Source organism: Oncorhynchus kisutch, linkage group LG15, assembly GCF_002021735.2.
Source record: "Oncorhynchus kisutch isolate 150728-3 linkage group LG15, Okis_V2, whole genome shotgun sequence".
Lineage (NCBI taxonomy): Eukaryota > Metazoa > Chordata > Actinopteri > Salmoniformes > Salmonidae > Oncorhynchus > Oncorhynchus kisutch.
Window position 1 is genome coordinate 60,650,961 of NC_034188.2, and position 72,089 is coordinate 60,723,049.

Sequence of the window (72,089 nt, forward strand, 5' to 3'; positions counted from 1 at the left end):
TGGAGGGCACTATGGTGTGAAATACTGAGCTGTAGTCAATGAACAGCATTCTTACATAGGTATTCCTCTTGTCCAGATGTGATAGGGCAGTGTGCAGTGTGATGGCGATTGCATCGTCAGTGGACCTATTGGGGCAGTAAGCAAATTGGAGTGGGTCTAGGGTATCAGGTAGGGTGGAGGTGATTTGATCCTTGACTAGTCTCTCAAAGCACTTCATGATGACAGAAGTGAGTGCAATGGTGCAATAGCATTCTTGGGAACAGGAACAGTGGTGGCCATCTTGAAGCATATGGGGACAACAGACTGGGATAGGGATTGGTTTAATATGTCCGTAAACACACCAGCCAGCTGGTCTGCGCATGCTCTGAGGACAAGGCTAGGGATGCCGTCTGGACCGGCAGACTTCCAAGGGTTAACACGTTTTTAAAATTTATTCTCACATTTGCCAGGGAGAAAGAAAGCCCACAGGCTTTGGTAGCGGGCCGTGTCCGTGGCATTGTATTGTCCTCAAAGCGAGCAAGGAAGTTGTTTAATTTGTCTGGGAGCAAAACGTCGATGTCCGCGACGGGGCTGGTTTTCTTTTTGTAATCCGCGATTGACTGTAGACCCAGTCACATACGTCTCGTGTTTGAGACGTTGAATTGCGACTCTACTTGGTCTCTATACTGACGCTTTGCTTGTTTGATTGCCTTGCGGATGGAATATCTGCACTGTTTGCATTCGGTCATGTTTCCGCACTTGCAATGATTAAAAGTGAAGGTTCGCACTTTCAGTTTTGTGTGAATGTTGCCATTAATCCACAGTTTCTGGTTAGGGAAGGTTTTAATTGTCACAGCGGGTACGACATCTCCGATGCACTTGCTAATAAACTCGCTGACCGAGTCAGGGTATACATCAATGTTGTTGTCTGAGCCTATCCAGAACATATCCCAGTCCATGTGATCGAAGCAATCTTGAAGCATGGAATCTGATTGGTCAGACCAGCATTGTATTGACCTGAGCATGGGCATTTCCTGTCTTAGTTTCTGTCTATAGGCTGGGAGCAAGAAAATGGATTCATGGTCAGATTTGCCAGAGGCAGAGCGTGGGAGTATGCATCGCAGAAGTTTGAGTAGCAATGATCCAGATTTCTGCCATCTCATGTAACGTATTCCATATGCTGATAGAATTGAGTGAGTATTGATCTTAGGTTAGCTTTGTTAAAATCCCCAGCTACAATAAATGCAGCCTCAGGATGTATGGTTTCCAGTTTACATAGAGTCCAGTGGAGTTCTTTCAGGGCCGACGAGGTATCTGCTTTGGGGGGATATACACGGCTGTGACTATAATCGGAAGAGAATTCTCTTGGAAGATAATATGGTCTGCATTTGATTGTAAGGAATTCTAGGTCAGGTGAACAAAAGGACTTTAGTTCCTGTATGTTGTTGTGATTATACCATGAGTCGTTATTCATAAGGCATACATCCCTGCCCTTCTTCTTACCAGAGAGATGTTTGTTTCTGTTGGGGTGATGTGTGATGTGTGAAGAAACCAGGTGGCTGTACTGACTCTGACAACATTTTCCAAGTGAGCCATGTTTCCGTGAAACAAAGAATGTTACAATCTCTGATATCTCTCTGGGAGGCAACCTGTGCCTTAATTTCGTCCACCTTGTTATCTATAGATTGGACATTGGTGGGTAATATGCTCAGAAGCGGTCGATGGTGTGCTCGCCTTCTGAGTCTGACCGCGGCGACCGCGTTATTTTGTGTCGGCCTCTGGGATAAGATTGCATGTCCTGGGTGGAGGTCCAAACAAAGGATCCTCTTCGAAGAACGACGTGTTCCTGGTCGTAATGATGGTAAATTGACATCGCTTTTATATCCAATAGTTATTCCCGATTGTATGTAATAACAGTTGAGATTTTCTGGGCTAACAAGGTAAGAAATAGTACATAAAAAAACAAATAACTGCATAGTTTTCTAAGGACCTGAAGCGATGCGACCATCTCTGTAGGCACCATCATCTCCTTGATTAATTTAAAATGTACACAAACTTTCCTTTCAGATGGTGTGAAGAATATGCATATCCGTGCTTCAGGTCCTGAACTAGGCAGTTAGATTTGGATATGTCATTTTAGGCGAAAAGGGAAAAAAAGGGTTAGATCCTTAAAACCTCTTACAGCTCCCCCCTACTTTGTGCAATTTCCGCCTGAAGACATACCCAAATCTAACAGCCTGTAGCTCAGGCACAGAACCAAGGATATGCATAATCTTGGTACCATTTGAGAGAAAACACTCTGAAGTTTGTGTACATGTGAATTGAATGTAAGAGAATATAACACAATAGATCTGGTTTAAAACAAACATTCAGATAGGGTGATGGGGACAATTTCAGTGAAAAATATAAGAGGGCAACAGTACACTCAGTAATGAGTGTGCTACATGACATTTATCATGAAGTCACCCAGGTGTCCCACACAAGTAGTCCAAATGTACCCAAGTGGCCAAATTGGTGAAGGTATACATTTTGAAACAAATAACTATATACAAAATACCAAAATGGTATCCTAACACAGCCCCCCCCCCAAAAAAAATGGAGAAAAAATCATATAAAAAATATATATACATATATGAAAAAAGAATAATTATTGATTAAAAAATATATGAAAAAAATATATATATATACATTTACAAAATAACATGGGTAACTATTTACACACTTTCAATATTTGGAAGACCCTCAGTCCTCTATCAAATCAAATCAATTTATATAGCCCCAGCCAAAAAAAAAAAACAGCACGCAATGCAGGTGTAGAAGCACGGTGGCTAGGAAAAACTCCCTAGAAAGGCAAAAACCTAGGAAAAACCTAGAGAGGAACCAGGCTATGAGGGGTGGCCAGTCCTCTTCTGGCTGTGCCGGGTGGAGATCACAGTGGTTGTAGAGGGTGCAACAGGACAGCACCTCAAGAGTAAAAATGAACAGTTTAGGGTTCCATAGCCGCAGGCAGAACAGTTGAAACTGGAACAGCGGCAAGGCCAGGTGGACTGGGGACAGCAAGGAGTCATCATGCCAGGTAGTCCTGGCGCATGGTCCTAGGGCTCAGGTCCTCCGAGAGAGAGAAAGAGAGAATTAGAGAGAGCATACTTAAATTCACACAGGACACCGGATAAGACTCCCATTCGGAGTCAGTGTCACTGTGAAAGAAAATGTTCAGTTAGAATAGTTTCACGTATAATAAACATATATATATATATATATATAGAGAGAGTACAAGGGACATAAGGTTGAATACATTATTATGACCTGCTAGATCTACTGTCTCTTTTATATTATGACATTTCAGCTAGATCTAGTGTCTCTATTATACACTGCTACAAAAAATAAAGGGAACACTAAAATAACACATCCTAGATCTGAATGAATTAAATATTCTTTACATAGTTGAATGTACTGACAACAAAATCACAAAAAAAATATCAATGGAATTTCAGCCCGCTAGCAGGCTCCGTGTGCAGAGAGGTTAACTTCCCCTTGCTTACCTGTGCTGAAATGATTGGACTGTTCTTCCTGTGTAACACATTAAACAATGCCCACGTTAATTTCTACTCCCGTCTCATGTCCTGTCCTTATATTAGTTGTATAAGTAATACAGTGTGCTATACAACACAAACAGTGTAGCTATTCCCTCCGCAAGGCAATCAAACAAGCTTAGCGTCAGTATAGAGACAAAGTGGAGTCGCAATTCAAAGGCTCAGACACGAGACGTATGTGGCAGGGTCTACAGTCAATCACGGATTACAAAAGGAAAACCAGCCCCGTCACAGACACCGACGTCTTGCTCCCAGACAAATTAAACAACTTCTTTGCTCGCTTTGAGGTCAATACATTGCCACTGACACTGCCCGCTACCAAAACCTGTGGGCTCTCCTTCACCGTGGCCAACATAAGTAAAACATTTAAATGTGTTAATCCTCGCAAGTCTGCCGGCCCAGACGGCAACCCTATCCGCGTCCTCAGAGCATGCGAGGACCAGCTGGCTGGTGTGTTTACGGACATATTCAATCAATCCCTATCCCAGTCTGCTGTTCCCACATGCTTCAAGAGGGCCACCATTGTTCCTTTTCCCAAGAAAGCTAAGGTAACTGAACTAAACAACTATCGCCCCGTACCACTAACTTCCGTCATCATGAAGTTCTTTGAGAGACTAATCAAGGATCACATCAACTCCACCCTACCTGACACCCGAGACCCACTCCAATTTGCTTATCGCCCCAATAAGTCCACAGACGACGCAACCGCAATCACACTGCAAAAGGCCCTAACCCTTCTGGACAAGAGGAATACCTATGTAATAATGCGGACACACTGGGTCTCAACCCCGCCCTGTGCAACTGGATCCTGGACTTTTCGCCCCCAGTTGGTGGGGGTAGGAAACAACATCTCCACCCCGCTGATCCTCAACACTGGGGCCCCACAAGGGTGCTTTATCAGCCCTCTTCTGTACTCCCTGTTCACCCATGACTGCGGGGCCATGCACGCCTCCAACACAATCATCAAGTTTGCACTACAGCGGTAGGCTTGATTACCAACAATGACGAGATGTTTCATGCTGAAACATGAGATGATGGCAGCGGATGAATGGCACGACAATGAGATCTCGTCATGGTATCTCTGTGCATTCAAATTGGCATCAATAAAGTGCAATTGTGTTCATTGTCCGTAGCTGATGTCACCCATACCATAACCCTGCACCATGGGGAACTTTGTTCACAACGTTGACATCTGCAAACCACTTACCCAACAGACGCAAAACATGCTGCCCGGTGCAGTTGAACCCGGGATTCATCCGTGAAGAGCACACTTCTTCAGCGTGAAAGTGGCCATCGAAGGTGAGCATTTGTACACTGAAGTCAGTTACGATGCCGAACTGCAACCAGGTCTAGACCCTGGTGAGCACAACGAGCACGCAGATGAGCTTCACTGCTGTACTGAGACGGTTTCTGACAGTTGATTTGGTTGTGCAAACCCACAGTTTCATCAGCTGTCTAGTGTCAGACGATCCCGCAGGTGAAGAAGACGGATGTGGAGGTCATGGGCTGGCAAGGTTACACGTGATGTGCTGTTGTGAGGTCGGTTGGACATACTGCTAAATTCTATAAAACAACGTTGGCGGCGGCTTATGTTATAGATATTAACATTCAGTTATCTGGAACCAGCTCTGGTGGACATTCCCGCAGTCAGCATGCTAATTCCATGTTCCCTCCTAAACTTGAAACACTGCACATTTTAGAGTGGCCTTTTATTGTTCCCAGTACAAGGTGCACCTGTGTAATGAAAATGCTGTTTAACCTCTCTGGTACAAGTGGGACGGTAGCGTCCCACCTCGACAACATCCAGTGAAATTGCCAGGCGCCAAATTCAAAACAACAGAAATCCCATAATTAAAATTCTTCAAACATACAAGTATTATTCATCATTTTAAGATAAACTTATTGTAAATCCAACCACAGTGTCCGATTTCAATAAGGCTTTACTGTGAAATCACACCATGCGATTATGTTAGGTCAGTGCCTATTCACGGAAAACCATACAGCCATTTTCCAGCCAAGGAGAGGGCTCACAAAAGTTAGAAATAGCGATTAAATTAATCACTAACCTTTGATGATCTTCATCAGATGGCACTCATAGGACTTCATGTTACACAATACATGTATGTTTTGTTCGATAAAGTTCATATTTATATCCGAAAATGTCAGTTTACATTGGCGCGTTATGTTCAGAAATGCATTGTCTCAAACAAACATCCGGTGGAATTGCAGAGAGCCACATCAAATTACAGAAATACTCATCATAAACATTGATCAAAGATACAAGTGTTTAACCAGTTGGATTTAGGGGGCGCTATTTTAATTTTTGGATGAAAAACGTTCCCGTTTTAAACAAGATATTTTGTCACGAAAAGATGCTCGACTATGCATATAATTGACAGCTTTGGAAAGAAGACACTCTGATGTTTCCAAAACTGCAAAGATATTGTCTGTGAGTGCCACAGAACTGATGTTACAGGCGAAACCCAGATAAAAATTCCAACCAGGAAGTGGCGCATTTTTTAAAACCGCCTCATGCCAATGACTCCTTATATGGCTGTGAATGAGCTACGAATGAGCTCACGTTTTCCACGTTTTTCCCAAGGTGTCTACAGCATTGTGACGTCTTTTTAGGCATTTCCCTTGAAGAATGGCTATAAGGGACCATATATGGCATGTGGTCACATGGTGTCTCCCGCAGAAAACCTTGCGTAAAATACTGAGGTAGCCATTTTTCCAATCGCTTCTTATGAGAAACCAACTGCGTCGACGGATATATTATCGAATATATTTGTTAAAAACCCCTTGAGGATGGATCCTAAACAACGTTTGCCGTGTTTCTGTCGATATTATGTAGCTCAATTTGAAAAATGTTTGGCATTATAGTTGTAGCATTTTTCGGTCGATTTCTCAGCCAAGCATGGTGAAGAAACGGGAGCTTTTTCGCCTACAAAAAATAATATTTTTGGAAAAAAGGAACATTTGCTATCTAACTGGGAGTCTCCTGAGTGAAAGCATCCGAAGTTCTTCAAAGGTAAATGATTTAATTTGGTTGCTTTTCTTATTTTTGTGAAAATGTTGCCTGCTGCCAGCAGAGCCTAGCATAGCATTATGCCATGATAAACTTACACAAATGCTTGTCTAGCAGTGGCTGTAACGCATATTTTGAAAATCTGAGATGACAGTGTTGTTATCAAAAATTGTGTCAGATTTCAAAAAGGCTTTATGGCAAAAGCACACTTTGCGATTATGCTAGGGCAGAGCCTAGCCACAGAAAACCATACAGCCATTTTCAAAACAAGGAGAGTCACAAAAGTCAGAAATAGAGTTAAAATGAATCACTTACCTTTTATGATCTTCATCTGATGGTACGCCCAGGTCTCCATGTTAGACAACAAATGTTTGTTTTGTTCGATAAAGTCCATCATTTATGTCCAAATACCTCCTTTTTTGTTAGCGCGTTTAGTCCAGTAATCAAAATGCACAAGGCATGAGCACAAAGTCTAGAAGAAAAGTCAAAAAAGTTATATTACAGTATGTAGAAACATGTCAAACGATGTATATAATCAATCTCTAGGATGTTTTTATCATAAATCTTCAACAATATTCCAACCGGACAATTCCTTTGTCTTTAGAAATGAAAAGGAACGTGACTAAACTAATGGCATTCAGCCAGACCCCTGATTCAAACAGCTCTTATTCATTCTCCCTTCCTAGTAGAAGCCTGAAACAAAGTTCTAAAGACTGTTGACATCTAGTGGAAGTCTTAGGAAGTGCAATCAGACCTCATAGACAGAGTATATTGGATAGGCAATCTCAGGTTTTTGCCTGCCATATGAGTTCTGTTATACTCACAGACATCATTCAAACAGTTTTAGAAACTTCAGAGTGTTTTCTATCCAAATCTACTAATCATATGCATACCTTAGCTTCTGGGCCTGAGTAGTAGGCAGTTTACTCTGGGCACCTGATTCATCCAAGCTACTCAAAACTGCACCCCAGCCATAAGAAGTTAAAATCAGAAGTTAAATAGTTTCATCTTTTATAATATGCATATATTAGCAACTGGGACTGAGTAGCAGGCAGTTTACTCTGGGCACGCTTTTTCAAGCGTGAAAATGCTGCCCCCTAGCCCAAACAGGTTAAAGGTCCTCAATGATGTCACTATTTCCCTTGATTCTAAGCAATGTTGTGCTGCTATTTTCATTGACTTAGCCAAAGCTTTTGATACGGTAGACCATTCAATTCTTGTGGGCCAGCTAAGGAGTATTGGTGTCGTGGAGGGGTCTTTGGCCTGGTTTGCTAACTACCTCTCTCAAAGAGTGCAGTGTATAAAGTCAGAAAATGTTATGTCTCAGCCACTGCCTGTCACTAAGGGAGTACCCCAAGGCCAAATCTAGGCCTTGGTTTCCTCTATCATAATCGCGCCTCTTTCACCCCAGCTGCCAAACTAACCCTGGTTCAGATGACAATGCTACCATTGCTAGATTACGGAGACATCATTTATAGGTCGACAGGTAAGGGTGCTCTCGAGCAGCTAGATTTTCTTTACTATTTGGCCATCAGATTTGCCACCAATGCTCCTTATAGGACACATCACTGCGCTCTATACTCCTCTGTAAACTGGTAATCTCTGGATACCCGTTGCAAGACCCACTGTTTGATGCTTGTTTATAAATCCCTCTTAGGCCTCACTCCCTTATCTGAGATATCTACTTCAGTCCTCATCCTCCACATACAACACCCGTTCTGCCAGTCACATTCTGTTAAAGGTCCCCAAAGCAGACACATCCCTTGGTCGCTCGTCTTTTCAGTTCGCTGCAGCTAGCGACTGAAACGAGCTGCAACAATCACTCAAACTGGATCAAACTCAATCATGGACACTCTTACTGACAGTTGTGGTTGATTTGCGTGATGTATTGTTGCCTCTACCTTTTTGCCCTTTGTGCTGTTGTCTGTGTCCAGTAATGTTTGTACCATGTTTGGTGCTGCTACCATGTTGTGTTGCTACCATGTTGTTGTCATGTTGTGTTGCTACAATGGTGTGTTGTCATGTGTTGCTGCCTTGCTATGTTGTTGTCTTAGGTCTCTCTTTATGTAGTGTTGTGTTGTCTCTCTTGTCGTGATGTGCCTTTTGTCCTATATTTATATTTTTACATTTTTAATCCCAGCCCCCATCCCCGCAGGAGGCCTTTTGCCTTTTGATAAACCGTCATTGTAAATAAGAATTTGTGTACCTTGTTAAAAGTTAATTTGTGGAATTTCTTTCCTTCTTAAACCTCTCTGGGGTAGGGGGCAGTATTTTGACATCCAGATGAAAAGCGTGCCCAAAGTAAACTGCCCGTTTCTGTTGGAGGAAATTATAGTTGAAATGATTAATTATGTATACATTTCTTTAAGAACCATTTCTTTTAATACTATTGCGTCATGGTATGAAATGTATGGGTTCTTGGTTAAGCTGTTACTGAAAATGTAAGTAGAACGAATTTATTGTCTGTACCTTGCGGGTTTAAGGGAGAAAGGAGGGCATATATCTTTTCAGACAGATAAGAATGTTTGTTTGAGGTTCCATTAGTGGAGAAAAGTATATCTTTTCGACAGGTTGGAATGTTTGTTTTATGAGGGGAGCAGAAGAAGATCTCCAGACCTGAAGACACTGCGCTATTGTGGGGATCGGAGAGAGTGTGTGAAACTGATGACGTCATTTTATGTTCTCTCTTTAAAATCAAATGCTCTTTGTATTTTGGGTCAGTACTCACTTGAATTAAACGCTATTACCTGACTTTTAAGACTGGTCTCGATCTATTTCATGCATAATTAATAAATGTACAACTTATTAATGAAATAGAGAGAGTGCGAATTTGGTTTTGGCTACAAAACATATAGGAATATAGAATTCCTCTAACAGTTTCTCAGGCCCAGAAGCTAGGATATGCATAAAATTGGTAGATTTGGATAGGAAACACTCTACAGTTTCTAAAACTGTTAAAATAATTATTGTGAGTATAACAGAACTGATATGGCAGGTGAAACCCAGAGGACAAACCAACCCCCCCCCCCCAAAAAAAAGAAAATTTCAGCTTACAACTTTTGTCAATGGGTATTACTTTAATTATAAGGCCAAGTCCTCCCAGATTGCAGTTCCTATGGCTTCCACTAGATGTCAAAAGTCTTTAGAAAGAGTTTCAGGCTGGTTTTTGGAAAAATGACCCAGAAATTGTAGTTTTTCTAGGTAGCTCCCATTTTGGCTGCAGTATTTCCAAGCTTGTGGAAGAAAGCGGTTTCTTTGGTATTTTTCTCCAGTAAAAACAATAACGATTCTCTGTCTTAAATTTTATCGTTTATTTGCGTATTAGGAAACCTAAGGTTTGATTATAAACGTTGTTTGACTTGTTCGGAAAAGTTTATTAGTAACGTTTGGGATTCGTTTTGTATGCATTTTGATGGAGGGAAACTGGGTGGATTATTGACTGGATTATTGACTGGATTAAACCCAGCTAAACTGAGTTTTTATGGATATAAAGAAGGACATTATCGAACAAAAGGACCATTTGTGATATAACTGGGACTTTTTGGAGTTCCAACAGAAGAAGATCATCAAAGCTAAGGCATTTTTTATATCGATATTTTATACTTTTGTGTCGCACCTGCCTAGTTGAAATATGTTTTTCATGTGCTTGTAAGCGCTTTTGAAATCTGACAGAAGTTAAGCTTTATTTTGATGTACAACGCATATATTTTCAAGAATGTTAAATATTTGAATTGAGTATTTTTGAATTTCACGCCCCGCAATTTCACTGGATGTTGGCCATGTGGGATCCTACCCTATTAATGCATTTGAGCCAGTCAGTTGTGTTGTGACCGGGTAGGGGTGGTATACAGAATATAGCCCTATTTGGTAAAAGACCAAGTCCATATGATGGCAAGAACAGCTCAAATAAGCAAAGAGAAATGACAGGCCATTATTAATTTCAGTCAATCCGGAAAATTTTAAGAACTTTTAAAGTTTCTTCAAGTACAGTCACAAAAACCATCAAGCGCTATGATGAAACTGGCTCTCACGAGGATCACCACAGGAAAGGAAGACCCGGAGTTAACTCTGCAGCAGAGGAAAAGTTCATTGGAGTTAACTGCACCTCAGATTGCAGCCCAAAAAAATGCTTCACAGAGTTCAAGTAACAGACACATCTCAAAATCAACTATTCAGAGGAGATGGCGTGAATCAGGCCTTCATGGTCAAATTTCTGCAAAGAAACCATTACTAAAGGACACCAATAATAAGAAGAGATTTGCTTGGGCCAAGAAACACGAGCGATGGAATTTAGACTGGTAGAAAATTGTCCTTTGGTCTGATGAGTCCAAATTTGAGATTTTTGGTTTCAAACGCTTTGTCTTTGTGAGATGCAGAGTATATTAATGGATGATCTCCACATCTGTGGATCCCACCATGAAGCATGGTGGAGGAGGTGTGATGGTGTGGGGGTGCGTTGCTTGTCAAACTGTCCCTGATTTATTTAGAATTCAAGGCACACTTAACCAGCATGGCTACCACAACATTCTGCAGCGATACACGATCCCATCTGGTTTGCGCTTATTGGGACTGTCATTTTTTTCAACAGGAAAATGACCCAGCACACCTCAAGGCTGTGTAAGGGCAATTTCACCGAAAAGGAGAGTGATGGAGTGCTGCATCAGATGACCTGGCCTCCACAATCACCCGACCTCAACCCAATTGAGATAGTTTGATATGAGTTGGACCCTAAAGTGAAGGAAAAGCAGTCAACAAGTGCTCAACATATGTGGGACCACTGTTGGAAAAGCATTCCTCACGAAGCTGGTTGAGAGAATGCCAAGAGTGTGCAAAGCTGTCATCAAGGCAAAGAGTGGCTACATTGAAGAATCTCAAATATAAACTTTTTTGTTCACTACATGATTCCATAATTGTTATTTCATAGTTGTGATGTAGAAAATAGTAAAAATAATGAAAAACCCTTGAATGAGTAGGTGTGTCAACTTTTGACTAGTGCTGTATCTCACAGTGACCCTGGAAAAACAATAAAAAATAAATATAGTATATGCAGTGCATTCCTTGATAATTTGTTATTATCAAGGAATGATCTGGAAATGTATAGGACAGACTACAATATCTAAATAAGGAAACAGGTTTCTCTTGTATCTTTGGTAGTTGGTCTTCTGGTATGACTCAAAATGACCAAAGCTAGTCATCTGTCAGATAGCTGGCACACAGTTGGCCCTCAGAAAACATGACATGAATCTGCATTTCAGACAGAATATACTTTGTCTTCATGCTACTGTATTTCTATAGATTTCTCTCGCAAAATAGCAAACAATCACCAAGCTGGTAGGTACCGTACAGGGCCCATTATTTATGGATGCAATGGTGCCAGGTGGGCTTACATTTCACGCATTTACATCAGTTTATTCACTTTTGTCAATCAATCCAGACAGTTTTGAATTTCTTGATTTATTTGATATTAAGATAGAGCAGCTGTCACACCCTGGTCTGTTTCACCTGTCTTTGTGATTGTCTCCATCCCCCTCCAGGTGTCGCCCATCTTCCCCATTATCCTCTATGTATTTCTACTTGTATTCTCTGTTTGTCTGTTGCCATTTTGTTTTCTTCATAAAACCTACCAGTGTTTGTTTCCCTGCTCCTGCCTGTTTTACTGCTCCAGTTTTCTAGTCCCTCCTGGTTTTGACCATTCTGCTTGCCCTGACCCTGAGACTGCCTGCCGTTTAGTACCTTACCCCAATGTTCTGGATACTTTTTACCCCTGCCTACCCTGACCCTGACACTGTGCTTTTTATTATACAATAATCATCTCAAATTGCGTAAAATTAAAAAAGAGTACTATATATATATATATATATAAACAAATCATGAAAGCAACAAAGTCTAGGAGGAATGGAAGGTTTATAGAGATGAGTTTTAAGGCCTGCTTTAAACAGCTGCAGACTGAATGTTCCTGTGTATTCTTAATCTTCTTCACTAAAGAGAGTTTCAGAGTGTCTTAACATTATCTGGTTTTGTAGTTTTAAAACCATTTGTAACGTGTACACCTGGACATACACATTTATGCTGCAGTTGTTTATGTGTCGGGGGGCTAGGGTCAGTTTGTTATATCTGGAGTACTTCTCCTGTCCTATTCGGTGTCCTGTGTGAAAGTGTGCGTTCTCTAATTCTCTCCTTCTCTCTTTCTTTCTCTCTCTCGGAGGACCTGAGCCCTAGGACCATGCCCCAGGACTACCTGACATGATGACTCCTGCCTGTCCCCAGTCCATCTGACCGTGCTGCTGCTCCAGTTTCAACTGTTCTGCCTTATTATTATACGACCATGCTGGTCATTTATGAACATTTGAACATCTTGGCCATGTTCTGTTATAATCTCCACCCAGCACAGCCAGAAGAGGACTGGCCATCCCACATAGCCTGGTTTCTCTCTAGGTTTCTTCCTAGGTTTTGGCCTTTCTAGGGAGTTCTTCCTAGCCACCGTGCTTCTACACCTGCATTGCTTGCTGTTCGGGGTTTTAGGCTGGGTTTCTGTACAGCACTTTGAGATATCAGCTGATGTACGAAGGGCTATATAAATAAATTTGATTTGATTTAAATAAAGGTAAAAAAAATAAAAAACTTTATCCGGCATAGCCAAAGGCACGTCATTATGGGTGCCCCCTGATAAGAATCTAAAATAGAATCATTTTGATTCCGCCTGTATAAAATTGAAAAGCAGATTACATAATATACCAAGTTTATTGTACACATTTTTGGAGTGATAGAGACAAACTGTATTGTGTGTGTGTGTGCTGAGGATTCCCCACCTCCGTGTTGTTCTCTGACGTAGTCAGTGGGTAACGTAAGCGAATACATTTTTGTATGAGGGCTGATAAAGCTAATTATAGACATCCGCGAAATAGAGCGTTTGGCCAAACGCAGGGCTATTTCTGCCTGGAGCGTTTCAGATGCGGGTAGGCTCAGTCATTATGAATTTCTCAAGCGAGGACAAAGAGCCAGCCGATTGAAATTCAGGAGATATAAGCTTGACCAGCGATAATTATCTGTTTCTCTCGTGTTTCTTAGCGAGTAGACCACGTGCATTTTGTTGTTTGCCGCGTGTTCCGGTTAAAACATCGTCAAAAAAACGCCGAAAAGGGTTTGAACATAATAGGTTATAAGTAGAACCTTTCTCTTGCCAAAGGAATCCTATGTGCTGCATTGTCAGGCACAAAGGAGGGTTTAGCTTTCATGAGAGGCTAAAGCTAACCAGGGAAAAAAGCCATTTTCCTTTCCTTGTGCCACGTTGAAATTTCTCCGCCTTCCGGAACAGAAGTCCCACCCTGAGTAGTTCCGTTTGATTTCAGTGAAATAATTGACCGCTGACGTGTCCCTTACTATATTCGTTCATGAAGAATTATTCAGGTAACACTCAAGTCATTACTTATGATATTCAAACGGATATCAATGTCTTATCCAATTGAACTAATAAATCTAAATCTGGCAATTTACATTCGGAATTAGATATTTTAAATTAAATCCAAATTGATGAGTTTTCTAAATAAGACATTGTAAACTTTTTCCAAACTAACCTAGATGAAGCAATGTCTCAGGTTAATTAAAGTTTAATTCCAAAATAGCCTATACAGGTCTGATTTATTATTAAATAGTTTAATCATTTAAATTAGTTTTTTTGCAAAACCATTCAGTAATCCAGTATTGACAGAAGCCCCGCCCCAGCGGGAATCCCATGTGGCTTCGTCCTTAGGGAGAAGTGTACCACAGTGTTGAATGTTCCCAACATTTGATCTACTGTTTACACTTATGATATCCAATCAATGGAGATTGTATGGATTATCGTCTCATTTAATAAGTTAAATTGTTGAACATAACTTAATGTTCTTCCAATCAAATGAGACACTTTTAAACTTCTAATATTAACCTCTTTCAGCTAGGGGGCACTATTTTCATGTTTGGAAAAATAACGTTCCCTGTGTAAACAGCCTATTTCTCAGGCCCATATGCTAGAATATGCATATAATTGACAGATTGGGATAGAAAACACTAAAGTTTCCAAAACTGTCAAAATATTGTCTGTGAGTATAACAGAACTGATATTGCAGGTGAAACCTGAGGAAAATCAAACCTGGAAGTGGCTTCTATTTTTGAAAGCTCCATGTTCCATAGCCTGCCTTCGCTCCATTTAAAGGGATATTAACCAGATTCCTTTTCCTATCCAAGCGTTTGTGTAAGTTTATCGATCACATGACAAAACATTAAGTACACTTATTATCAGGTAGCTTGGTCACGGAAATCAGAAAAGCAATCAAATTAATGGTTTACCTTTGATCTTCGGCTCTTTTCACTCACGAGACTCCCAGTTACACAACAAATGTTCCTTTTGTTCCATAAAGATTATTTTTATATCCAAAATACCTCCGTTTGTTTGGCGCATTATGTTCACAAATCCACAGGAAAGAGCGGTCACGACAAAGCAGACAAATTCCAAATAATATCCGTATTGTCTACAGAAACATGTCAAGCGTTTTTTATAATCAATCCTCAGGTTGTTTTTAAAATATATAATCGATAATATATCAACCGCAAATGTCTTTCACAGTAGGAGAGGGAAAAGCAATACCTCTCTAAACTCTGTTGCGTGAGCAAATCTCATGTGACCACTTGACGCGATGTTATCGTTCTGGCTCATTTTTCAAAATAAAAGCCTGAAACTATTGTCTGAAGACTGTTGCACCTTGAGGAAACGATAGGAAAGGGAATCTGGTTGATATCCCTTTAAATTGAGCAATGGGAGGCTATGGAACATGGATTTTTCAAAATAGAAGCCACTTCCTGGTTTGATTTTTCTCAGGGTTTCGCCTGCAATATCAGTTCTGTTATACTCACAGACAATATTTTGAGCATTTTGGAAACTTTTCTATCCTAATCTGTCAATTATATGCATATTCTAGTATCGGGTCCTGAGAAATAGGCTGTTTACTTTGGGAACGTTATTTTTCCAAACATAAAAATAGTGCCCCCTAGCTTCAAGAGGTTAACTTGTCATGCGCTAATTGATTCGGGTGCGACAATATCACTCATCTCTCAAACATTGTTTGATGATCTAAAAAGGGTTTTGAAGCCAAATAAACGTTGGTTAAAAGTGGAACGATGCGAAACTACACTTTGAGTGACCCCTCGGACTACCTCGCCTCTCACATTGAGAGTCATGCTGAAACTACACTTCAAGGACGTATCGCTCGTCCCCCCCTGTGTATGTTATCAGCCTCAACTGTACCCCTGCTACTGGGACCAGACTTTGATGGATTGGAAAACCAACCAGGTATGGTCACAGGCTACAGTGCCTTCTCCAGTGACCACACTGTCTTCCCCTAACACTAGCTGCAACAGTCATTCACGAGGGGTATCTGTCAAAAGCACCCCTTGGGAAAAAGACGTTTTGAAACCTCTTGGGGCAGAATCCGATCCAAGGAGATATTACGATATCTCGACACATTCCATCAGCCAATCTGATTGACCATTCTTGTCATGATTTCGAGCCAACTGTCTCTGTGAATGAGCAACTTCCTTCCTCCTTGCAGTCGTGCAATACGGTAGTTGAGATGAACTTCTCTTGCCCTTCAGACACTTCCGCAAACACTGTGGCCGTCTCAGCAAGAAAAACATTGATGCGCAGAGTATACTCTGCTTCCGATGATACACCTTCCGCTTTGTGGGGGACTGTCAACCCTTACAATGACACTAATGGCGTCAGTCCAGCAACTGACCCGATGACTCCCACTGGTGAAACACTTTGCGATATCACAGACCGATATCCTTGTCTCAGTTTGCAGGTACTGAAGAGGGTGCCACACGCGGACGTGGTGGTGACTGACAGCCCTCGACAGCCACTGAGGGTGTTGAAGCACAAACACCAGGAGATTTGGTTGAAAGGTTACAGCCACTCTCATAATAACGCGGCCACTGACAACTCGTACATAGGGTCTGAACTTTTCGTTTGCGCCTCGGATACCAACACCACCCGCTGGTGGGGGGGTCCCGAGACACAAAGGGGGGGAATAGTAGCCCAGATCCATGATGAGCCTTATCGAGGCCGGTGGGGGGGTCGAGACTACGGACAACACCGTACGAGGCCACCAGACCATAAATCAAATCTAGTTGTAAACTCCCCTTTAAGATCAGTGAGGAGCAGACAGGCCCCTAGACAGGGATTATCTTAGAACACATCTAAGATAGTACTGAGGTGTACCACACTGGTCGTAAAGGAAGTCCAGTGGAATTGTCCACCTCCAAAACAAATGGCAACAATAATCATTCCTTGCCATGCGTAGTAGTCACTACAAGACAACTAGTAAAATGCTCTAATCATGTATTCCTGTAGGATAACATTTCAGAATAAATCGGTAGGACAACTGGACCCCTTGAGTACCAGTACCACAGTCAGTCCAGCAACACTCAGTAAGAGGATTAGTAACCTCACAAGTTAAATTGCTATTGATAATAGCAACATAGGAGTCATTCAGAGTGCAGCACGGGGAAGGGAATCTCCATTGCACTCTTCCAATGGTTACGCACGCCACTAATTAATAGAACCCTCCGTTCAGGGGAAAAGTTATTAGAAGTCATGAACCACGATCACACCACGTACGACTGGTCTAATACTTAGATTACTTCCGTCATGAGGTTAGCTCCTCCGTGGATAACATAGCTATGAAGTATACCTCTTCATACCTACCGCCACTACAACAGTGGAAGAGAGTCACTGGTAGTAAAACCACTACAGACTACCTCGACACCAATTCTGACAGACTTACACAACAGGGAGTCAACAGAAATAAAGGTATAATCGGACAAAACTGTTGCAATGTTAAATGGCGCCCTATTTCTTGATACCTTTCGGAGGCGGTGTAACTTTTGTTTTGAAGTGTAGGGGGAGGACTTAACCTCGCAGGGGGTCTGGGGGCCCTCCCTAAATTTTCTGGTGCATCTAATGCCAATTTCCTGCATTTCTGCTAGTGCTGTACAACAACAACAAAAATCTTGGTCGACCAAGAGTAGTCTTTTCTTTCGACCAATCAATCTGTCTGTAATGGTTTTCTTCCGCTGAAGGAGAGGAGAACCAAAATGCAGCGTGGTTAGTGTTCAACATCTTTAATAAAGATCATACACGAGAACACTACAAAATACAAAACAACAAAAGTGAAAACCGAAACAGTCCTATCTGGTGCAATGACACAAAGACAGAAGACAATCACCCACAAAATACCCAAAGAACATGGCTGCCTAAATATGGTTCTCAATCAGAGACAACGATAAACACCTGCCTCTAATTGAGAAGCAATCTAGGCAACCATAGACTTACATAAACACCTAGACTAGCAAACACCCCATAAACATACAAAATCCCTAGACCAGACAAAACACACAAATCCCCATGTCACACCCTGATCTAACCAAAATAATAAAGAAAACAAAGATAACTAAGGCCAAGGCGTGACACTGTCAATATTTTTTTTCCATATATAGAAACATCTAATGTGCCTATTTGTCTTACTATTTCTACCAACATGAAAGACAGTTGTGATTTTCATAGGCACATATCGTGGAACACTAATTTAATTTATAATAGTCTTTGTATCTCAAAATCATTGTCTGTGGTTATCTACAATCTAAAATATTAATCTAAATGAAAATGATACTAATCTAAAAGTAACTTTTATTCACACTGCCAACTATGTAAATAGCCTACATAAAGCCAACACATAAAAACATTGCAGCCTGCAGAAGGAAAAATATCCTGATAAATATAAATACCCTATAAATCACATTGGCTACGCATGACCTGTCTGCAATGAACTCTAAACATTGTATCAACTATCAACTGGGTCAGGTATTTTATGACGTTTCCACTGGATCAGAGCATTACATTTTTCCCTTTCATGCTGAGTGGTTATCGAAAGGGAGAGAGATGGAAATATTTGTCACTAATGTCATCTTGAAAATGACCGGACCAAGGTGCAGCGTGGTGAGCATACATTTTCTCTTTATTTCAAATGTCGCCAACAAAACAAGAAACAACAAAAACGACCGTGAAGCTTACCAGGGCTATACAGGCCACTAACAAAGACAACTACCCACAAAATACAAAAGGAAAAAAGGCTGCCTAAGTATGATTCCCAATCAGAGACAACGATAGACAGCTGTCCCTGATTGAGAACCATACCCGGCCAAAACATAGAAACACAGAACATAGAGTTACAATTGTGTTACGCATATTAAGCGTAATATTTATATTACTATTCCACCCTTGCAACGTATCAAACAGGGTCACTGTGATGTAAATGACCATTGTTATTAAATGTGGCACACATGTCTGTGTGAACTTAATCCTTCCCTTAGCTGACTTTACACAATTCCTTACAATCTAACAGTAAGAAAGTACAATGAAAAGTATCTGTAAAACATGAACCAATATTATACATTTGTTCAAAATCGGATTGATTGTAATGGGTAAACATGCATGTTTCATTAAAGACAGAATGTCACAGAAGATTTTATCAATGCGAGATCCACACAAAGGAATTCTGACAGCTGAACTTAGTGATATGAGTCCTGCAAATAAAGGATAGCACCAAGACAATAAGAGTAACTTTCTAACAGTTAAAGATGTCACAATGGTATGATATAGTAGTGGTCTGCATATTGCCACATACCTGTCGTAAGACATCACTGTTAGAGTAGAAATTTCACACAGGACAGATGTGTATATTACATAGGTTTGAGTCAAACATCCACCATAAGATATCACCTGAACATCTGACTGAAGGTCCAGTAATAACTTGGGGTAGAAACCAGCAGTTCAATACAATCCATTGACACATAAACTACACAGAAAGATATACATGGGCTCATGGAGACCTTTCTGCTGAATGATTGTTATGATCAGAGTCAGATTCACAGTGATGATGAGAAGGTATGTGATAAGAGACAAGATACAATAGACCGTGTGTATGGAGGTGAATGAGAGTGTATGGAGGTTAATGAATTCAAGTGTGAATCATTTGATTCTGTTTAGGCTCAGACTAAACACAATAGTTTTAACAAAACAAATTCACATCCTCCCTCAAACTCTTATTTCCCACCAAAAAAGTTCCCACTATTACCTGTACATTATCAGACTTCTGAGGTGTGAAAAAAAAACTTGTATCCATGAAATGTCTTCTATCTTGACAGAGGAGACTGCTCAAATAACTTGTCCTGTTAGCCTCTAAATATACCATAGTGTATGCTCACATGGGATTACATTCCCAGTAAATCCCTAAGGGTTTCAGCGAGACATTATCCCACTGATGTTCTGAGAATATTGAAGGAACATTAAAACATGACATTAACCTCGGGACCATAAGAGGGTGTTCAGTACAGATACCGGTTTGGCCGCAGAATAACGTTATGATAAGATATACTGAACAAAAATGTAAACGTAGCATGCAAACATTTTTACAGTTTTACTGAGTTACAGTTCATATAAGGAAATCAGTCAATTAAAATATATGAATTAGGCCCTAATCTATGGATTTCACATGACTGGGAACACAGACATGCATCTGTTGGTCACAGATACAGTACCTTAAAAAAGGTAGGGGTGTGGATCAGAAAACCTGTCAGTATCTGGTGTGACCACCATTTTTCTTATCCAGCATTACATCTCATAGAGTTGATCAGGCTGTTGATTGTGGAATGTGGAATGCTGTCCCACTCGTCTTCAATGGCTGTGCGAATTAGCTAGGTGGGATATTGGCGGGTACTGGAACACGCTGTCGTACACGTCGATCCAGATGATCCCCAACGTGCTCAGTGGGTGAAATGTCTGATGAGTATGCAGACCATGTAAGAACTGGAGCAAAAAATGTATTGTTTACAGATCCTTGTGACATGGGGCCGTGCATTATCATTTTGAAACATGAGATTATGGCGGAGGCTCAATGGCACGACAACGTGCCTCAGGATCTCATCACAGTATCTCTCTGCATTCAAATTGCCATCAATAAAATGCAATTGTGTTCGTTGTCCGTAGCTTATGCATGCCCATACCATAACCCCACCACCACTATGGGGCACCCTGTTCACAACTTTGACATCAGCAAACCGCTCGCCCACACAATGCTATACACGTGGTCAGTTGGACCTATATCAAAAAATGACTTTGGAGAATTTGTGGCATTGTACTGTTAATGGGAACGTTGCCGAATGTCCTTAGGACATCCCCTGTTTGCTGGGTTAAAACATAAATGGAGTAAATAGAATCAAACGAGTTGCTTGTCACAAACTCAATATGCATCCATCTCTATCGAGTCGTTACATGTTGACACGGAAACTACAATCCCATGTGAGCATACACTATGATATATTTAGAGGCTGACAGGACAATCTCCTCATTAAGGTAGAGAAAGGAACATTCAATTATCTGTCAACAGCTCTGGTGGACATTCCTGCAGTCAGCATGCAAATTGTACACTCCCTCAAAACATGAGACATCTGTGGCATTGTGTTGTATGACAAAACTGCACATTTTAGAGTGGTCTTTTATTGTCCTCAGCACAAGATGCACATGTATAATTATCATGCTGTTTAATTAACCAGCTTCTTGATATGCCATGGATTATCTTGACAAATGAGCAATGCTCACTAACAGGGATGTAAACAAATTTGTACACCAAATGTATACTTTTTGTGCGCATGGAACATTTCTGTAATTTAAAAAAAAAAAAAATTAAAGTGAAGAGGGCACGACAAAACCTATTCCCCCTGAAAATATTTTCCATGGGTCCTCAGATACTCAAAAAAGGTTCTACAGCTGCACCATCGAGAGCATCACTGCCTGGTATGGCAACTGCTTGGCCTCTGACCGCAAGGCATTACACATCTTTTCAGTCTCCTGAGGGGGAATAGGTATTGTCGTGCCCTCTTCACGATTGTCTTGGTGTGCTTGGACCATGTTAGTTTGTTGGTGATGTGGACACCAAGGAACTTTAAGCTCACAACCTGCTCCACTACAGCACTGTCAATGAGAATGGGGGAGTGCTCGGTCCTCCTTTTCCTGTAGTCCACAATCATCTCCTTTGTCTAGATCACATTGAGGTAGAGTTTATTGTCCTGACACCACAGGGCCAAGTCTCTGACCTCCTCGCTATAGGCTGTCTCGTTGTTGTCGGTGATCAGGCCTACCACTGTTGTGTCATCGGCAAACTTGATGGTGTCTGAGTCATTCCTGGCCGTGCAGTCATGAGTGAACAGGGAGTACAGGAGGGGACTGAGCACACACCCCTGAGGGGCCTGTGTTGAGGATTAATGTGGCGGATGTGTTGTTACCTACCTTTACCACCTGGGGCCGGCCTGTCAGAAAGTCCAGTTTCAGAGCGAGGTGTTTAGTCCCAGGGTCCTTAGCTTTTTGATGAGTTTTGAGGGCACTATGGCTTTGAACGCTGAGCTGTAGTCAATGAATAGCATTCTTATATATGTGTTGCTTTTGTCCAGGTGTGAGAGGGCAGTGTGGAGTGCAATAGAGATTGCATCATCTGTCAATCTGTTAGGGTATGCAAATTGCAGTAGGTCTAGGGTTTCTGGGATAATGGTGTTGTGAGCCATGACCAGCCTTTCAAAGCACTGCTACGGGTCGGTATTCATTTAGGCAGGTTACCTTAGTGTTCTTGGCACAGGGTCCCAAGGGAACATCCCTGCAAACAAAAATAGGACATCCCTGGAATGTCACAAAATGGTCAGCTAAAGTTGTCAGGACGTTGTGCCATGGGCTGCTGGAGGTTGTTTAGTTCCCGGTTTGTCCCGGGGATGTTTTTTGGATGTTGTGAAATGGTTCCCTGGAGTTCTAGTTCCCAGATTGTCCCAGGGACATCCCCTGAGTATATTTAAGACATTCTTGGGAAGTTGTCATGGTCCCCTTGAGGTTTTTGCCATGAGATAGTCCCAGGTGTGATGATGTTGGTGTCCAGTATGTGGACCCAAGAGCGCTCCTCAGGACCGTACCCCTCCCAGTTTACCAGGTACTAGAGCCGACCCCCACGATGTCAGGAGTCCAGGAGGGGGTCTGCTCGATGTCCAGGGGAGGCAGAGGGGTGTTGCAGGTGACGGCATCAGCCAGGGGACCAGGAACCACCGGCTTAAGTGAAACATGAAAGCAGGGTGAGACCGCTAGTTGGTGGAGAGTTCTAAACGATAGGTTACCTCATTGACCCTCCGGAGGACATTGAAGGGGACCAGAAACCGGGGGCTCAGCTTCTGGCAGGAACGGCGGAGAGGGAGGTTCCTGGTGGAGAGCCATACGCGATCACCAGGATGGAACACGGGAGCCTCACTGCGGTGGCAGTCCGCCAGATCCTTCTGACGGTGGGCTGGAGCCTCATGTGAGCAGCGTTCCACACCTCCACTGCTCGCTGGAACCACTCGTCAACTTTAGGGGCCGCGGTCTGGCTCAGAGTCCTCGGAGCCAAGGCCAGCTGATATCCCAGAACACACTGGAAGGGAGTCAACCCGGTGTAGGAGTGACTAAGTGAGTTCTGTCCGTAATCCACCCAGGGAAATAACTGGGGCATCTCACCCTACCGGTCCTGGCAGTGATTCCTCAGCAACCTCCCCAGCTCTTGGTTGGTCTTCTCCACCTGCCTGTTAAACTGAGGCCGGTACCTGGATGTGAGGCTGACCGTGGCCCCAGCTTCTCCATAAAGGCTTTCCAGACCCGCAACGTGAATTGGGGACCACAGTCGGAAATTATGTCCTCTGGAAGGCCATAGCGCCGGAAGACCTGCTGTGCCTTAGCAACCTGAAAAGTGGTAGGTAGACCAAAGAGGGATAACACGGCAGGATTTAGAGAATCTGTTAACCAACCAGAATAGTGGCAAACCCATCAGAAAGGTGGAGATATATTACAAAGTCTATGGACAGATGTGACCAAGGCCACTGAGGCACGGGAAGGGGAAGTAGTTTCCCTACTGGAGCGTGTTGGATAGATTTGGATTGAATACATAACGAACATCAGTTGACATAGTGGGCGACGTCCTGTGCCAAGTTGGGCCCCCAGTATTTATTGGAGATGGATTAGATGGTAAGGGGTGATAACAGGGTGTCCAGCGGTGAGGGATGTGTGTACCCAGGTCAACAACCGATCTCTCCCTCCTGTGGGGACATAGATGCGCTCTGGGGGGTAGGTGGCAGGAGCGGGTTCCCACCAGAGCCTGACGGATGTCCACATCTACGTCCCAAAACACGGGGCCAACGATACTGGAGGACCGATTGATGGGCTGGAGGACACTCACAGGACCCTCCACTGACGTGGAACCACAGGTTGTGGTAAAGCAGGTCGTCTGGCATCCTGGTCCCCAGGCAGTGATTCTCATATTTGACCAGGAGATGGTAGGGTTATGAAGCTGGAGCCACGGGAGGCTGAGGAGAACTGTGTACAGGTGGTGATTAAGTGAAGGCTTTCCAGTTGCGTCCCACTGTGAGGGTGAGGGGGTGCTGTGACATGAGTAATTGTGCCGGATCCCAATGGTCACATATCCAGAGCTTGGACAGGAAAATGAGAGGGGGTATGAAGTTAAATTCAGGGAGGAGGCAAAAGGGCCTGGTCGATAAAGTCCTCCAGAGTTGTAGAGACAACACTTGAGGGACAGCCAGCAGTGAAATGGGAACTAGGGGTTTGGCAGAAAACGATGATAATGGAATGCTCACACATACCTTGGGAGACAGAAGCTCTCGGGGCCGCCCCTCTACTCTAGTGGACCCCACCGGATACCACTGAAGCTGGTGCCGCTCCTGGACACAATAGGGACAGAGTACCAGCTGTCTCCGGCGAACCATACTGACATGGGTTCAGGCTCTGCCTCAGGACAGCCAAATGAGGTTCTGTTGACCGCGATACTGCAAAATTAAGCTCTGTATAGAAGCTAGTTTTCATAATCTCTTAGCCTAATTGAAAGAATAATAACACTACCATTACTTCATCACAGAGGGAAGGACCAGAAAAGCTACAATCAATTGCTGGCTAGTCAATATGTCAATCCAAGATGCAAGGTTTGTCCAATCACATGTGTAATTCATTTTTTTCCCGCCTATTTGGAGGTTAGTCCCTCATATTTGGGAGTTGCTCTGTTTCTGTTACTGCCTGAAACTATACATTCCCTATGAGACAGTAAAAATACATAATTTCTAATTGTCAGAATATTATTATAGACAATCATTTTGTCAGAATATGAATACAGAATATATATTCAAATTGGGAAAAATGTGTGTAGTGATTAAGGTAATGGAAATAACACCTAGTTAATATGAGTCGTGAATAACTATCGTATTTTTAACCTTAGTTTCCGGAAAAACAGCTAGTTGATGAGAGGCTGAAAGAGAATTGCAAGAATGGCGCAATTTCCCAGGCGGGCTACAAACAGGCAAATAACAAAAGGCATCTCGGAACTCGTCGGTCGTTGTCAGTGGATTGTACTGGCAAGAAGAACAAAAATATAGTCTGCAGGGTAATCGATGTTGCCGCATCTAAAGTCAAGCCACAGGTCACAGGTGAGCTGCCTTTGTTCAACCCTAAAAATAAATAAAAACACGATTGCGTTGAAAATACCCATTAAGCCATTTGTTAAGATTTCCCCTGTGTTGACCTGTTGTCACTCTTACCCTGGTGGTTGCTGATACTTGCAGACACTTTTTCGGTCTTATCTGAGGAATTTTATCATTTATATCAGAATAGGCATATTCTGAGGACACTTTATAGCGCTCAATCAATGACGATTTACTACGATTTTCCCATTGAAGGCCATATTGAGGTTAAATCAATGACTGGAGTTTTTAATTGATAAAAACAAATTACTTTTGAAAGTGCAAGTCAGTATTGTGCATTTACTGGACTCTGTGGTGATTTTAGGAGGCTGTGCCTATTTCTACTTTTACCCCATACTCTTTAACCCGATACCCAGTTACTTTCCTGTAGTCAGGATGGCCGAGTGTTCTAAGGCGCTGTGTTCAGGTCGCAGTCTCCCCTGGAGGCGTGGGTTTAAATCCCACTTCTGACAGTTGTTTAGCTCCTCTCATGCAGGAGTCATGCTGCTTGGCAGTAATAATAAGATGATGAAATAACAACATCACACATTGAAATAACAATGAATAATAAAACCTCTCAAATGCAAACCTGCTGGGCAAAGATCAAAGAAAATAAGAAAAAAGCCTTACTTAATAACAAATGAATGAAGGGAACATTTCATGTTATTGCATTATAATGAGTTACTACATTATCTTTCAGTTATTAAATTATAATTTGCTATAGGCTATACCTGGCAGCCCATTCACTCCTACCAAGCCCTTTTTTTCTGTCACAGTTGTCCTGGCTGAGTGGTTAAGGTGATGAACTTGAAATCCATTGGGATCTTCCCGCACAGGTTCGAATCCTGCCGACACCAAAAATGCATTTTTATGACCCCTCCGGAGGTGGAAGTTTAGTCGTGTTTCTTATACCAATCACATCCTCTCAGATCTCCACAAGTACATAGGGATTAGGTGTCCATTTGGGATAGGACTGCAGGCCATCTATCCCACCTCACACCTTCACACACCTGGTTATACATCCTTCTAGCTCTATAGGCCACAGTAGCATAGGTTACAGGTTTGTGAGATACCATGATACACTCAACAATACAACAACATGATTCTCATGAATAACCATTTAGCCATTTGCCAAGATTTCCCCCATTTTGACCTGTTGTCACTCTTACCTTTACGGATAGCTCCAGACACTTTTTTTGGTCCTATCTGAGGCATTTTTAAATTCATGTCAAAATGGCCATATTCTGAAGACATTGTTATAGTCTGCAGTGTAATCGAAGTCGCCGCATCTAAAGTCAATCCACAGGTCATAGGTGAGAACCCTTGTTAAACCCTAAAAGATGGAGAAAAAAAAAACGATTTTGTTGAAAATAACCATTAAATTAAACTGAAATTCAGAATGTGATATTTCAGTTCAGTATTATTTTATCTTGTTTACTCAATTTACATCACAAAAATCTGTAGCCTACATTCAACCATACTTTCTAGTTACATGCATATTGTTGTTATTGCATTAATGAAACAAGGAATTGCCTTCAAAAGCAGTCGTGTTGATCGATTTGATTTAGAGAAATACACAGAGGAAGAGGCCTGGCTAAGAACATAGAAAGATGCGTTTTTAGAACTCAATAACCTATAAAAACATACATTATTTGACAGTATTGTCCCCATAAGCATTATTGACATTTATTTTCAGAGAGTATTAAGAATAAAGCACACTTGACAGAGTAGCTTTGCATATTGTTGTACAGTATATGTTAGGTTACCCAATGTCTCACCAGGAAGAGGATTGGCCATTCCTGTTATAACATTTGGAAGTACTAACTATACTAACTATACATACTAACTATACAATACTATAACCAATAAGCATACTATATACTCAAAACACGTCACAAATAGTACAGTTAGTGTGGTTAGTATGAGTATTCGAACACAGCTTATTAACTGTGTTACTGTTTTGGACGTACAAATGCTTCCCACACACAAGAACACACACAAGACACACACAAGAAATACTTACATCAAAGCACGACTCCAATACACACACCTCTTTGGATGTCAACTAACATGCTATTTGACATTTACAATTAACTTTGTGGTTGAACTTATTTTCTCAAAGCTGCACTACCCCCACAAAGTTACACTTTCAAACTTGGTGAACTTACATTGCAGGTGAGTATTTTACATATAGAATTCAATCTTTGTTAGAGGATCCATTCAAGACCAGATCAGGGTGGCTGAATACAGATGAATTACTACAAAATATGTAACTTCAACAAGAAACTCAATACAGAGAATTGGCAAACCTTTTTTTATTTTACTTGCACTTGTATGTTCTACTCTATTGTTGAAAAACATACATAGTTTTTGGCCCTGGCACTGAAATAAAATAGTTAAAACTAGGTTTGAGGTGTCAGTTATTGAATTTTGCACTTCCGTTGAACACGATACTGCAACAATGTAGCTCTGTATAGTAGGCTATTTTCCATTCTGTTATGCTAGTAGAAAACATCATAACACTACATCAGGGAGGGAAGGGCCAACAAAGCTACAATCAATGGTTGGCTAGTCAATATGTCAATCCAACTCAAGGTTATTCCAATGACAAGTGTAAATCATTTGGTTTACTGCCTGAAGCTATACATAGCCTACTTTGTGCCATTTCTAAAACAATCATCGTTGTTATTCTGTCTCTCACTGTTCAAATAAACCTACCATTAAAGGTATAGACTGATCATTTCTTTGTCAGTGGGCAAACATACAAAATCAGCAGGGGATCAAATACTTTTTTCCCTCACTGTACATGCTAATTTTTTAAAAATGTAGTGATTATATTAAATAGAAATTCAGAATGTGATATTTCTGTTCAACATTTCTTGTATCTTGTTTATGCACATTATTTCACTCTAAAGGTGTATCCTATATTCAACCATACTTTCTAGTTACATGCATATTATTCTTATTGCATCAATGAATTTTCAATTTATTTTGAGAGATACACTGAGGAGTTATGGTTATAAGCACATAGATGCATTATCACAACTTAATAACCTAAAAAAACTATATTTTGGGATTTGTGTATGAAATGGAACCAGGGGCTGAAGGCTTGAAGACCGATATTCTGATGTTTTTTGAAAGCGCAAAGTGAGTTTTTATTAGAGTCATTATAGCGATGTAACGTTATTGATCTGTCAGTTTTCCTAAATAACTCCCTGCTTTTCACACTATTGTATAAACAGCTCTACAGGCTTCACTGTCATGGTGCACCGTCAGTACACAACACTATGCTCATCATGTCTTAGCAGGATCAGATGGTGACCGGTGTCCCAGCAGGGTCAGACAGCGAGGGAAGGCCAGTCTTTAGAGCGCAGGTGAATTTTGCAGTCTATTATAATAATCAGTGAATAGATACAAAGATCCATCTTGAGTTGATGGGTAGACTACAGTCTGAGATCTGGGAATAATGGTCATTTCAATTATTGAACCATTGACTCTATTCTTGGATAATATAATGTATAAATGTATAACACCAAGGCAATTCTTTGCCATGCCTCATCTGAGCTGGCTACATTCTGGCAAAGACTATGTTCTTTTGTCTCAGCATTTCTACAGATTCTCACTTTCCCTTTTTTGTTTGCTTGGAAATGTTGATACTGGAGGCTGTTAAAATAAGAAACGGTGTAACCATAGCATGTATAGCAGCTAAGAAATGCTTTGCCAATAATTGGAAGGTTGGTCATCCTCCCACAATGTCACAATGGATGGCAGAAATGTCAAATAATGTATCACTAGATTTGATTTATTACTAGATTAAGGGTATACTGTACAACTTTGATAAGGTCTGGGTAACCTTATGGAATACTGTATGACAAATGGGGTCTGTAATGAAAACATTTGTATTTTTTGTCAAGCAGTCACAAATATATATATTTATGGCACACGAGACACTTCTCTGATTTGCGCCTGTCTCAGTGGACTAATCCACTGAGGAGGCAGCGGGATGCCACGGTCCAGAAATATCTCTCTCATTTCATGAGTATTCATTGTTTCATAACTTCATTGTGTGCATTGTTTGCTGTCTCTATCAATTCCCCATTACAAATATCACCAGTAGTAGCCTACATTTACAGTTAATTCACATAATTTGGAATCTGCAATGTTTATTTGGTTAGGGTAATTTACTGTTCTCAATGTCGGAGTGGATATGTGTTTTGCAGAACTCACAACCTATGCTCTTATTATGCATATAGAAGTAGGACTAGTCGACCTGGCTTGCGTGCAAATGTAGGCCTATAAATGTGCCCATTTAGGGATGTCCGATAGTATTTCTGATTGTCTTAACGCATCACCACTAATGAGGTATGGAGCTTCTCAAAGTAATTTTTCTACACCTCAAACAGTAAGTAAACAGTCTGTTTTTAGAATACGTTAAGAATGACAATAGTATTTGAACAGTATTTCCATCTCACTCCCTTTTGATAACCACTCGGCATGAAAGGGAAAATTGTTGTGCTCTGATCCAGTGGAAACGTCACAAAATAACTGACCCAGTTGATAGTTGATACAGTGTTTCGAGATGGTTGCAGACAGGCCATGGATAGCCAATGTGATTTATAGGATATTTATTTGTATCAGGATATTTTCCGTGTTGACTTTATGTCGGCTTTTTTTTACATAGTTGGCAGTGGCAATAACAGTTACATTTAGACTTGTATCATTTTCATTTAGATTAATATTGTAGAAGGTGGATTAACCACAGACAATGATTGAGATACAAAGACTATTAATAATTAAATGAAATTGTTCCATGAATATGTGCCTATGAAAATCATAACTGTCTCGCAGGTTGGTAGAAATGGTAAGTTAAATAGGCACATTGGATGTGTCTATATATGGAAAAATCTGTTTTCAAATTTAGACAAATCGATTGGTTGAAAGAAAAGACCACTTTTGGTTGACCAAGGCCCACGTTATCCTTGCTTCTGACATAAAGCAGTTTCCCTGTTGTGTAGGATCATGTAACTAACATTTCATATCAATGATTTTATGTGCATTACACTTTCTAAAAACTGCCCTTCGAATCTTCTGGAGGTTAAGTCCATATATGAGAGGGTTAAAGACAGGTGGTATAACAAGGAATTGTACAGCCATTGCATTACGCATATTTAGTGTACTATTTACATTATTCCACCCTTGCAAATTGTCAAACAGGGTCACTGTGATGAAAATAAATATCGTTATTAAATGTGGCACACATGTCTGTGTGAACTTAATCCTTCCCTTTGCTGACTTTACACAAGTCCTGACAATCTGACAGTAAGAAAATACAATGAAAAGTATCTGTAAAACATTAACCACTATTACAAATTTGTTCAAATTCTGATTGAAGGTTATGGGTAAACATGCATGTTTCAGTATAGACGGAATGTCACAGAATATCTTATCAATGCGAGATCCACACAAAGAAATTCTGACAGCTAAACTAAGTGCTATGAGTGCTATAAATAAAGGACAACACCAAGAAAATAAGAGTAAATTTCTAACAGTTAAAGATGTCACAATGGTATGATATAGTAGTGGTCTACATATTGCCACATACCTGTCGTAAGACATCACTGTTAGAGTAGAAATTTCACACATGACAGATGTGTATATGACATAGGCTTGAGTGAAACATCCACCATAAGATATCACCTGAACATCTGACTGAAGGTCCAGTAACAACTTGGGGTAGAAACCAGCAGTTCCATACAATCCATTGATACATAAACTACACAGAAAGATATACATGGGCTCATGGAGACCTTTCTCCTGAATGACTGTTATGATCAGAGTCAAATTCACAGTGATGATGAGAAGGTATGTGATAAGAGGCAATATAAAATAAACAGATTTGTTGTTAAATGTCTCTTGTAAGCCAAAGAGATAAAATAACTTGACTTGGGTTGAGTTCTCCATAGCTTTTGTTACTTTTCTTCCTCTGGTCAATGCAGCAATTCGTAGTCCTTACAAGGCTTCAGTGTGTATGGAGGTGAATGAATTCAAGAGTGAATCATCTGATTCTGTTTAGGCTCAGAAACTTGTGTCCATGTGTCTTCTTGCTTGAGAGAGTGATACTGCTCCAATAACTTGTGCTGGTAGCCTCTAAATATATCATAGTGTATGATCACATGGGATTGTAGTTTCAGTGTCAACATGTAACCACTCCATAGAGATGGAACTACATTGAGTTTATGACAACCAACTAATTGGATTATATTTACTCTATTTATGTATTAACCCAGCAAACAGAGGCTGTCCTAAGGACATTAGGTCCATTTCAGGCAGCGTTTACCAAACTCTGTCCTGGGGACCCCAAGGGGTGCACAAGCATTTTTTTTGCCCAGCACTACATAGCTGATTCAAAACATCAAAGATTGATGATTAGTTGATTATTTGAATCAGCTGTGTAGTGCTAGGGCAAAAACCAAAACGTTCACCCCTTGGGGTCACCAGGTCAAAGTTCGGGAAGTGCTGCTTTAAGGGTTTCAGCGAGACATTATCCCACTGATGTTCTGAGGACATTGAAGGAACATTAAAACATAACATTAACCTCGGGACCATAAGAGGGTGTTCAGTACAGATACCGGTTTGGTTGCAGTATAACGTTATGATAAGATATACTGAACAAAAATGTAATAAAAATGCAAAAAAAAAAAAATGCAATTGTGTTCATTGTCCATAGCTTATGACTGTCCATACCATAACCCCCCCACCACCACCGCGTTGACAACGTTAACATCCGCAAATCACTCTTTCACACGATGCCATACACGTGGTCAGCAGATGTGAGGTCGGTTGGACCTACGCTACCGTTCAAAGAGAAAGCCATATCTCAGATTGGCCAATAAAAAGAAAAGATTAAGATGGGCAAAAGAACACAGACACTGGACAGAGGAACTCTGCCTAGAAGGCCAGCATCCCGGAGTCGCCTCTTCACTGTTGACGTTGAGACTGTTGTTTAGCGGGTACTATTTAATGAAGCTGCCAACTGAGGACTTGTGAGACATCTGTTTCTCAAATTAGACACTCTAATGTACTTGTCCTCTTGCTCAGTTCTGCACCGTGGCCTCCCACTCCTCTTTCTATTCTAGTTAGAGCCAGTATGCACTGTTCTGTGAAGGGAGTATTACACAGCGTTGTACGAGATCTTCAGTTTCTTGGCAATTTCTCGCATGGAATAGCCTTAATTTCTCAGAACAAGAATAGACTGACGAGTGTAAGAAGAAAGTTCTTTGTTCCTGGCCATTTGAGCCTGTAATCGAACCGACAAATGCTGATGCTCCAGATTCTCAACTAGTCTAAAGAAGGCCAGTTTTATTGCCTCTCTAATCAGAACAACAGTTTTCAGCTGTGCTAACATAATTTCAAAAGGGTTTTCTAATGATAAATTAGCCTTTTAAAATTATAAACTTGGATTAGCTAACATAACGTGCCATTGGAACACAGGAGTGATGGTTGCTGATAATGGGCCTCTGTACGCCTATGTAGATATTCCATAAAAAATCAGCCGTTTCCAGCTACAATAGTCATTTACAACATTAACAATGTCTACACTGTATTTATGATAAATTTTATGTTATTTTAATAGACAAAAAATGTGCTTGTCTTTCAAAAACAAGGCCATTTCTAAGTGACCCCAAACATTTACATAATAGGATTGAAAAGTGGTAGACATTATTAGAAAGTAAATTAATAAATGTATATGTGGAAGATATAGTCTCCTATCTTAATGTATGGCCTTTCTCTTGCATTTCAAAGATAATGAAAAAAAAGAAGACGCAGGTTTTTTTGTTTGCATTTGTCACGATCCTCTTCCTGGAAATGACTGGACCAAAGCGCAGCGTGGTACGTGTTTATGATATTTTATTAAACACTTGAACAAAAATAACAAAGAGGAAAACGAACAGTTCTGTAAGGAAACTAAACCATACAGAAAACAACTACCTACAAAAACCATGTGGGCAAAAGAGACAACAACAGACAGCTGTCCCTGATTGAGAATCATACCCGGCCAAAGCAAAGAAATACAAAAACATAGAAAAAAGAACATAGAATACCCACCCAAACCACACCCTGACCAAACCAAAATAGAGACATAAAAAGCTCTAAGGTCAGGGCATGACAGTACCCCCCCCCCCCCAAAAGGTGCGGGCACTGGCCGCAAAACCTGAACTTATAGGGGAGGGCCTGGGTGGGCATTTCTCCGCGGTGGCGGCTCTGGTGAGGGACTTAGACCCCACTCCACCTCTGGCTTGGCCCACTTAGGTGGCACCTCTAGAGCAGGGACCCTCGCCGCCGACCCCGGACTGGGGACCCTTGTAGAGAGCCCCGGACCGGAGGACGTCGCTGGAAGCTCCGGACCGAAGGGCGCCTCTGGAAGCTCCGGACCGAAGGGCGCCTCTGGACGCTCCGGACCGAAGGGCGCCTCTGGACGCTCCGGAACGAAGGGCGCCTCTGGACGCTCCGGACCGAAGGGCGCCTCTGGACGCTTCGGACCGAAGGGCGCCTCTGGACGCTCCGGACCGAAGGGCGCCTCTGGACGCTCCGGACTGAAGGGCGCCTCTGGAGGGAGGAGACACAGAGACAGCCTGGTACGTGGGGCTGCCATAGAGTCCACCAGCTGGGGAGACCTACAGGAGGCCTGGTGCGTGGAAGAGGTTCCGGATGAACCGGGCTGTGAACCGGGCTGTGGGGGAGCACTAGAGCTCTGGTGTGCAGCCTTGGCACCACTCCTCCAGGCTGAATGCCCACTTTAGCCCGGCCCCTCCAGAGTGCAGGCACAGGTCGAACCGGGCTGTGGGGGAGCACTGGAGATCTGGTGCTTAACACTCGCACCTCTCCCGTAGGCTCAATGCCCACATTCGCCCGGCACGGGCAGAGCGCAGGCATAGGGCGAACTGAACCCTCGCAGCTCCCCGGAGACACATTATGCAGAGCCGGCGCAGGATACCCTGGGCCGAAGCGGCGCACCGGAGACCAAACGCGCTGAGCTGGCACAATCCGTTAAAATAAATGAGTACTATCTTAAACCTTTTCTCTATCTCCATCCATTTTACCATGCAAGTCCACTATCACGAATACGTGGTGGTGAAGTTGTTCTCTGATCAGCAGTCAGAGACATGAGATACAGGAGTCCATTCTGTTCCAAGTAAATTACCTTGGCTCTCCTCTTTGCAAAGCACTTCTTGCAGGTAACCATGACATCACCCCGTAACTAAATCCTTAGTTGTACTGAGAGTTCCTCTAATTTCTTTGACGCTATATAAAGGCATTGTGCAAAGGACATTTGTCACGAAGAGAAGATGATGACCAGCTGCTTTCTATTGGTTGGAAAGATAGTTCGAAACTGAATGAATTTGATAGTCATTGCTAAACAATATGAGTAGTGAAGCAAAAGGATGAAATTAAAACCTATTATAGGATAGCTCTCCACAAGGTGGGTTGGGCATGAAATGACAGCATTCTGTTCAATACTGAGCCATGCTGACTGACAAGTGGCGTGGATTGGTACAGGGCAATTCCCCCTGATAACAGAGTGATGCTGAGATTCAGATTTTTTACTTTAAAATATACTGAACAAAAATATAAATGTAACATGTAATGTGTTGGTCCCATGTTTCATGAGCTGAAATAAAATATCCTAGAAATATTCCATACAAATTTTGTGGCCAAATTTGTTTACATCCCTGTTAGTGAGCATTTCTCACTTGCCAATATAATCCATCCACCTGACAGGTGTGGTATATCAAGGAACTGATCATTATGCAGGTGCACCTTGTGCTGGGAACAATAAAAGACCACTCTAAAATGTGCAGTGTTGTCACACAACACAATGCCACAGATGTTTCAAGTTTTGAGGGAATGTGCAATTGGCATGCTGACTGCAGGAATGTCCACCAGAGCTGTTGTCAGATAATTGAATGTTAATTTCTCTACCATAAGCCACCTCTAACACTGAATTAGAGAATTTAGCAGTGCGTACAACTAACCTCACAACTCCAAGACTACGTGTAACCATGCCAGCCCAGGACCTCCACATCCGGCTACTTCACCTGCGGGATCGTCTGAGACCATCCACCCGGAAAGCTGATGAAACTGCAGGTTTAAACCATTTTTGCACAAACTGTCAGAAAACGTCTCAGGAGAGCTCCTCTGCGTGCTCGTAGTGCTCACCAGGGTCTTACCTGGCTGCAGTTAAGCGTCGTAACTGACTTCAGTGGGCAAATGCTCATCTTCGATGGCCACTGGCATGCTGGAGAAGTCTGCACCGGGCAGATTGCAGACAGCGTGTTTGGCGTCATGTGGGTGAGGTGTATGCAGATGTCGAACAGAGTTCCCCATGGTGAAAGTGAAGTTATGGTATGGACAGGCATAAGCTATGGCCACGAACAGAATTTTATTTTATCAATGCCAAATTTAATGCACAGAGATACCATGATGAGATCTCATTGTCATGCCATTTATCCGCCGCCACACCTCATGTTTCAGCATGATAATGCACAGCTCCATGTCGCAAGGATCTGTACATACAGAAGTCGGAAGTTTACATACACTTAGGCTGGAGTCATTAAAACTTGTTTTTCAACCACTCCACAAACTATAGTTTTGGCAAGTTGGTTAGGACATCTACTTTGTCCATGACATAAGTAATTTTTCCAACAATTGTTTACAGATTATTTAACTTATAATTCACTGTATCACAATTCCAGTGGGTCAGAAGTTTACATACACTAAGTTGACTGTGCCTTTAAACAGCTTGTAAAATTCAAGAAAATTATGTCATGGCTTTAGAAGCTTCTGATAGGCTAATATACATCATTTGAGTTAATTGGAGGTGTCCCTGTGGATGTACACTGCTCAAAAAAATAAAGGGAACACTAAAATAACACATCCTAGATCTGAATGAATGAAATATTCTTATTAAATACTTTTTTCTTTACATAGTTGAATGTGCTGACAACAAAATCACACAAAAATGATCAATGGAAATCGAATTTATCAACCCATGGAGGTCTGGATTTGGAGTCACACTCAAAATTAAAGTGGAAAACCACACTACAGGCTGATCCAACTTTGATGTAATGTCCTTAAAACAAGTCAAAATTAGGCTCAGTAGTGTGTGTGGCCTCCACATGCCTGTATGACCTCCCTACAACGCCTGGGCATGCTCCTGATGAGGTGGCGGATGGACTCCTGAGGGATCTCCTCCCAGACCTGGACTAAAGCATCCGCCAACTCCTGGACAGTCTGTGGTGGGTTGGTGGATGGAGCGAGACATGATGTCCCAGATGTGCTCAATTGGATTCAGGTCTGGGGAACGGGCGGGCCAGTCCATAGCATCAATGCCTTCCTCTTGCAGGAACTGCTGACACACTCCAGCCACATGAGGTCTAGCATTGTCTTGCATTAGGAGGAACCCAGGGCCAACCGCACCAGCATATGGTCTCACAAGGGGTCTGAGGATCTCATCTCGGTACCTAATGGCAATCGGGCTACCTCTGGTGAGCACTTGGAGGGCTGTGCAGCCCCCCAAAGAAATGCCACCCCACACTATGACTGACCCACCGCCAAACCGGTCATGCTGGAGGATGTTGCAGGCAGCAGAACGTTCTCCACAGCGTTTCCAGACTGTCACATGTGCTCAGTGTGAACCTGCTTTCATCTGTGAAGAGCACAGGGCGCCAGTGGCGAATTTGCCAATCTTGGTGTTCTCTGGCATATGCCAAACATCCTGCACGGTGTTGGGCTGTAAGCACAACCCCCACCTGTGGACCTGACCGTTTGAGCAGACACATGCACATTTGTGGCCTGCTGGAGGTCATTTTGCAGGGCTCTGGCAGTGCTCTTCCTGCTCCTCCTTGCACAAAGGCGGAGATAGCGGTCCTGCTGCTGGGTTGTTGCCCTCCTACGGCCTCCTCCACGTCTCCTGATGTCCTGGCCTGTCTCCTGGTAGCGGCTCCATGCTCTGGACACTACGCTGACAGACACAGCAAACCTTCTTGCCACAGCTCGCATTGATGTGCCATCCTGGATGAGCTGCACTACCTGAGCCATTGTGTGGGTTGTAGACTCCGTCTCATGCTACCACTAGAATGTGGTGGCGGTGAAAGCACCGGCAGCATTCAAAAGTGACCAAAACATCAGCCAGGAAGCATAGGAACTGAGAAGTGGTCTGGTCACCACCTGCAGAACCACTCCTTTATTGGGGGTGTCTTGCTAATTGCCTATAATTTCCACCTGTTGTCTATTCCATTTGCACAACAGCATGTGAAATGTATTGTCAGTGTTTCTTCCTATGTGGACAGTTTGATTTCACAGAAGTGTGATTGACTTGGAGTTACAGTGTGTTGTTTAAGTGTTCCCTTTATTTTCTTTGAGCAGTATATGTCAAAGGATTATAAAAAATGTAGTGATTAAATTAAATAGAAATTCACAATGTGATTTTTCTTTACAGTATTTCTTGTATCTTGTTTATGCATGTTATATCACTCTAAATGTGTAGCCTATATTCAACCATACTTTCTACATTCATATTATTGTTTTTGCATCAATGAAACAATGAATTTTCTTCCGAAGTGGTCGTGAATATACATTTATTTTGAGATACACTGAGGAGGCCCGGTTATACGCACATAGATGCGTTATCACAAGTTATTAACCAACAAAACAACATTTGGGATTTGTGTAAACACATGCATTACTAACAGAATGTATTTGTTTACAGTATTAAGACTATACTTCCAGTGGGAATAATATACTGTAAATTGAAAGAGTAGATTTCCATGTTGTTGTTCTTCTTTAGAAAGTTCTTAACTGCATAAAGAGTCACAGATTTGTTCTATCAATTTCACCCTATAAACTTTATAGTGCACTACTTTGGCTCTGGTCAAAAGTAGTGAACTATACTGGGAATAGGGTGCCATTTGGGATGCCTTCAAGTGGTTTCCTGATCTGGATGTGTGCTACAATTACTCTATTCTTGTAATATTTGTAAATCACAGAAGATGGCGATAGGCAGGGGCAGAACTTCCACTGGGGATGGTGGGGCGGTGACCCTCCACATTCTGAGTGCCATATTTTTTATTTTATTTTACCTTTATTTAACTAGGCAAGTCAGTTAAGAACAAATTCTTATTTTCAATGACAGCTTAGGAACAGTGGGTTAACTGCCTGTTCAGTGGCAGAACAACAGATTTGTACCTTGTCAGCTCAGGGATTTGAACTTGCAACCTTCCGGTTACTAGTCCAATGCTGTAACCACTAGGCTACCCTGCCGCCCGGCAGGAATATTGTAAGACAAAAGGGGTCTATATTGAAATCATTCCATTTATTTTTGTCAAATAGTCACAAATATGTATATTTTTTAATGGTACATGTGACACTGATATGCGCCTGTCTCATTGAGGAGGCCGCAGGGATGCCACGCAGGGATGCCAAGAATATGGGGGATTGTGGCTCAGACGCACAAGGCACGTCTCTCTCCAGAATGCGCTCTCTCCCGCCATTTCGTGGCTGTTTATTGTTTCATAACTTCATTGTGTGCATTGGTTGGCTTTGTCTATTGTCGTGGAAGGATCAGAATTTGTTGGTAACATTTGTAAGATGTTTAATATTCATCTAATGTGTGTAAGTTAATTCTCATCAGAATGGTATTTTTGTATAATACTGTGGCGAGGTTGCAGTTATCTGTTCTATGTCAAAACTAAGTTGCATGGGTAGCTGAGAGGCGAGAGGTCAAAGTGTCATCATGTGTAAACATATCTTTTACTCCCTACCTTTTTCTTTTGGGGAAAGGAAGGGTGGCAGTGTCTGGAATCATTCTATGCTCCCTCTAATGTTGTTTCTATCTTAACCTACAGCCTCATTCTCCTCTCCGTGAGTTTGTCCAGGAGGTTGTATTTTGAGTTGGTTGTATCTAAATGACAATTTGATATATGCCTGTTGATATGGAGGATTTGGTTTATGGTTCTGGGGTTTGGGAAAGGAGAGGAAGCGGAACGATGAATTATGTCTATGCTGTCTGACTATGTGTGTCTTTGCTATTAAAGGAACTCAGTTGCATTGTAAGGGGGCTCTCAGAGAATTCACTGAGAGACACTGAATTTATCTGAGAGTCACAGGATTGTGATAGAGCTCATATAATTAAAGATGGACTTTTATAACTAACTCTGACGTGTGTGTGTGGTTTGCTCCCATGATTTGGTAAATAGAGGAAATTTCCACGACACTATCAATTCCCCATCACAAATATCACCAGTAGTTGCCTATATTTACTGTTAATTATCATAATTATTAATCCGCAATGTTTATATGGTTACAGTAATTTCTGTTAATGCTTTGAATATATTATTATTACAGTAATTTACCGTTCTCAATGTCGGAGTGGACATGTGTTTTGCAGAACTCACAACCTATGATAAACTTGTGAGAACCAAGTTTTGGTTGATTTCATTGTCAATTTTTTTCATTGTTTTTTGTTTGAAACTCTCCTGTCAATGTTGAGTAAGGACGCGCACCAGTGTCTTTGCTGTCATTAATGTGTTTGACTGTTATTTTATAAAATCAATTAACTACGTTTAATTATTATGCTATTTAAATAACCATATAACAATTAATTAAGTAGTAATCTGGGGCACCACGGAAAAAGTTTATTTAATGAGTTTTCCGAATTAACTCTTAAATATATACAGATCTCTTACATCAGTCACAGTCAATTAATTCATTCTTATTTATCTTCAGTGTCATTCTGAACGTCGTTGACTTCAAATCTGCACGAACCCCAGCATGAACCCCGGCAGGTAGCCTAGTGGTTAGAGCGTTGGGCCAGTAACCGAAAGGTTGCTAGTTAGAATCCCAGAGCTAACAAGGTAAAAATCGGTCGTTCTGCCCCTGAACAAAGCAGTTAAACCATTGTTCCTAGGCCATCATTGTAAACACAAATGTGTTCTTAAGAGGTTTTAACACTTGCACACCACATATAGCCTCTTTGCTGAACTTCTTTTTTGGCTGTATATTTGTGAGTATACAATACAGATATGATACTGCACATCTTCCACGTTACCTTTTTATTAATTTACTTTCTAATAATGTCTACCACTTTTCAACCCTATTATGAAAAAGTTTGGGGTCACTTAGAAATGTCCTTGTTTTTGAAAGAAAAGCACACTCCAGGATGCTGGCCTTCTAGGCAGAGTTGCAAAGAAAAAGCCATATCTCAGACTGGCCAATAAAAAGAAAAGATCAAGATGGGCAAAAGAACAATGTCATGTTTTAATGTTCCTACAATGTTCTCAGAACATCCGTGGGATAACGTCTCGCTGAAACCCTTAAAGCAGCATTTCCCAAACGTTGACCTGTGGACCACAAGGGGTGCATGTTTTGTTATTTTCCCTAGCACTACACAGCTGATTCAAATAATCAACTAATCATCAAGCTTTTATTATTTGAATTAGCTATGTAGTGCTGGGCAAAAAAATGCTTGTGCACCCCAGGACAGAGTTTTGTAAACGCTGCCTTAAATGGACCTAAGATTAAATGGTATCTTGGCCTTCATGTAAAGTTATTTTTCATGTAACGTTCATCCAGTCAGTAACCATGCCCACGTGATTACAGACATTATGCCAAACATAGTGACACTTTTGCCCCAAGTGTTTAAAAGGATTCGCTGAAGAATTCACATCTTAGACCAAAACAAGCCGGGTTGCTGCCAGTGTGTGAAGTGGTTCCAGCTGAATACGTTATAAATGGTTAAAACTACAAGACCAGATAATGGTAAGACACTCTGAAACTCTTGAGTGAAGATTAATACACAGGAACATTCAGTTTGCAGCAGGCCTTAAGACTCATCTCTATATAAACCTCCCCTTCCTCCTAGACTTTGTTGTGTCATGATTTGGATATATATACACATTTTATGCAATTTGAGATTGTATAATAATCACTTTACAAATGTGTGTAATAATCACTTTACAAATGTAATAAATTATCATGCAAAGAAAAAACCCAGAAGTTCATTATTTTGAATTCCTTACTTAAATTGACAGTTTTGCCAGAAGATACTATCACATTTAGGTAAGACCCAGATGCAGACAGTGTAGAAACAAGAGTTTATTACAACCACGGGGGAAGGCAAACGACAGGTCAAGGCTGGAAGGGCTCAGTAATCCAGGAAGAGTGTACAAGGTATATTCTGACAAAGTATATTCTGTCTGAAATGCAGATTCATGTCATGTTTTCCTGAAGGCCAACTATCTGACAGATGACTAGCTTTGGTAATTGAGATGTATCAGAAGACCAACTACCAGGGATACAAGATAAACCTGTTGCCTTATTTAGATATAATATTCTGTCCTAAAAATGTCCAGATCATTCCTTGATAATAACAAATACTATATTTTGATCATTTTTCCAGGGTCACTGATATAGTACTAATCAAAAGTTGACACACCTACTCATTCAAGGGTTTCTTTATTTTTACTATTTTCTACAATGTAGAATAGTGAAGACATCACAACTATGAAATAACAATTATGGAATCATGTAGTGAACAAAAGTGTTAAATCAAAATATATTTATTTCGATTCTTCAAAGTAGCCACAACACAACTGATTGGCTCAAATGCATTGAGGAAAGAAATGCCACATTTACAAGGTACACAAATTATTATTTACAATTATAGTCTATCAAAAGGCCACCTGCTGGGATTGGGGCTGGGATTAAAAATGTAAATAGGACAACACACACATCACGACAAGAGAACAAAACATAGTGACCTAAGACAACATAGCAGGCAGAAACACATGACCACACATCATTGTAGCAGCACAAAACATGGTACAAATATTACTGGGCACAGACAACAGCAGAAAGGGCAAGGAGGGAGAGGCAACAAAACATCACACAAAGCAGCCACAACTGTCAGTAAGAGTGTCTTTGAATGAAGAGTTTGAGATAAAACTGTCCAGTTTGAGTGACTTTTCCAGATTGTTGCAGTCGCTTTCTGCAGCGAACTGAAAAGACAAGCGATGAAGGCATGTCTGCTTTGGGGACCTTTAACAGAATGTGACTGGCAGAATGGGTGTTGTATATGGAGGATGAGGGCTGAAGTAGATATCTCCGATAGGGGAGTGAGGCCTAAGAGGGTTTTATAAACAAGCATCAACCAGTGGGTCTTGCAACGGGTATACAGAGTGTTGGGGATTAATCAGAATTAGTTGGGTAACATAGATAAGATGTTTTATTTTCATGATATGCTTATGAGTTATTTCTCATAAGAATGTATTTTGTTGTACTATAGTGGTGGCCATTTGCAGTTCTGTTCTCTGTCAGGACTAAGTTACTTGGGCCGCAGAGAGGGGAGAGGTCAAGGTGTCATCATGTGTAAACATATATTTTAAACCATGTGAAGGGATGATTGATGGGGAACCAATTATCTCTTGGCTCCACTGTGTGTGTGCCAGTCACTCCCTACTTCTCCCATCGGGGAGAGGAGGATGGCAGTGTCTGGAACCATTCTATCTTGACCTAGAGGCTCACTTTCCTCTCCGTGAGCTTGTCCAGAATTGGTTGTATTTAGGATGGGGGTATCTAAAATGACAATTTGATATATATCATTGGGTGGGGGTAATGTCTTGGTACCATTTTGTACCAAGGACGAGATAAGAGCTTTGTTTAGGAGACCAAACTGAATGATAATTTATAGCCAATTCTGTCTGGCTAGGGGATATTCCTCTCTGAAGAAAAGTCTTTCTTTGTGTAAGTTCCTAATACCTGTGGTTTGTCATGTCGTCTAGGGGGGGGGGGGATCTTTGCTATAAAGGATCCCAGTTGCCATCATGTTGACCACTCAACTTTTGAAAGTCAAAATGCTATTGCAAAAGCTTAAATAATATTAAAGGTGAAGATTAAGCATAACTCTGACTGGCGTGTGATTTGCTCTCTCATCATTTGGTAATTAAGGAAATTTCCACGACAAGAGATGGCCAGTTTACAGAGGAGTATAGAGAGCAGTGATGTGTCTTATAAGGAGCATTGGTGGCAATTCGGATGGCCAAATAGTAAAGAATATCTAGCTGCTCGAGAGCACCCTTACCTGCCGATCTATAAGTTATGTCTCCGTAATCTAGCAATGGTAGCATGGTCATCTGAGCCAGGGTTAGTTTGTGGAGGCGCACTGGAGATCTGGAGTGTAGAGCTGACACAACCCGTCCCGGCTGGATGTTTATTTTCGACAGGGCGCTGGCACAGGACGCACTGGGCTGTGTAGACTCACCGGAGACAGTACGCAGAGCCGGTACAGGATATCGCGGCCCAAAGAGGTATACTGGAGACCAGGAGCGCTGAGCCGGCACCCTCCTTCCTGGCTGGATGCCCATTCTAGCCCAGTCAATGCGAGGAGCTGGAATAGAGCGCACCGGGTTAGAATAGCGCACTGGAGACACCGTGCGCTCTACCTCATAACACGGTGCCTGACCAGTAACATGCTCCCCACAGTAAGCACGAGGAGTAGGCTCAGGTCTCTGACCTGACTCATGAAATCTCCTCATGTGCCTCCTCAAATTATAGGGGCTGCGTCTCGGGCTTCCGTGCTGTGTACCTTCATATCACCGCCGTTCCTCTATTCTCCGGTATTTCTCCTCGTAGTATCGCCGTTCCGCTTTCGCTGCCTGTAGCTCCTCCTTAGGACTGCGATACTCCCCCGGCTGTGTCCAGGGTCCTGCTCCATCTAATATCTCCTCCAAGGTCCATCTCCCCATTGAGCGCTGTTCCTCCTTTTCACACTGCTTGGTCCTGGTTTGATGGGTTATTCTGTCACATTCGTCGTATAGAGGAGACCAAGGCGCAGCGTGATACGACTACATTCTTCTTTTAATAAAAAGAACACTAAAAAACGACCGTGAAGCTATATAGAACGAGTGCTGACATGCAACTACACATAGACAATACCCCACCAAACCAAAAGGGCAACCTAACTAGGATCCCCAATGAGAGACAACGATAAACAGCTGCCTCTGATTAGGAACCAATTCAGGTCACCATAGACCTACATACCTAGACATACAAAACCCCATAGATGTACAAAAACCCTAGACAGGACAAAAACACATATACCCACCCTCATCACATCCTGACCTGACCAAAATAATACATAAAACATAGATAACTAAGGTCAGGGCGTGACAGGAACATTTATTTGCTGCTAATGAAATATCGGATGCCACTATACAGAAATCCATACTCAAATCAAATCAAAATGTATTTGTCACATACACATGGTTAGCAGATGTTAGTGCGAGTGTAGCGAAATGCTTGTGCTTCTAGTTCCGACAATGCAGTAATAACCAACAAGTAATCTAGCTAACAATTCCAAAACTACTACCTTATAGACACAAGTGTAAGGGGATAAAGAATATGTACATAAAGATATATGAATGAGTGATGGTACAGAGCGGCATAGGCAAGATACAGTAGATGGTATTGAGTGCAGTATATACATATGAGATGAGTATGTAAACAAAGTGGCATAGTTAAAGTGGCTAGTGATACATGTATTACATAAGGATGCAGTAGATGATATAGAGTACAGTATATACGTATACATATGAGATGAATAATGTAGGGTATGTAAACATTGTATTAGGTAGCATTGTTTAAAGTGGCTAGTGATATATTTTACATCAATTCCCATCAATTCCCATTATTAAAGTGGCTGCAGTTGAGTCAGTGTGTTGGCAGCAGCCACTCAATGTTAGTGGTGGCTGTTTAACAGTCTGATGGCCTTGAGATAGAAGCTGTTTTTCAGTCTCTCGGTCCCAGCTTTGATGCACCTGTACTGACCTCGCCTTCTGGATGATAGTGGGGTGAACAGGCAGTGGCTCGGGTGGTTGCTGTCCTTGATGATCTTTATGGCCTTCCTGTGACATCGGGTGGTGTAGGTGTCCTGGAGGGCAGGTAGTTGTTTGCCCCCCGGTGATGTGTTGTGCAGACCTCACTACCCTCTGGAGAGCCTTACGGTTGTGGGCGGAGCAGTTGCCGTACCAGGCGGTGATACAGATTGTGCATCTGTAGTAGTTTGTGAGTGCTTTTGGTGACAAGCCGAATTTCTTCAGCCTCCTGAGGTTGAAGAGGCGCTGCTGCGCCTTCTTCACGATGCTGTCTGTGTGGGTGGACCAATTCAGTTTGTCTGTGATGTGTACGCCGAGGAACTTAAAACTTACTACCCTCTCCACTACTGTTCCATCGATGTGGATAGGGGGGTGTTCCCTCTGCTGTTTCCTGAAGTCCACAATCATCTCCATAGTTTTGTTGACGTTGAGTGTGAGGTTATTTTCCTGACACCACACTCCGAGGGCCCTCACCTCCTCCCTGTAGGCCGTCTCGTCGTTGTTGGTAATCAAGCCTACCACTGTTGTGTCGTCCGCAAACTTGATGATTGAGTTGGAGGCGTGCGTGGCCACGCAGTCGTGGGTGAACAGGGAGTACAGGAGAGGGCTCAGAACGCACCCTTGTGGGGCCCGAGACCCAGGGTCTCGAGCTTGATGACGAGCTTGGAGGGCACTATGGTGTTAAAAGCCGAGCTGTAGTCGATGAACAGCATTCTCACATAGGTATTCCTCTTGTCCAGATGGGTTAGGGCAGTGTGCAGTGTGGTTGAGATTGCATCGTCTGTGGACCTATTTGGGCGGTAAGAAAATTGGAGTGGGTCTAGGGTGTCAGGTAGGGTGGAGGTGATATGGTCCTTGACTAGTCTCTCAAAGCACTTCATGATGGCGGAAGTGAGTGCTGCGGGGCGGTAGTCGTTTAGCTCAGTTACCTTAGCTTTCTTGGGAACAGGAACAATGGTGGCCCTCTTGAAGCATGTGGGAAAACAGACTGGGATAGGGATTGATTGAATATGTCCGTAAACACACCGGCCAGCTGGTCTGCGCATGCTCTGAGGGCGCGGCTGGGGATGCCATCTGGGCCTGCAGCCGTGCGAGGGTTGACACGTTTAAATGTTTTCCTCACGTCGGCTGCAGTGAAGGAGAGTCCGCATGTTTTAGTTGCGGGCAGTGTCAGTGGCACTGTATTGTCCTCAAAGCGGGCAAAAAAGTTATTTAGTCTGCCTGGGAGCAAGACATCCTGGTCCGTGACAGTGCTGGTTTTCTTTTTGTAATCCGTGATTGACTGTAGACCCTGACACATACCTCTTGTGTCTGAGCCGTTGAATTGAGATTCTACTTTGTCTCTATACTGACACTTCGCTTGTTTGATTGCCTTGCGGAGGTAATAGTTTCACTGTTTGTATTCGGTCATGTTTCCAGTCACCTTGCCCTGATTAAAAGCAGTGGTTCGCGCTTTCAGTTTCACGCGAATGCTGCCATCAATCCACGCTTTCTGGTTTGGGAATGTTTTAATTATTGCTATGGGAACGACATCTTCAACGCACGTTCTAATGAACTCGCACACCGAATCAGCGTATTTGTCAATGTTGTCGTCTGACGCAATACGGAACATATCCCAGTCCACGTGATGGAAGCAGTCTTGGAGTGTGGAATCAGATTGGTCGGACCAGCGTTGAACAGACCTCAGCGCGGGAGCTTCTTGTTTTAGTTTCTGTCTGTAGGCAGGGATCAACAAAATGGAGTCGTGGTCAGCTTTTCCGAAAGGAGGGCGGGGCAGGGTCTTATATGCGTCGCGGAAGTTGGAATAGCAATGATCCAAGGTTTTTCCCGCCCTGGTTGCGCAATCGATATGCTGATAAAATTTAGGGAGTCTTGTTTTCAGATTAGCCTTGTTAAAATCCCCAGCTACAATGAATGCAGCCTCCGGATATATGGATTCCAGTTTGCAAAGAGTCAAATAAAGTTCATTCAGAGCCATCGATGTATCTGCTTGGGGGGGAATATATACGGCTGTGATTATAATCGAAGAGAATTCCCTTGGTAGATAATGCGGTCTACATTTAATTGTGAGGAATTCTAAATCAGGTGAACAGAAGGACTTGAGTTCCTGTATGTTGTTTTGGCCACACCACGTCCCGTTAACCATAAAGCATACGCCCCCGCCCCTCTTCTTACCAGAAAGATGTTTGTTTCTGTTGGCGCGATGCGTGGAGAAACCAGCTGGCTGCACCGTCTCCGATAGCTTCTCTCCAGTGAGCCATGTTTCCGTGAAGCAAAGAACGTTACAGTCTCTGATGTCCCTCTGGAATGCTACCCTTGCTCGGATTTCATCAACCTTGTTGTCAAGAGACTGGACATTGGCGAGGACCAGAAGACCGCTTCGTTTTCCCCTTTTTCAAAGTCGTTTTCTGGGGTCGCCGGCTGGGATCCATTCCGTTGTCCTGGGTGAAAGGCAGAACACAGGGTCCGCTTCGCGAAAGTCATATTCTTGGTCGTACTGATGGTGAGTTGACGTTGCTCTTATGTTCAGTAGTTCTTCTCGACTGTATGTAATGAAACCTAAGATGACCTGGGGTACCAATGTAAGAAATAACACGTAAAAAAACAAAAAACTGCATAGTTTCCTAGGAACGCGAAGCGAGGCGGCCATCTCTGTCGGCGCCGGATACTCATAAGCATTGTCGGTGCACAGACATACAGCTTAATGAGAAACCTGTTGAGCCCTTGTAGGAGAGTTAAAAAGGTTATTCCATCAAACTTCAAATGTTTAGAATAGTACACAACGCAGAACAGAACAACCAGGATCGGGGTCAGTGGCCCAAGCCCGCGAACAGGAATTTTCCAAGTTCAGACAGAAGGGAGGAGTCAGATCCCTCTGAACGCCAGGAACTTTACTTTTGGTGTATATTTTTAATTGTTGCACTACTGGTGCTGACTGCTGATGTTAGGTAGGCAGCTATAGTAGTTGAATGGTGTTAACATCTTCGGGTTTTGTTTCATTAAATGTATTTTATTTCATCTGGGTGCTTGTGGCACCTACTAACACCCTGGTACTACCCGTAGCTCCCGTTCTCCTCATTCCGAGAAAACACTGAGAGAGAAACCATGACCATGGTTACTGAACAAAACCTTAGAAAAACCTTGACAAAGTACAGGCTCAGTGAGCACAGCCTTGCCATTGAGAAGGGTACACATAGGAAAACCAGATAATGCTGTAGATATTGTTATAATGGAGTGTGAGACTATTGAAACATGTAACTTTCAGAGTTTTATTGTTGTTAATTAATATAGTTTACAGAGTGCTAAAAAGTGCTGCTGTTGCTTGCTAGCAGGCCTTTCTGTGATGCAGACGATTAACTGAGCTGCCGACTGGTGCTGGCATTGCATTACGCGTCCTCTAAGGTCTGAATGGGATGGAGGTGATTTCACATTGTAACTTGGTCCTCTAAGATCTGAATGGGATGGAGGTGATTTCACGTTGTAACTTGTTTGGTTTGCAGTGTTTTTGTACATGAGTTGTTGTATTTTGGTACTGTCAACACTGAAAGCACCAAGCAATGTATTGGGGATGTGAGACAGGATATGTGTTTTACCTTTCTTCATGCTCCTATATAGAGCAACTTGTCAGATGGGTCATTGGAGACTGATGTGTTCCTGTCCTGTCTTTTCACAATACAATTGCAGGTATGGTTCTATTGTCTAAGAATTAACTTCTTTGGGGTAGGGGGCAGTATTGGGAATTGTGGATGAAAAGTGTGCCCAAATTAAGCTGCCTGCTACATATACTTAGTAGATTTGGATAGAAAACACTCTGAAGTTTCTTAAACTGTTTGAATGATGTCTGTGAGTATAACATAACTCATATGGCAGGCAAAAACCTGAGAAAAAATCCAACCAGGAAGTGGGAAATCTGATGTTTTTCAACTCATTCCCTATCGAATGCATAGTGTCTATGGGGTCAAATTGCAATTCCTAAGGCTTCCACTAGTTGTCAACAGTCTTTAGAACCTTGTTTGATGCTTCTACTGTGAGGTGGGGGAGAATGAGAGGGGAATGAGTCACAGGTCTGGCAGAGAGCCACGAGTTGGCCATGCGCGTTCAAGTGAGAGTAAGCTTGAGTTGCATTGCATTTCTGAAGACAAAGGAATTCTCGGGTTGGAACATTATTGAAGATTTATGTTAAAAACATCCTTAAGATTGATTCTATACATCGTTTGACATGTTTTTACGGACTGTAACGGAACTTTCTGACTTTTTGTCTGCATCTAGTAATCGCGCGTCATGAATTTGGATTACTGGGCTAAACGCTTGAACAAAAGGAGGTATTTGGACATAAATGATGGACATTATCAAACAAAACAAACATTTATTGTGGAACTGGGATTCCTGGGAGTGCATTCTGATGAAGATCATCAACGGTAAGTGAATATTTATAATGTTATTTCTGACTTCTGTTGACGCCAACTTGGCAGATATATGTGTTTGTTTGTCTGAGCGCTGTACTCAGATTATTGCTTTTTCTGTAAAGCTTTTTTGAAATCTGACACAGCAGTTGCATTAAGGTTTATCTATATTTCCATGTATAACACTTGTATTTTCATCAACATTTATAATGAGTATTTCTGTAAATTGATGTGGCTCTCTGCAAAAACACCAGATGTTTTGGAAGCAAAACATTACTGAACATAACGTGCCAATGTAAACTGAGATTTTTGGATATAAATATGAACTTTATCGAACAAAACATACATGTATTGTGTAACATAAAGTCCTATGAGTGTCATCTGATGAAGATCATCAAAGGTTAGTGATAAATTTTATCTCTATTTCTGCTTTTTGTGACTCCTCTCTTTGGCTATAAAAATGGCTGTGTTTTTCTGTAACTAGGTGCTGACCGAACATAATCGTTTGGTGTGCTTTCGTCGTAAAGCCTTTTTGAAATCAGACACTGTGGTGGGATTAACAACAAGTTCATCTTTAAAATGGTGTCAAATACTTGTATGTTTGAGGAAATTTAATTATGAGATTTCCGTTGTTTGAATTTGGCGCCCTGCACTTTCACTGGCTGTTGTAATATAGATCCCGTTAGCGGGATTTCAGCCGTAAGAAGTTAAAGAGCAGGGGGGTACAGATACAGAGTCAATGTGTTGGGGCACCAGTTAGTTGAGGTAGTATGTACATGTAGGTAGAGTTATTAAAGTGACTATGCATAGATGATAACAACAGAGAGTAGAGTCGTGGAAATATTTAATAAAATATTTCTCAGATACCGGAGCTTGTCAATTCAAATAGACTTTATTACAGAAAGTAACAAAGCCGAGCAATTCCATGGAACGACTAAATTCTCTTGCCACAAACCTCAGGCCTTATAGGTTTCCACCTTCAGATAACACACATGTTCACTCCCCTCTATGTAGATGATTAACACCCCAGTGGCCTCTCGCCACCATTATCTTTCTGCCTCAATTCTTGCTTGTTTACAGATTCTATTGGTGGCGTATCCATAGCAATGATACACATAATGCAGGTGTCTGTCCAATGATACTCATAGGACTACACAATGGCTCTCCCCATGCCTGTAATGGAGCAGACATACATATACAATACAACTACATGCCCTAATGCCAGTCACACGACCAGTCAATGACTTCCCTCAGGCCTACAACAGCACAGGCATACATTCATAATGCAATTGCATGTCTCAATGCTAGTCACAGGACCAGGTAATGACTTCCCTCATGCCTGTAACAGCAAAGGCATAGATTTTCTGCATACAGTATGTTCTGTTTTTACATGTCTAGTGATTAACTCCATGTTGACCCAGCTCTGTTCATTCACCTGAGCTCTGCCTTTATTCTGCTTGCACATGTCTATCCATTAATAGATCTGCTTACTACTTCTGGGAGAACAGTCTAGATACTGGAAAATCACCCATAGTCATGAATGTTCTCCTACAGTAGCAGCGGTGTAAAAGAGTGTGGGGGAGTAGAAGCTGTTCCCCTTTTCCTGATGACACAAAACATGTCAAACAAAAGGAAGACATGGGAGACACTATTGATGATGATGGATGAATGCACAGTCATGTTCATATAATCTCAGACATAAATCACTGCAGTGTAAGACTATCCATAAAACATATTATATGCCAGTGAAACTGAATATCAAGCACTCAGAAATGTAACTATTCTGCTGGAGGTGTAAAACACAAAAGGGGACATATTTGAATATGTGTGAAGGCTGGCTGAATTCTGGCAAAGACTATGTTCTTTTGTCTCAGCATGTCTACAGATTCTCACTTTCCCTATCTTTGTTTGCTTGAAAATGTTGATACTGGAGGCTTTTTAAGAAGAAACTGTGTAACCATAGCATTTATAGCAGCTAACCTTAATTGGAAGGTTGGTTATCCTCCCACAATGTTACAATGGATGGCAGAAATGTCAAATTATGTATCACTAGATTTGATTTACTACTAGATTAAGGGTATACTGTACAACTTTGATAGGGTCTGGGTAATGAAAACATAAAACATTTTTTAGTCAAGCAGTCACAAATATATATATATTTTCTGATTTGCGCCTGTCTCAGTGGACTTATCCATAGCGGAGGCCGCAGGGATGCCAAGGTCCAAGACTATGTGGATTGCGCTCTCTCCTGCCATTTTGTGGATATTCATTGTTTCTTAGCAAGCAATGTACACAATGAAGTTATGTCTATCAATTCCCCATTACAAATTTCACCAGTAGTAGTTCATATTTCCCCTTAATTACCATAATGTCTGCTATGCAATGTTTATTTGGATATGGTAATTTCATTGAATATATTATTATTAGAGTTAAATGTCGGAGTAAACATGTGTTTTGCAGAACTCACAACCTATGTAACACTTGTGAGAAACCAGATTTGTTTATTTCATTCCATTTACGAGTTTTGTCAATTTATTCATTGTTTTTTGTTTGAAACACTTCTGTAAATTTTGGTTGAGGACGTGCACCTGATTACACAGAGTAGGACCAATCTACCTGGCTTTCGGGCAAATGTAGGTCTATAAATGTGCCCATTTGGGGATGTCTGATATTATTTCTGATTGTCTTAACCCACCACTAATGAGCTGTTTAGCTTCCCAAAGTAATTTTTATTCACCTCAAACAGCAAGTAAACAAAGTCTGTTTATAGAATCAGTTAAGAATGACAATAGTACTTCAAAGTATTTGAACAACATTTCCACCTCTATCTCTTTAGGTAATCACTTGGCATGAAATGGAAAAATGTAATGCTCTGATCCAGTGGAAATGTAAGAAAAGACCTGACCCAGTTGATAGAATGTTTATAGTTCATTGCAGACAGGCCATGTGTAGCCAATGTGATTTATTGGATATTTATTTTTATCATTATATTTTCTACCTGCTGGCTGCAATGTTTTTATGTGTTGGCTTTATGTAGGCTATTTTTACATAGTTGGCAGTGGCAATAAAAGTTACTTTTAGATCTGTGTCAATTTCATTTAAATCACGATTGTAGAATGTCGATTAACCACAGAATTTGTTTTGAAATACAAAGACTATTATAAATTAAATAAAAATGTTCCACGAAAATGTGCAAATGAAAATCACAACTGACATGCAGATTGGTAGAAATGGTAAGATACATAGCTACATAGGATATGTCTATACATGGGAAAATACAAAATGTTGACAAATCAATTGGTCGAAAGAAAATACTATGCTTGGTCGACCAAACCTTTTGTTAGACGGGTACAGCATTAGTAGAAATGCAGGAAATTAGCATTAGATAATGTAACTAATGTCTCACATCAATGGTTTTATGTGCATTACACTTTCTAAAAACTGCACTTCGAATCTGATGGAGGTTAAGTCCATATATGAGAGGGTTAAAGACAGGTGGAATAACAAGGAATTGTACGGCCATTGCATTACGCATATTTAGTGTAATATTTACATTACTATTCCATCCTTGCAATGTGTCAAACAGGGTCACTGTGACGAAAATAAGCATTGTTATTAAATGTGGCACACATGTCTGTGTGAACTTAATCCTTCCCTTAGCTGACTTTACACAATTCCTTATAATCTTACAGTAAGAAAATACAATGAAAAGTATCTGTAAAACATTAACCACTATTATACATTTGTTCAAAATCGGATTGATTGTAATGGGTAAACATGCATGTTTCAACATAGACGGAATGTCACAGAAGATTTTATCAATGCGAGATCCACACAAAGGAATTCTGACAGCTGAAATTAGTGATATGAGTCCTGCAAATAAAGGACAACACCAAGAAAATAAGAGTAACTTTCTAACAGTTAAAGATGTCACAATGGTATGATATAGTAGTGGTCTGCATATTGCCACATACCTGTCGTAAGACATCACTGTTAGAGTAGAAATTTCACACAGGACAGATGTGTATATTACATAGGCTTGAGTGAAACATCCACCATAAGATATCACCTGAACATCTGACTGAAGGTCCAGTAACAACTTGGGGTAGAAACCAGCAGTTCCATACAATCCATTGATACATAAACTACACAGAAAGATATACATGGGCTCATGGAGGCCTTTCTCCTGAATGATTGTTATGATCAGAGTCAGATTCACAGTGATGATGAGAAGGTATGTGATAAGAGACAAGATAAAATATACCGATTTGTTGTTAAATGTCTCTTTTAAGCCAAAGAGATAAAATAACTTGACTTGGGTTGAGTTCTCCATAGCTTTTGTTAATTTTCTTCCTCTGGTCAATGCAAAAAGTCTTAGTTCTTGCAAGGCTTGAGCGTGTATGGATGTGAATGAATTCAAGAGTGAATCATATGATTCTGTTTAGGCTCAGACTAAACACAATAGTTTTAACAAAATAAATTCACATCCTCCCTCAAACTCTTATAAAGAAAAGATCCCGATATTAGCTGTACATTATCAGACTTCGGAGGTGTGAAAGAAATGAAAAAACTTGTGTCCATGAAATGCCTTCTTGTTTGATAGAGGAGACTGCTCCAATATCTTGTCCTGGTAGCCTCTAAATATACCATAGTGTATGCTCACATGGGATTGTAGTTTCAGTGTCAACATGTAACTACTCCATAGAGATGGATCTATATTGAGTTTATGACAAGAAACTAATTGGATTATATTTACTTTATTTATGTTTTAACCCAGCAAACAGGGGATGTCCTAAGGACATTCGGCAAAGTTCCCATTAGGTCCCTTTAAGGCAGCATTTCCCAAACTGTCCTGGGGACCCCAAGTGGTGTACGTGCATTTTCTTGCCCAAGTACTACATAGCTGATTCAAATAATCAAATCTTAATGATTAGTTAATTATTTGAATCAGCTGTGTAGTGCTAAGGCAAAAAACAAAATGTGCACCCCTTTCGGGTCCCCAGGTCAAAGTTTGGGAAATGTTGGTTTAGGGGTTTCAGCGAGACGTCATCCCACTGATGACTTTGTTCAATAGTCAGAACATTATAGGAACATTAAAACATGACATTTACCTCGGGACCATAAGAGGGCGTTCAGAACAAATACCGGTTTGGTCACAGTGTAACGTTATTTTAAGGTATACCGATTTGATTTATTTTAAGATTTTACTGAGTTACAGTTCCTATACGGAAGTCAGTCAATTGAAATAAATAAATTAGGCCATAATCTCTGGATTTCACATGACTGGGAATAGACCCTTTAAAAAAAGGTAAGGGTGTGGATCAGAAATCCAGTCAGTATCTGGTGATCACCATTTGCCTCATACAGCGCAACACATCTCATTGGCATAGAGTTGATCATGCTGTTGATTGTGGAATGTTGTCCCACTCCTCTCCAATGGCCGTGCGAAGTTGCTGGATATTGGCGGGAACTGGAACACCCTGTTGTACATGTCGATCCAGATTATCCGAAACACGCTCAATGGGTGACATGTCTGGTGAGTATGCAGACCATGGAAGAACTGGGACATTTTCAGCTTCCAGAAATTGTGTACAGATCCTTGCTACATGGGGCTGTGTATTATCATGCTAAAACTTGAGGTGATGGCAGCTGATGAGCGGCACGACAATGGGCCTCAGGATCTCGTCATGGTGTGTCTGTACATTCAAATTGCAATCGACAAAATGCAATTGTGTTCTTTGTCCATAGCTTATGCTTGCCTATACCATAACCCCAACACCCTGTTCACAACGTTGACATCAGAAAACCTGCTCGCCCCCACACCACACCATAAACGTAGTCTGCAGATGTGAGGTCGGTTGAATTTATATCAAAATTCTCTAAAACAACGTTGGAGGCTGCTTATGGTAGAGAAATTAACATTCAATTATTTGGCAACAGCTCTGGTGGACATTCCTGCAGTCAGCATGCCAATTGCACCCTCCCTCAAAACTTGAGCCATCTGTGGTATTTTGTTGTGTGACAAAACTGTACATTTTAGAGTGGCATTTTATTGTCCCCAGCACAAGGTGCACATGGGATGTAACTAAATTTGTGGACCAAATTTGAGAAAATCTACTTTTTGTGGGTATGGATAATTTCCGGGATCTTTCATTTCCTCTCATGAAACATGGGACCAATAATTTACAATAATTTACATGTTGCTTCATTGTATTTTGATGTGCATTAGGGAACATTAGAAAAAGGTTCCTATTTGTGTCGGACATCGTCCATGAGACATTCAATGTCCAAAAGGAGACATTTCATTATAGTCAAGAGGATGTCACATGATGGTAGTTTTTAGTCCGTTCTCAAGACTTCCCTTTACTAGTCTTCAGGACCTCACGAGATGGTCGAAAGGGAACGTTCTTTGGGGAACCTTTGTCTAGTTCCCTGTAAGTTACTAGGATGTTACCGAGTACCATATGTCATGACGTGGCCCTCTTTGGGTACAGCGAGCACCATCCCCCTCTCTCTGCACCATCACCCTCTCTCTCTCACCACCTCTCATACTTCTCCCTGCACCCAGGCTCTGTTAGGCAGGTCATAAATTCCTAGAGGAGTTCTCTCCTCATGGCTAGAGGAGAGAGGGAGTGAGGTTCACAGGAGAACAAAGGAACCTCTTCCACATCACAGAACATGAGAATTGAACAATGTCCATGTTTTGGAGAGGTTGTACATGGTCAGGGAAGAACCCAGCAACGAACTGGTCCATTTTGTACAATTTTGTGAAACTCATGAGAGACAATAGAGCCACATTACCATAACTCTCTTTATACAAGAGTCTCAGTTGTGAGGCTTGCATCTAATTGTTGTATAAAATGAATGAATAAGGATGAAACTATTTAATGTGATTTTAACTTCTTATGGCTGGGGGAGGGCAGTTTTGAGTAGCTTGGATGAATCAGGTGCCCAGAGTAAACTGCCTACTACTCAGGCCCAGATGCTAAGGTATGCATAGTACTAGTATATTTGGAAAGAAAACACTCTGAAGATTCTAAAACTGTTTGAATGATGTCTGTGTGTATAACAGAACTCATATGGCAGGCATAACCGGGAAAAAATCCAACCAGTTAGTGGGAAATCTGAGGTTTGTAGGTTTTCAAGTCTTTGCCTATCCAATATACAGTTTAAAGTTTGGTCCGATTTCACTTCCTAAGGCTTCCACTAGATGTCAACAGTCTTTAGAACCAGACTTCTACTGTGAATGTGTAGAGAATAAGAGCTGTTTGAGTCAGGTGTCTGGCAGAATGTGATGAGCTCAGTCAGGCGCGTGCCCGTGAGAGTTAGCTGCGTTCCTTTTCCTTTCTAAAGACAAAGGAATTGTCTGGTTGGAATATTATTGAAGATGTATGTTAAAAACATCCTAAAGATTGATTCTATACATCTGTCCGATAGCTCATTCAAGGACCCCGTAGCAAGTCATGGAAAAAAGTGGATTTTCAGCACCAATTAGGGTTTTGCTCGGACACCAAATGACCGATCGAGCCGAAACTTGGGATTCGGGGTCGCCTCAGCTAGGCCTACACATAACATAAGAAATGGACCCGCAGCTAGAACGTAACTACGTGTTTTATGTTTTTTTTATGGTTTGAACCGAAGGCGTTGTGAATTTTGGGCCAGCTCTGAAGTATGTGATAGTTGGCTACTAAACGAGTTGGAAAAAGTGGGTTTGGTGTCAGTTTGTATCAGTTTGGTGTCAGAATGATATCTAATTGACTGACGGACGGTGACTTGCTGGTGACTCTTTTCCATTTGCAATATGTTTAAACAGTGAGGTACCATCACCAAAGTGACATTCTGAAATCAACCCTAACGAGCGACTGAGATTAACCAGAATCACTGCCCAGCCATCCCGAGTTCATCGGGCCAGTCTATTTCACATTCCTGCAGGATTTTTATAGCATGACAAATTCGTGATGGTACCTGCCCATTGAACCATATTGCAAATGCCCAGTGACTTTGCAAAAGTAAGAAAACATAAACAAATGGACATAATGAAATCACCATATTTTTATTTTTGGGTTACCAGTTGCACAACAATGCACGTACACTTGCAATATGATTCAACAGTGAAAAAACATCACAAAATGGACATGATGAAGTCAACACAACGAGCGATGGAAAGGAGCAACTATCACTGCCAGGCCATCCTGTGTTCATCAGGCCAGTCAATTTCACATCCCTTGAGGATTTTTATAGCATGACAAATTCGTGATGGTACCTGCCTATTGAACCATATTGCAAATGCCCAGTGACTTTGCAAAAGTAAGAAAACATAAACAAATGGACATAATGAAATCACCATATTTTTATTTTTGGGTTACCAGTTGCACAACAATGCATGTACACTTGCAATATGATTCAACAGTGAAAAAACATCACAAAATGGACATGATGAAGTCAACACAATGAGCGATGGAAAGGAGCAACTATCACTGCCAGGCCATCCCGAGTTCATCTGGCCAGTCAATTTTGCATTTCTGCAGGATTTTTGAGCATGTCAAATTTCTTATGGTAAATGCCCATTGAACCATATTGCAAATGCCCGTACACTTGCAATATGATTCAACAGTGAAAAAACATCACAAAATGGACATGATGAAGTCAACACAATGAGCGATGGAAAGGAGCAACTATCACTGCCAGGCCATCCTGTGTTCATCAGGCAAGTCAATTTCACATTCCTGCAGGATTTTTATAGCATGACAAATTCGTGATGGTACCTGCCCATTGAACCATATTGCAAATGCCCGTACACTTGCAATATGATTCAACAGTGAAAAAACATCACAAAATGGACATGATGAAGTCAACACAATGAGCGATGGAAAGGAGCAACTATCACTGCCAGGCCATCCCGAGTTCATCTGGCCAGTCCATTTTGCATTTCTGCAGGATTTTTGAGCATGTCAAATTTCTTATGGTATTTGGCCCCAAAAAAAGTGACTTTTGACTTTGACTTTTGACTTCCTATGAAATCATATTGCAAATGGACAAATCATATTCCTTATGCACAAGTAAAAAAAAAATTATGATAATACAATTTTACAAATGTATATTCATATAGTTCTTACACATGATGAATTGACATAAAATCGAAACAATTTCGAAAAACGGTCCAGAAAGAACTTTTTTACGAGGGTGATAAGTTTTTTTAAAAGTTCACATTGTCGACTTTTGACTTCATATGAAATCATATTGCAAATGGACAAAACATATTTCTTATGCGCATGTAAAAATAAAATAAAATTAGGCTAATAAAATTGGACAAAAGTATGTTGATACAGTTCTTATACATGTGTAATTGACACAAAAATGGAAAGAATTTTGAAAAACGGTCCAGAAAGCACTTTTTTAAGGGTGTGTGAAGTTTTTTACAAAATGTTGACATTTTTGACTTTTGACTTTTGACTTCCTATGAAATCACATTGCAAATGGACAAAACATATTTCTTATGCGCATGTAAAAAAAAATCGAAAGAATTTCGAAAAACGGTCCAGAAAGCACTTTTTTAAGGGGTGATAATTTTTGACAAAAACATTTTGCTTTTGGATGTTGACTTGATGTCCATTTCCAATATGAAAAACCACGGTGGAGCGCACTCACCCCCTGTTGGATTTTTGAAGTGTTACAACTGGCAATAGCCATATGACATTTGCCATCAACTTTGCACGAATTTACGTCCAATTGGGTGGTATTGACCAATGTGTATATGCTTTGTCCGGTGCCAATGACTTGCCATTCATTTTTGTCCACTTCAGGGGGGTCTTCCCTTACATGTGTAAATATTTGTATGATCATAAGATTCAACAACTGAGGCAAAAACTGAACAAGTTCCACAGACATGTGACTAACAGAAATTGAATAATGTGTCCCTGAACAATGGGGGGGTCAAACTCAAAAATAATAATCAGTATCTGGTGTGGCCACCAGCTGCATTAAGTACTGCAGTGCATCTCCTCCTCGTGGACTGCACTGGGTCTCAATACAGTATATACATGTGATATATGTAATGTAAGATATGTAAACATTATTAAAGTCACATTATTTTAAGTGGAATTGTTTAAAGTGACAAGTGATCCATTTATTAAAGTGTCCAGTGATGGGTCTCAATGTAGGCAGAAGCCTCTGAGTTAGTGATGGCTATTTAACAGTCTGATGTCCTTGAGATAGAAGCTGTTCTTCAATTTCTCGGTCCCAGCTTTGTTGCACATGTACTGACCTCGCCTTCTGGTTGATAGCGGGGTGAACAGGCAGTGGCTCGGGTGGTTGTTGTCCTTGATGATCTTTTTGGCGTTCCTGTGACATTGGGTGCTGTAGGTGTCCTGGAGGGAAGTTAGTTTGCCCCTGGTGATGCTTTGTGCAGACCTCACAAAGCATCACCAGGGTGGTTAAATTGCCATACCAAGTGGTGATACAGCCTGACAGAATGCCCTATATTGTGCATCTGTAGAAGTTTGTGAGTGTTTTAGATGACAAGCCAAATTTCTTCATCCTCCTGAGGTTGAAGAGGCGCTGTTACGCCGTCTTCACCACGCTGTCTTTGTGGGTGGACCATTTCAGTTTGTCCATGATGTGTACGCCGAGGAACTTAAAACCTTCCACCTTCTCCACTACTGTTCCGTCAATGTGGATGGGGGGGTGCTTCCTCTGCTGTTTCCTGTAGTCCACAATCATCTCCTTTGTTTTGTTGACGTTAAGTAAGATGTTATTTACCTGAGACCACCCCTCGAGGGCCTCACCTCCTCCCTGTAGGCCATCTCGTCGTTGTTGGTAATCAGGCCTACCACTGTAGTGTCGTCTGCAAACTTGATGATTGAGTTGTAAGCGTACATGGCCACGCAGTCATGGGTGAACAGGGAGTACATGAGAGGGCTGAGAACGCACCCTTGTGGGGCCCAGTGTTGAGAATCAGTGGGGTGGAGATGTTGTTTCCTACCTTCACCAACTGGGCGCGGCCCGTCAGAAAGTCCAGGACCCAGTAGCACAGGGCGGGGTTGAGACCCAGGGTCTCGAGCTTAATGGCGAGTTTGGAGGGTACTATGGTGTGAAATACTGAGCTGTAGTCAATGAACAGCATTCTTACATAGGTATTCCTCTTGTCCAGATGTGATAGGGCAGTGTGCAGTGTGATGGCGATTGCATCGTCAGTGGACCTATTGGGGCAGTAAGCAAATTGGAGTGGGTCTAGGGTATCAGGTAGGGTTGAGGTGATTTGATCCTTGACTAGTCTCTCAAAGCACTTCATGATGACAGAAGTGAGTGCAATGGTGCAATAGCATTCTTGGGAACAGGAACAGTGGTGGCCATCTTGAAGCATATGGGGACAACAGACTGGGATAGGGATTGGTTTAATATGTCCGTAAACACACCAGCCAGCTGGTCTGCGCATGCTCTGAGGACAAGGCTAGGGATGCCGTCTGGACCGGCAGACTTCCAAGGGTTAACACGTTTTTAAAATTTATTCTCACATTTGCCAGGGAGAAAGAAAGCCCACAGGCTTTGGTAGCGGGCCGTGTCCGTGGCATTGTATTGTCCTCAAAGCGAGCAAGGAAGTTGTTTAATTTGTCTGGGAGCAAAACGTCGATGTCCGCGACGGGGCTGGTTTTCTTTTTGTAATCCGCGATTGACTGTAGACCCAGTCACATATGTCTCGTGTTTGAGACGTTGAATTGCGACTCTACTTGGTCTCTATACTGACGCTTTGCTTGTTTGATTGCCTTGCGGATGGAATATCTGCACTGTTTGCATTCGGTCATGTTTCCGCACTTGCAATGATTAAAAGTGAAGGTTCGCACTTTCAGTTTTGTGTGAATGTTGCCATTAATCCACAGTTTCTGGTTAGGGAAGGTTTTAATTGTCACAGCGGGTACGACATCTCCGATGCACTTGCTAATAAACTCGCTGACCGAGTCAGGGTATACATCAATGTTGTTGTCTGAGCCTATCCAGAACATATCCCAGTCCATGTGATCGAAGCAATCTTGAAGCATGGAATCTGATTGGTCAGACCAGCATTGTATTGACCTGAGCATGGGCATTTCCTGTCTTAGTTTCTGTCTATAGGCTGGGAGCAAGAAAATGGATTCATGGTCAGATTTGCCAGAGGCAGAGCGTGGGAGTATGCATCGCAGAAGTTTGAGTAGCAATGATCCAGATTTCTGCCATCTCATGTAACGTATTCCATATGCTGATAGAATTGAGTGAGTATTGATCTTAGGTTAGCTTTGTTAAAATCCCCAGCGACAATAAATGCAGCCTCAGGATGTATGGTTTCCAGTTTACATAGAGTCCAGTGGAGTTCTTTCAGGGCCGACGAGGTATCTGCTTTGGGGGGATATACACGGCTGTGACTATAATCGGAAGAGAATTCTCTTGGAAGATAATATGGTCTGCATTTGATTGTAAGGAATTCTAGGTCAGGTGAACAAAAGGACTTTAGTTCCTGTATGTTGTTGTGATTATACCATGAGTCGTTATTCATAAGGCATACATCCCTGCCCTTCTTCTTACCAGAGAGATGTTAGTTTCTGTTGGGGTGATGCGTGATGTGTGAAGAAACCGGGTGGCTGTACTGACTCTGACAACATTTTCCAAGTGAGCCATGTTTCCGTGAAACAAAGAATGTTACAATCTCTGATATCTCTCTGGGAGGCAACCTGTGCCTTAATTTCGTCCACCTTGTTATCTATAGATTGGACATTGGTGGGTAATATGCTCAGAAGCGGTCGATGGTGTGCTCGCCTTCTGAGTCTGACCGCGGTGACCGCGTTATTTTGTGTCGGCCTCTGGGATAAGATTGCATGTCCTGGGTGGAGGTCCAAACAAAGGATCCTCTTCGAAGAACGACGTGTTCCTGGTCGTAATGATGGTAAATTGACATCGCTTTTATATCCAATAGTTATTCCCGATTGTATGTAATAACAGTTGAGATTTTCTGGGCTAACAAGGTAAGAAATAGTACATAAAAAAACAAATAACTGCATAGTTTTCTAAGGACCTGAAGCGAGGCGACCATCTCTGTAGGCACCATCATCTCCTTGATTAATTTAAAATGTACACAAACTTTCCTTTCAGATGGTGTGAAGAATATGCATATCCGTGCTTCAGGTCCTGAACTAGGCAGTTAGATTTGGATATGTCATTTTAGGCGAAAAGGGAAAAAAAGGGTTAGATCCTTAAAACCTCTTACAGCTCCCCCCTACTTTGTGCAATTTCCGCCTGAAGACATACCCAAATCTAACAGCCTGTAGCTCAGGCACAGAACCAAGGATATGCATAATCTTGGTACCATTTGAGAGAAAACACTCTGAAGTTTGTGTACATGTGAATTGAATGTAAGAGAATATAACACAATAGATCTGGTTTAAAACAAACATTCAGATAGGGTGATGGGGACAATTTCAGTGAAAAATATAAGAGGGCAACAGTACTTGTGCAAAGTTTCAGAATGATAACTTCCAAAATGAGTGTGCTACATGACATTTATCATGAAGTCACCCAGGTGTCCCACACAAGTAGTCCAAATGTACCCAAGTGGCCAAATTGGTGAAGGTATACATTTTGAAACAAATAACTATATACAAAATACCAAAATGGTATCCTAACACAGCCCCCCCCCAAAAAAAAATGGAGAAAAAATCATATAAAAATATATATACATATATGAAAAAAGAATAATTATTGATTAAAAAATATATGAAAAAAATATATATATATACATTTACAAAATAACATGGGTAACTATTTACACACTTTCAATATTTGGAAGACCCTCAGTCCTCTATCAAATCAAATCAATTTATATAGCCCCAGCCAAAAAAAAAAAACAGCACGCAATGCAGGTGTAGAAGCACGGTGGCTAGGAAAAACTCCCTAGAAAGGCAAAAACCTAGGAAAAACCTAGAGAGGAACCAGGCTATGAGGGGTGGCCAGTCCTCTTCTGGCTGTGCCGGGTGGAGATCACAGTGGTTGTAGAGGGTGCAACAGGACAGCACCTCAAGAGTAAAAATGAACAGTTTAGGGTTCCATAGCCGCAGGCAGAACAGTTGAAACTGGAACAGCGGCAAGGCCAGGTGGACTGGGGACAGCAAGGAGTCATCATGCCAGGTAGTCCTGGCGCATGGTCCTAGGGCTCAGGTCCTCCGAGAGAGAGAAAGAGAGAATTAGAGAGAGCATACTTAAATTCACACAGGACACCGGATAAGACTCCCATTCGGAGTCAGTGTCACTGTGAAAGAAAATGTTCAGTTAGAATAGTTTCACGTATAATAAACATATATATATATATATAGAGAGAGAGTACAGGGGACATAAGGTTGAATACATTATTATGACCTGCTAGATCTACTGTCTCTTTTATATTATGACATTTCAGCTAGATCTAGTGTCTCTATTATACACTGCTACAAAAAATAAAGGGAACACTAAAATAACACATCCTAGATCTGAATGAATTAAATATTCTTTACATAGTTGAATGTACTGACAACAAAATCACAAAAAAATTATCAATGGAATTTCAGCCCGCTAGCAGGCTCCATGTGCAGAGAGGTTAACTTCCCCTTGCTTACCTGTGCTGAAATGATTGGACTGTTCTTCCTGTGTAACACATTAAACAATGCCCACGTTAATTTCTACTCCCGTCTCATGTCCTGTCCTTATATTAGTTGTATAAGTAATACAGTGTGCTATACAACACAAACAGTGTAGCTATTCCCTCCGCAAGGCAATCAAACAAGCTTAGCGTCAGTATAGAGACAAAGTGGAGTCGCAATTCAAAGGCTCAGACACGAGACGTATGTGGCAGGGTCTACAGTCAATCACGGATTACAAAAGGAAAACCAGCCCCGTCACAGACACCGACGTCTTGCTCCCAGACAAATTAAACAACTTCTTTGCTCGCTTTGAGGTCAATACATTGCCACTGACACTGCCCGCTACCAAAACCTGTGGGCTCTCCTTCACCGTGGCCAACATAAGTAAAACATTTAAATGTGTTAATCCTCGCAAGTCTGCCGGCCCAGACGGCAACCCTATCCGCGTCCTCAGAGCATGCGAGGACCAGCTGGCTGGTGTGTTTACGGACATATTCAATCAATCCCTATCCCAGTCTGCTGTTCCCACATGCTTCAAGAGGGCCACCATTGTTCCTTTTCCCAAGAAAGCTAAGGTAACTGAACTAAACAACTATCGCCCCGTACCACTAACTTCCGTCATCATGAAGTTCTTTGAGAGACTAATCAAGGATCACATCAACTCCACCCTACCTGACACCCGAGACCCACTCCAATTTGCTTATCGCCCCAATAAGTCCACAGACGACGCAACCGCAATCACACTGCAAAAGGCCCTAACCCTTCTGGACAAGAGGAATACCTATGTAATAATGCGGACACACTGGGTCTCAACCCCGCCCTGTGCAACTGGATCCTGGACTTTTCGCCCCCAGTTGGTGGGGGTAGGAAACAACATCTCCACCCCGCTGATCCTCAACACTGGGGCCCCACAAGGGTGCTTTATCAGCCCTCTTCTGTACTCCCTGTTCACCCATGACTGCGGGGCCATGCACGCCTCCAACACAATCATCAAGTTTGCACTACAGCGGTAGGCTTGATTACCAACAATGACGAGATGTTTCATGCTGAAACATGCGATGATGGCATTGGATGAATGGCACGACAATGAGATCTCGTCATGGTATCTCTGTGCATTCAAATTGGCATCAATAAAGTGCAATTGTGTTCATTGTCCGTAGCTGATGTCACCCATACCATAACCCTGCACCATGGGGAACTTTGTTCACAACGTTGACATCTGCAAACCACTTACCCAACACACGCAAAACATGCTGCCCGGTGCAGTTGAACCCGGGATTCATCCGTGAAGAGCACACTTCTTCAGCGTGAAAGTGGCCATCGAAGGTGAGCATTTGTACACTGAAGTCAGTTACGATGCCGAACTGCAACCAGGTCTAGACCCTGGTGAGCACAACGAGCACGCAGATGAGCTTCACTGCTGTACTGAGACGGTTTCTGACAGTTGATTTGGTTGTGCAAACCCACAGTTTCATCAGCTGTCTAGTGTCAGACGATCCCGCAGGTGAAGAAGACGGATGTGGAGGTCATGGGCTGGCAAGGTTACACGTGATGTGCTGTTGTGAGGTCGGTTGGACATACTGCTAAATTCTATAAAACAACGTTGGCGGCGGCTTATGTTATAGATATTAACATTCAGTTATCTGGAACCAGCTCTGGTGGACATTCCCGCAGTCAGCATGCTAATTCCATGTTCCCTCCTAAACTTGAAACACTGCACATTTTAGAGTGGCCTTTTATTGTTCCCAGTACAAGGTGCACCTGTGTAATGAAAATGCTGTTTAACCTCTCTGGTACAAGTGGGACGGTAGCGTCCCACCTCGACAACATCCAGTGAAATTGCCAGGCGCCAAATTCAAAACAACAGAAATCCCATAATTAAAATTCTTCAAACATACAAGTATTATTCATCATTTTAAGATAAACTTATTGTAAATCCAACCACAGTGTCCGATTTCAATAAGGCTTTACTGTGAAATCACACCATGCGATTATGTTAGGTCAGTGCCTATTCACGGAAAACCATACAGCCATTTTCCAGCCAAGGAGAGGGCTCACAAAAGTTAGAAATAGCGATTAAATTAATCACTAACCTTTGATGATCTTCATCAGATGGCACTCATAGGACTTCATGTTACACAATACATGTATGTTTTGTTCGATAAAGTTCATATTTATATCCGAAAATGTCAGTTTACATTGGCGCGTTATGTTCAGAAATGCATTGTCTCAAACAAACATCCGGTGGAATTGCAGAGAGCCACATCAAATTACAGAAATACTCATCATAAACATTGATCAAAGATACAAGTGTTTAACCAGTTGGATTTAGGGGGCGCTATTTTAAGTTTTGGATGAAAAACGTTCCCGTTTTAAACAAGATATTTTGTCACGAAAAGATGCTCGACTATGCATATAATTGACAGCTTTGGAAAGAAGACACTCTGATGTTTCCAAAACTGCAAAGATATTGTCTGTGAGTGCCACAGAACTGATGTTACAGGCGAAACCCAGATAAAAATTCCAACCAGGAAGTGGCGCATTTTTAAAAACCGCCTCATGCCAATGACTCCTTATATGGCTGTGAATGAGCTACGAATGAGCTCACGTTTTCCACGTTTTTCCCAAGGTGTCTACAGCATTGTGACGTCTTTTTAGGCATTTCCCTTGAAGAATGGCTATAAGGGACCATATATGGCATGTGGTCACATGGTGTCTCCCGCAGAAAACCTTGCGTAAAATACTGAGGTAGCCATTTTTCCAATCGCTTCTTATGAGAAACCAACTGCGTCGACGGATATATTATCGAATATATTTGTTAAAAACCCCTTGAGGATGGATCCTAAACAACGTTTGCCGTGTTTCTGTCGATATTATGTAGCTAATTTTGAAAAATGTTTGGCGTTATAGTTGTAGCATTTTTCGGTCGATTTCTCAGCCAAGCATGGTGAAGAAACGGGAGCTTTTTCGCCTACAAAAAATAATATTTTTGGAAAAAAGGAACATTTGCTATCTAACTGGGAGTCTCCTGAGTGAAAGCATCCGAAGTTCTTCAAAGGTAAATGATTTAATTTGGTTGCTTTTCTTATTTTTGTGAAAATGTTGCCTGCTGCCAGCAGAGCCTAGCATAGCATTATGCCATGATAAACTTACACAAATGCTTGTCTAGCAGTGGCTGTAACGCATATTTAGAAAATCTGAGATGACAGTGTTGTTATCAAAAATTGTGTCAGATTTCAAAAAGGCTTTATGGCAAAAGCACACTTTGCGATTATGCTAGGGCAGAGCCTAGCCACAGAAAACCATACAGCCATTTTCAAAACAAGGAGAGTCACAAAAGTCAGAAATAGAGTTAAAATGAATCACTTACCTTTTATGATCTTCATCTGATGGTACGCCCAGGTCTCCATGTTAGACAACAAATGTTTGTTTTGTTCGATAAAGTCCATCATTTATGTCCAAATACCTCCTTTTTTGTTAGCGCGTTTAGTCCAGTAATCAAAATGCACAAGGCATGAGCACAAAGTCTAGAAGAAAAGTCAAAAAAGTTATATTACAGTATGTAGAAACATGTCAAACGATGTATATAATCAATCTCTAGGATGTTTTTATCATAAATCTTCAACAATATTCCAACCGGACAATTCCTTTGTCTTTAGAAATGAAAAGGAACGTGACTAAACTAATGGCATTCAGCCAGACCCCTGATTCAAACAGCTCTTATTCATTCTCCCTTCCTAGTAGAAGCCTGAAACAAAGTTCTAAAGACTGTTGACATCTAGTGGAAGTCTTAGGAAGTGCAATCAGACCTCATAGACAGAGTATATTGGATAGGCAATCTCAGGTTTTTGCCTGCCATATGAGTTCTGTTATACTCACAGACATCATTCAAACAGTTTTAGAAACTTCAGAGTGTTTTCTATCCAAATCTACTAATCATATGCATACCTTAGCTTCTGGGCCTGAGTAGTAGGCAGTTTACTCTGGGCACCTGATTCATCCAAGCTACTCAAAACTGCACCCCAGCCATAAGAAGTTAAAATCAGAAGTTAAATAGTTTCATCTTTTATAATATGCATATATTAGCAACTGGGACTGAGTAGCAGGCAGTTTACTCTGGGCACGCTTTTTCAAACGTGAAAATGCTGCCCCCTAGCCCAAACAGGTTAAAGGTCCTCAATGATGTCACTATTTCCCTTGATTCTAAGCAATGTTGTGCTGCTATTTTCATTGACTTAGCCAAAGCTTTTGATACGGTAGACCATTCAATTCTTGTGGGCCAGCTAAGGAGTATTGGTGTCGTGGAGGGGTCTTTGGCCTGGTTTGCTAACTACCCTCTCTCAAAGAGTGCAGTGTATAAAGTCAGAAAATGTTATGTCTCAGCCACTACCTGTCACTAAGGGAGTACCCCAAGGCCAAAACTAGGCCTTGGTTTCCTCTATCATAATCGCGCCTCTTTCACCCCAGCTGCCAAACTAATCCTGGTTCAGATGACAATGCTACCATTGCTAGATTACGGAGACATCATTTATAGGTCGACAGGTAAGGGTGCTCTCGAGCAGCTAGATATTCTTTACTATTTGGCCATCAGATTTGCCACCAATGCTCCTTATAGGACACATCACTGCGCTCTATACTCCTCTGTAAACTGGTCATCTCTGGATACCCGTTGCAAGACCCACTGTTTGATGCTTGTTTATAAATCCCTCTTAGGCCTCACTCCCTTATCTGAGATATCTACTTCAGTCCTCATCCTCCACATACAACACCCGTTCTGCCAGTCACATTCTGTTAAAGGTCCCCAAAGCAGACACATCCCTTGGTCGCTCGTCTTTTCAGTTCGCTGCAGCTAGCGACTGAAACGAGCTGCAACAATCACTCAAACTGGATCAAACTCAATCATGGACACTCTTACTGACAGTTGTGGTTGATTTGCGTGATGTATTGTTGCCTCTACCTTTTTGCCCTTTGTGCTGTTGTCTGTGTCCAGTAATGTTTGTACCATGTTTGGTGCTGCTACCATGTTGTGTTGCTACCATGTTGTTGTCATGTTGTGTTGCTACAATGGTGTGTTGTCATGTGTTGCTGCCTTGCTATGTTGTCGTCTTAGGTCTCTCTTTATGTAGTGTTGTGTTGTCTCTCTTGTCGTGATGTGCCTTTTGTCCTATATTTATATTTTTACATTTTTAATCCCAGCCCCCATCCCCGCAGGAGGCCTTTTGCCTTTTGATAAACCGTCATTGTAAATAAGAATTTGTGTACCTTGTTAAAAGTTAATTTGTGGAATTTCTTTCCTTCTTAAACCTCTCTGGGGTAGGGGGCAGTATTTTGACATCCAGATGAAAAGCGTGCCCAAAGTAAACTGCCCGTTTCTGTTGGAGGAAATTATAGTTGAAATGATTAATTATGTATACATTTCTTTAAGAACCATTTCTTTTAATACTATTGCGTCATGGTATGAAATGTATGGGTTCTTGGTTAAGCTGTTACTGAAAATGTAAGTAGAACGAATTTATTGTCTGTACCTTGCGGGTTTAAGGGAACTAAATAAAGTAGTTCTCTCCAGAATAATGTGTTACATTGATAGACTAAATAAAGTAGTCTCTCAGAATAATGTTTACGTGATAGACTAAATAAAGTAGTTATCTCCAGAATAATGATAGACTAAAGAAGTAGTTCTCCCAGAATAATGTGTTACATTGATAGACTAAATAAAGTAGTTCTCTCCAGAATAATGTTTTACATTGATAGACTAAATAAAGTAGTGCTCTCCAGAATAATGGATAGACTAAATAAAGTAGTTCTCTCCAGAAAATGTGTTTACATTGACAGACTAAATAAAGTTGTTCTCTCCAGAATAATGTGTTACATTGATAGACTAAATAAAGTAGTGCTCTCCAGAGTAATAACAGACTAAATAAGTAGTGCTCTCCAGAGAATGATAGACTAAATAAAGTAGTCTTCTCCAGAATAATGATAGATAAATAAAGTAGTCTCTCCAGAATAATGTTTTCCATTGATAGACTAAATAAAGTAGGTCTCTCCAGAATAATGATAGACTAAATAAAGTAGTTCTCTCCAGAATAATGTTGTAAATGACAGACTAACTATAAAATAGTGCTCTCCAGAATAAAATGATAGACTAAATAAAGTAGTTCTCTCCAGAATAAGTTTGACATTGATAGACTAAATAAAGTAGTTCTCTCCAGAATAATGATAGACTAAATATAAGTAGTGCTCTCCAGAATAATGATAGACTAAATAAAGTAGTGCTCTCCAGAATAATGATAGACTAAATAAAGTAGTTCTCTCCATAATAAGTGTTACATTGATGGACTAAATAAAGTAGTGCTCTCCAGAGTAATGTTGTAACATTGACAGACTAATAAAGTAGTTCTCTCCATAATAATGATAGACTAAATAAAGTAGTTCTCTCCATAATTGTGTTACATTGATAGACTAAATAAAGTAGTGCTCTCCATAATAATGATAGACTAAATAAAGTAGTTCTCTCCATAATAATGTTTTCATTGATAGACTAATAAAGTAGTGCTCTCCAGAGTAATGATAGACTAAATAAGTAGTTCTCTCCAGAATAATGTTTTACATTGATAGACCTAAATAAAGTAGTTCTCTCCATAATAATGATAGACTAAATAAAGTAGTGCTCCAGAATAATGATAGACTAAATAAAGTAGTTCTCTCCAGAATAATGATGACTAAATAAAGTAAGTGCTCTCCAGAATAATGATAGACTAAATAAAGTAGTGCTCTCCAGAATAATGATAGACTAAATAAAGTAGTTCTCTCCAGAATAATGTTTACATTGATGGACTAAATTAAAGTAGTGCTCTCCAGAATAATGTGTTACATTGACAGACTAAATAAAGTAGTGCTCTCCAGAATAATGATAGACTAAATAAAGTAGTGCTCTCCAGAATAATGATAGACTAAATAAAGTAGTGCTCTCCAGAATAATGTGTTACAGGACAGACTAAAAAAGTAGTTTCTCCCAGAATAATGATAGACTAAATAAAGTAGTGTCTCCAGAATAATGATAGACTAAATAAAGTAGTTCTCTCCAGAATAATGTGTTACATTGAAAGACTAAATAAAGTAGTTCTCTCCAGAATAATGATAGGACTAAATAAAGCGTGCTCTCCAGAATAATGACAGACTAAATAAAGTAGTTCTCTCCATAATAATGAAGACTAATAAAGTAGTGCTCTCCAGAATATGATAGACTAAATAAAGTAGTTCTCTCCATAATAATGATAGACTAAATAAAGTAGTGTGCTCTCCAGAATAATGACAGACTAAATAAAGTAGTTCTCTCCAGGATAATGATAGACTAAATAAAGTAGTTCTCTCCAGAATAATGTGTTAACATTGATAGACTAAATAAAGTAGTGCTTCCAGGATAATGATAGACTAAATAAAGTAGTTCTCTCCAGAATAATGATAGACTAAATAAAGTAGTTCTCTCCAGAATAATGTGTTACATTGATAGACTAATAAAGTAGTGCTCTCCATAATAATGTGTTACATGATAGACTAAATAAAGTAGTGCTCTCCAGAATAATGTGTTACATGATAGACTAAATAAAGTAGTGCTCTCCAGAATAATGTGTTACATTGATAGACTAAATAAAGTAGTGCTCTCCAGAATAATGATAGACTAAATAAAGTAGTTCTCTCCATAATAATGATAGACTAAATAAGTTTCTCTCCATAATAATGTGTTACATTGACAGACTAAATAAAGTAGTTCTCTCCAGAGTAATGATAGACTAAATAAAGTAGTTCTCTCCATAATAATGATAGACTAAATAAAGTAGTGCTCTCCATAATAATGATAGACTAAAAGAAAGTAGTTCTCTCCAGAATAAGTGTAACATTGA

General features: G+C 41.3%; 2 protein-coding genes and 2 non-coding genes across 4 annotated transcripts; 2 read left to right on the top strand and 2 right to left on the bottom strand.

Annotated features, from left to right (window-relative positions):
* The first annotated feature begins 25,608 nt into the window (after nucleotides 1–25,608).
* Nucleotides 25,609–25,691, top strand: trnal-cag (transfer RNA leucine (anticodon CAG)). Its single transcript has one exon. It is a non-coding gene; the product is annotated as a tRNA-Leu (tRNA).
* A 302-nt stretch (nucleotides 25,692–25,993) lies between these two features.
* trnas-uga (transfer RNA serine (anticodon UGA)) lies at nucleotides 25,994–26,075 on the top strand. Its single transcript has one exon. It is a non-coding gene; the product is annotated as a tRNA-Ser (tRNA).
* A 3,836-nt stretch (nucleotides 26,076–29,911) lies between these two features.
* On the bottom strand, nucleotides 29,912–31,323 carry LOC116353539 (olfactory receptor 6N1). The gene has a single exon (XM_031789411.1). The coding sequence runs from the start codon at nucleotides 31,177–31,179 to the stop codon at nucleotides 30,244–30,246; it is 936 nt and encodes a 311-aa protein (XP_031645271.1). The 5' UTR covers nucleotides 31,180–31,323; the 3' UTR covers nucleotides 29,912–30,243.
* A 20,780-nt stretch (nucleotides 31,324–52,103) lies between these two features.
* Nucleotides 52,104–53,931, bottom strand: LOC109904809 (olfactory receptor 6N1-like). Its single transcript, XM_020501943.2, has one exon. It carries the CDS (start codon nucleotides 53,880–53,882, stop codon nucleotides 52,944–52,946), a length of 939 nt encoding a protein of 312 aa, XP_020357532.2. The 5' UTR covers nucleotides 53,883–53,931; the 3' UTR covers nucleotides 52,104–52,943.
* Between the last annotated feature and the right edge of the window lie 18,158 nt (nucleotides 53,932–72,089).

Excerpts from the sequence above, each read along its gene's own strand:
- LOC116353539 (XM_031789411.1), bottom strand. The coding sequence starts at position 31,179 with ATGGAGAACTCAACCCAAGTCAAGTTATTTTATCTCTTTGGCTTACAA.
- LOC109904809 (XM_020501943.2), bottom strand. The coding sequence starts at position 53,882 with ATGGAGAACTCAACCCAAGTCAAGTTATTTTATCTCTTTGGCTTAAAA.